The 72,089-nt window shown below is 45.6% G+C and overlaps 1 protein-coding gene across 1 annotated transcript; it reads right to left on the bottom strand.

Annotated features, from left to right (window-relative positions):
• Positions 1 to 15,418: 15,418 nt before the first annotated feature.
• Positions 15,419 to 69,921, bottom strand: LOC142214632 (SLAM family member 5-like). Its single transcript, XM_075283570.1, has 5 exons — positions 69,858 to 69,921; positions 54,125 to 54,436; positions 30,932 to 31,174; positions 29,138 to 29,243; positions 15,419 to 15,599 (listed from the first exon to the last, which is right to left on the bottom strand). Exons 1-5 carry the CDS (start codon positions 69,919 to 69,921, stop codon positions 15,419 to 15,421), a joined length of 906 nt encoding a protein of 301 aa, XP_075139671.1.
• Between the last annotated feature and the right edge of the window lie 2,168 nt (positions 69,922 to 72,089).

Here is a 72,089-nt window from a genome sequence, read left to right as displayed (position 1 = left end):
TCCTAGGAACCTATCTATAATACATAGTGTAGAATACTGTCAGGGCTTCTAGGAACCTATCTATAAAACATAGTGTAGAATACTGTCAGGACTCCTAGGAACCTATCTATAAAACATAGTGTATGACACAGTCAGGGCTCCTAGGAACCTATCTATAATACATAGTGTAGAATACTGTCAGGGCTCCTAGGAACCTATCTATAAAACATAGTGTAGAATACTGTCAGGACTCCTAGGAACCTATCTATAAAACATAGTGTAGAACACTGTCAGGGCTCCTAGGAACCTATCTATAATACATAGTGTAGAACACTGTCAGGGCTCCTAGGAACCTATCTATAAAACATAGTGTAGAACACTGTCAGGGCTCCTAGGAACCTATCTATAAAATATTGTATAGAATACTGTCAGGGCTCCTAGGAACCTATCTATAAAACATAGTGTAGAACACTGTCAGGGCTCCTAGGAACCTATCTATAAAATATTGTATAGAATACTGTCAGGGCTCCTAGGAACCTATCTATAATACATAGTGTAGAATACTGTCAGGGCTTCTAGGAACCTATCTATAAAACATAGTATATAACACTGTCAGGGCTCCTAGGAGCCTATCTATAAAACATAGTGTAGAATACTCTTAGGGCTCCTAGGAACCTATCTATAAAACATAGTGTAGAATACTCTTAGGGCTCCTAGGAACCTATCTATAAAACATAGTGTAGAACACTCTTAGGGCTCCTAGGAACCTATCTATAAAACATAGTGTAGAACACTATCAGGACTCCTAGGAACCTATCTATAAAACATAGTGTAGAATACTGTCAGGACTCCTAGGAACCTATCTATAAAACATAGTGTAGAATACTGTCAGGGCTCCTAGGAACCTATCTATAAAACATGGTGTATGACACTGTCAGGGCTCCTAGGAACCTATCTATAAAACATAGTGTAGAATACTGTCAGGACTCCTAGGAACCTATCTATAAAACATAGTGTATAACACTGTCAGGGCTCCTAGGAACCTATCTATAAAACATAGTGTAGAATACTGTCAGGGCTCCTAGGAACCTATCTATAAAACATAGTGTAGAATACTGTCAGGGCTCCTAGGAACCTATCTATAAAACATAGTGTAGAATACTGTCAGGGCTCCTAGGAACCTATCTATAAAACATAGTGTAGAATACTGTCAGGGCTCCTACAAACCTGTTCTTTAAGGCAAAAACAGCTAAAAGTTATATCAAAGTGAATGTGACATGTATGTATATGGAAAAAATATGGTAAGCAAAGAATACAAACTCAGACTTTAACCATACACTGCGCTGACAATCAGTTTTATACATTTAGCATTTTAAGAAATCCAAAAATGACCCATTGCCCAGGAACTCTGAAGGTGTTGAGAGCAACAGAGATGAGACCAATGAGACTTAGGGGGCATTCACACAGAGTAAAGTTGCACAGATTCTGCCATGATAACTTGCAGCAGAATCAGCGCTGATAAAATGACTCGCATTGACTTCAATGGGTTCCGTTTTCCTTGCGGAACACATTGAAGTCAAATGAGGGTCTTTATCAGCGCTGATTCTGCTGCGAGTTATTGAGGCAGAATCAGCGCCACTTTACTCCATGTGAATGCTCTCTTAGCGTATTCATCTCTAGTTAAGTGTAACGGTTTGTTTTTCCTAATGTGGGTACAGATGTCATTGTTATAGATCTATATGGGACACTAAACCCCTGTTCTATAAGTACCTCTGTGTGTTTTCGTGCATGTCCAAATAGATCTGGCAGGTTCCCTTTAAAAGTCCCTTCTTTTTGCACAAATTTCACTTGCATGACAGAAATTTCCTTGACTAAAATTGGCCTTAACCATTTTTAAAGGTTTGAGAAATACATTTTATATGTGCTGATTCTCTAAGGCCCCACGTCACAGAAATACAGCTTTTTTTCTTGCAGATTTCGGGGGGGTTTTTTCCGCCAAAGACAAGAATAGCTACAAAAGGAATGTGAAATATATAAGGACCCCTTCACACGGCGTAAGAGCTCGGCTCATTCCGAGCCGTACACGCGAGCGCTTCTTAACACTTCCCATTCACTTCAATGGGAGCGCACGTAAAGCCGGCTTTACGAGCGCTCCCATTGAAGTGAATGGGAAGTTTTTAGAAGCGCTCGCGTGTACGGCTCGGAATGAGCCGAGCTCTTACGCCGTGTGAAGGGGCCCTAAGAAGCTCTTATAATTCTTCCTATTGCTCAATCCACTCCTGGCTTTGGCAACAAAAACCCACAAAATCCACAACAAAAAAAGCAGCGTTTCTGGAAGGTGGGGCCTCAACCTTACTCAAAAATAATTTAATTTCTCTTTTAAAAAATTCCATATATCAGTGCGTTAGACTCATATAAATACAATTGTAATCTAATGACAGTAATATATTGTCAAAAAACTTGCGAGTCTTCAGTAGGTGATACCTTTTTTAATGGCTAACGCATAATGATGACAGAATATAACGTTTCGAAGCTTCCTCTGAGCTCCTTCTTCAGATATATCTAAAAACACTTTCTAGAGACTGCATATATATATATATATATATATATATAACTAAAACTATAACTATAACTAATATATACACTAGCTGGTACCCGCGACTTCGTCTGCGGTGATTGTAGCAGTGGGTATATACAGGTGCGGGTAAGGTTTTCGTACTGTATATAAGGGATGGGATATGAAATGTAAGTTTGTATCTTGTTTTTGCTGTAATTCAGAGAATACGTGAGACTTTTGTGTTGAAGTTAATTTGTATTTGAGCCGCTATATATACGGTGTTGTGAGAAACTTTACATAGTGACTTTGGGACAGAAGTATTTGAAGTTAACTCTTTCCCGCCGATGGCATTTTTTGATTTTCGTTTTTGACTCCCCTCCTTCTAAACCCCATAACTTTTTTATTTCTCTGCTCCCAGAGCCATATGAGGTCTTAATTTTTGCGGGACAAATTTTTCTTCATGATGCCACCATTAATTATTCTATATAATGTACTGGGAAGCCAGGAAAAAATTCAAAATGGGGTGGATTGCAAGAAAAAATGCATTTCTGCGACTTTCTTACGGGCTTTGGTTTTACGGCGTTCACTGTGCAACCAAAATGACATGTCCCCTGTATTCTGTGTTTCGTTACGATTCCAGGGATACCAAATTTATCTGGTTTTATTTACATTTTGACCCCTCAAAAAAAAACCAAAACTATGTTAAAAAATTATTTTTTGAAAAGTTGCCATATTCCGACAGCCGTAACTTTTTTATACGTGCGTGTACGGGGATTTATAGGGCGTCTTTTTTTGCGGGGTCGGGTGTACTTTGTAGTTCTACCATTTTCGGGAAATGTTATTGCTTTGATCACTTTTTATTCAAATTTTTATCAGAATCAAAACAGTGAAAAAATGGCGGTTTGGCACTTTTGACCATTTTTCCCGCTACGGCGTTTACTGAACAGGAAAAATATTTGTATAGCTTTGTAGAGCGGGCAATTTCGGACGTGGGGATACCTAACATGTATGTGTTTCACAGTTTTTAACTACTTTTATACGTGTTCTAGGGAAAGGGGGGTGATTTGAATTTTTAATCCTTTTTATTATTTTTTTTATATTTTTTTTACTTTTTTTAAACTTTTTTTTTTGCATTTATTGGACCGCCTAGGGGTATTGACATGGGTGGGCGGTGTCGCCCATTGGCAGAGCGGTGGGGTCGGCAAACATGGCTGCTCCGGAGCGTTATAGAGCGCCTCCTGGAGTATCGTTAAGGTGAGGGGCAAAGTGGTAAAGTATATGTATATGAGATTGTGTGGGGTTAGGGGCGAGGCTGTAGAGGGCAATATGAATTTTGTGGCTTGCTATGGTCCAAAGTGTGTGAGATTGCAGAGATGGTGGTGTGAGTTTGGGTTTTGTGGGGGTCCTGGCACAAACGTATGTGCGCTGTTGTGACGAAAAGTAGCCTATTGCGCAATCGGGTGTATTAACTATGTTTGTGGAAAATTTCAGCCAAATTGGTGGAGCGGTTTTTCGGTGATTGAGGAACAAACATCCAAACATCCAAACTCACAAACCCACAAACTCACAAACTTAAGTTTGGGCACCCCTATTAATCTTAATCATTTTTAGTTCTAAATATTTTGGTGTTTGCAGCAGCCATTTCAGTTTGATATATCTAATAACTGATGGACACAGTAATATTCCAGGATTGAAATGAGGTTTATTGTACTAACAGAAAATGTGCAATATGCATTCAACCAAAATTTGACCGGTGCAAAAGTATGGGCACCTCAACAGAAGTGTGCCAGTAATATTTAGTAGCTCCTCCTTTTGCCTCTAGTTGCTTCCTGGAGCTTTTAATCAGTTCCTGGATCCTGGATGAAGGGATTCTGGACCATTCCTCTTTACAAAACAATTCAAGTTCAGTTCAGTTAGATGGTCGCCGAGCATGGACAGCCCGCTCTCAAATCATCCCACAGATGTTCAATGATATTCAGGTCTGGGGACTGGGATGGCCATTCCAGAACATTGTAATTGTTCCTCTGCATGAATGCCTGAGGATTTGGAGCGGTGTTTTGGATCATTGTCTTGCTGAAATCTCCATCCCCGATGTAACTTCAACTTCGTCACTGATTCTTGAACATTATATAGAGGTGCCAAATAGGGTTGAGCGATCGTGTTCGGAAAAAATCGGATTCCCATCGGTGATCGAGAAAATTTCACGATCGCGATCGGAATTCTGAACACGATCTTTTTAGGTGAGATTGAATCGGTACTATTTCCCAGAATGCCTTCACACTGAGTATATAGCATATACTCAGTTTGAAGGCTCTGCTGCGGTTCCATAGGAATGAATGGAAGCAGCCGGCACACAGCATTAACCCCCTGCACACCGGCTGCCTCCATTAATTCTAATGGGAGACTAAAGTAACATCTCTAGTAGCTACTTACCTCCAGAGATGGCTGCTCCACTGCTGTTCGCCTCGCTGCCGCTGCAGTCTTCTTCGCTTCACTGCCCCCTCCCTGCCAGGTTAGGAGAGTGTGGGCGGGTTAGGAGAGTGTGGGCGGGTACAGTACCCGCCCACACTCTCCTAACCTGGCAGGGAGGGGGCAGCGAAGGGAGAAGAAGACTGCAGCTGGAGCGGTAGCGAGGCGAACAACAGTGGAGCAGCTATCTCTGGAGGTAAGTGGACACCAGGTGGGACTAAGTAGCCAGAGGATTAAAAAAAAAAATCTTCTGGCTACTTTAGTGATTCACTACACAGCCTGGATTCTAACAATTGTTAGATTCCATGCTGTATAGTGAATAGGATTGTTTTTAAAATCCGATCTCCGATTAATAAAAAAAATCCCATTGACTTGCATTGGGATCGGAATTGGGATCGAGATCGGGTTCGAATGAAAAATGATCGGAAATTGGATTTTAAAAACGATCCTGAAAAGTCAAGATCAGCTCAACCCTAGTGCCCAAACTTTTTCATAGGACTGTATAACTGGATACAGGGATAGGATTTCAGCCGGGAGGGGGGGAAGAGGCTTATTACTATACTAGCTGGTACCTGCGACTTGGTCTGCGGTGATTGTAGAAGTGGGTACGTAGGCGCGGGTAAGGTTTTCGTACTGTGTATAAGGGATGGGATATGAAATGTAACTTTGTATCTTGTATTTGCTGTAATTCTGAGAATACGTGAGACTTTTGTGTTGAAGTTAATTTGTATTTCAGCCGCTATACGGCGTTGTTATAAACTGTACATAGTGGGACAGAGGGATTACAAGTGAATATACTTGGATATACGACATTGTATGATTTGTTATTTTCCGCCAGTACGTGTAAGTTTTGGGTACAGGATACTCTTGAGCAAGCCACATAAATTATTTGGTATAATTGGAATGCGTGGGGTTAACACACTGTCACCTTTAGCTGCTCCTGTAAGAATAGTGGCTGCAATGATATTTGTTCCTAGTTGTGTGACACGTAGCCTCGTGCCATTACACAATCGAGGTGCATCCAGATTACGCATCAGTAAAACAGGGACACCAATCTTGAGTTCTAGTTTATGTGAAGGGACGCCGGGTAATTCTAAGGTGGGCAGTAAGGCGGACTGGTGAAATTATTATCGACCGTTACGTGTTCGTGATGTGTTGCAACTGTACATCGGTGACTTTGGCTCATAAAACCGCAGCAAAATTTGCAACCAAAACGCTGTGTTAACGCAATGTGGTGCTTCAGCCTTAGGCCTCCTGCACACAAATGGCACGGAGATGGTTTTCACTGAACTATAGATTAAAAATAAATTGACAGGGCTGCAAATACGGACAGGTGAAGGAAAGGTATAGGACATATATAGGACAGGTGTAGGGAAGGTATAGGACAAATATAGGACCTGCTCTATATTTTACAGCTCAATTTGTCCCGGACACACAGCCGCAAAAACAGGATCTATGTGTATGGGCCCATTGAAATCGTAGATAAGTCTGGCGCGGTGCATGACAGTTTAGTAACTCCATGTGCCTCTTCTTAATAGCAATTAACCCCATCATGTCCCTCACATTAACCCCTGTGTAAGAGTTACTGATATGTGAGAGACTTGGAGGTAATAATTAAGTATCTTCATTATTGAGGTCTTTTATTAGTCCCACCATATGTCTCACATATTAGTAACCTTTATATGGGGTACACAGGGGTTAATATGAGGGACATGATGGGGTGTATTCCTATTAATGTGAGGCACATGGAGTTACTAACACTAAACTAGTAGAGATGAGCGAGTACTGTTTGGATCAGCCGATCCGAACAGCACGCTCGCATAGAAATGAATGGACGTAGCCGGCACGCAGGGGGTTAAGCGGCCGGCCGCCATCAAAGCGGAAGTACCAGGTGCATCCATTCATTTCTATGGAGCGTGCTGTTCAGATCGGCTGATACAAACAGTACTCGCTCATCTTTATAAACTAATAACCCCAAATGCCTGACATTAATGAGAATAGGAACTAAAGGAAGGGAGCTGTGTGTGTCTTACTTTCACTTTGCTAGCAGCTTCCTCTCCTCCTCGGGGAACGTTTGCAGGATGCAGACGGCAGGAGCTATCACTATAGCAGGCAGAGACCTGAGTGATTAAGCTCCACCCCCTGGGTTTCCTGTACCCCTCTCATTGGAGGGCAGTGAGAGAAGGGGAGTGTCCTTATGCCTCAGCTCTAGCAGAGACTTCATTTAACTCTTGCAGGTCCTGTGCTGCTGGCATGCCAGTGAAATATGGCAGGAGTACCACTCTTGTACGTGTGCCAGGGGTTGCCGACCTCTGCTGTAGAGAATAATATGAATTTTGTGGCTTGCTATGGTCCAAAATGTGTGAGATTGCAGAGATAGTGATGTGAGTTTGGGTTTTGTGGGGGTCCTGGGAAAAACGTATGTGCGCTATTGTGACGAAAAGTATCCTATTGCGCAATGCAGTGTAGTAACTAAGTTTGTGGAAAATTTCAGCCAAATCGATGGAGCGGGTTGTGCGTGATTGAGGAACAAACCCACAAACATCCAAACACACAAACCCACAAACATCCAAACTCACAAACTTTCACCTTTATATAATCAATCCCCAGTTCCCAGAGTCTTTATCTTTATGGCTGTCTTAGTTCAATGATTTGTATAAAAAGACATAAATCCCCCCTCCCGCCTGAAATCCTATCCCTGTATCCAGATATATATATATATATATATATATATATATATATATATATATATACAGCCTGCATAAAGTGTTTTTAGATATATCTGAAGAAGAAGCTCATACAGAGGCACTGTCTGCCTGTTTACATCTTGGGAGACAGATTTGCATATTCTTCCCATGTTCCCTTGCAGTGGAGCAACTATGGCTATAAGTCTCCACACACCTGAGAAGGTGGTCTCTCCCTAAGGAGTGACGTTACCCCCACGAAGAAGCTCATAGTAAGCTTCGAAATGTTATATTCTGTCATCATTATGAGTTAGCCATTAAAAAATGTCTCACCTACTGAAGACTTGCAAGTTTTTTGTTTTTTATATTTCGTAACCACTGGCTAACACGGTACAAAAACAAACATTTTCCTTATACCATAATATATTGTCGTAAGCCTTTTGTTTGGCATTCTTCTCATGACCTGATGATTCATTCCATAGCCAAAGATAATCCCGTCATGTCCATGAACAATGGAAACACAGAAGACGCAAATCAAGGTACGCCTAGAACCACTGCAGCAAAAAACCCAAAACCTTCCAAAAGAAAAGTAAGAAAATTTAATAAACGTCAGGTGGATTTACTTATTAATGGAGTCAGTAATCACCTAGACCAAATATTTGGATCTAAACCACGCGAGGAGAAAAGAAAAGCCTGGACAATAATTAATAAGGAAGTCAATGAAGCTGGCTCGAAAACACTCACCATAAAAGAATGCAAAGTAAGATGGAATACCTACAAAAGAAAACTGAGGGACAAAGCCAGAATGTCTAAAGACCTCAATGAGCTGGAGAACAACAGCTACATAAGAGACATGAAGATCATCAAGTATTTTAATCTAGATAAAGAAATAGGCCGAGGAGTTGTGAAAAACTCTACAGGTAAATGTAACACTAAGATTCTGGGTCACACTGTAATGGTTACAATAAATGACCACCTTTGCGCACAGACTAAAATAAACTAAATTGTCTGGTCAGTGTTCTATACATGGCACTATACGTTTAATGTAAGCATTTATAATATGTTATGGCAATTCTAATTGGAAGCAATATCCTACAGGCACCATTCCCATTGCAGGGAATCTAGTTTTACCTTGTAAGACCTTGTAAATGGAATGCTGTCAAGTCATTCAGAAGACGTAATCCATACTACACCTCTTGTGTTTATTTCCCTTTGTCGGAATATCCCCATTTTCCCCCTCACAAGGGTACTTGAGCATTGAAATCTCACAAACAAAGTTAGATCCCTAGTTTTGAGATCATAATCAAATTTTATCATAACATATGCTTGCTCAAATGCTTCTGTCTCTTTATGTAATTCCAGACAGACTGGATGATGTTCAGATCAGAGGGGCTATGTCATCACTTCCAGAAAATATAGACGGTATTTAGATTTCTTTTTCGTTCATTCATTTCATTTTATCAATTAAAAAAAATAAACTATTAATATTTCTATTGAAAAAAGTTCAATTTTTTTTGCACACCTGCTTAACACTTTTGCATAGTATCACACATCTAATGTGTAGTGGCTACTTATAAGAAACGACCAAAGAGAGAATCCCCATGTCATGCACCACACCCTCAGGACTTACACTAGGTATAAGGCTAAGTTCACACTGAGTTTTTTGGTCAGGGTTTTGAGGCCGTATCCGCCTCAAAACCTTGACCAAAAAGACGGGTACCATTGAAATCAATGGGAGCCGCTCAGGTCTTTTTTCCGGGAGCCATTTCTTCTGGCTCCTGGAAAAAAGAAGCGAGGTGTTCATTCATTGGACCTAATCCGGAGCAGAGTGCGCGGCTGGATGCCGGTGCAGTTGCAGTTGCAGTTGCAGCTACCCGGTTTTTGCATCGGAACCTGAGGCGGCCTCTGCCCCAGGTTCCGATAAAAAAAAAAAAACCCGTGTGAACTTACCCTAAGGTGACAACTGGAGTCACTACAATGACCAGAAGTAGTGTTGCTGTTGCCATTTCTACCCACTTTCTTACTGTTACATTCTTACTGTTACTTGCAGTGGTGGATACTAACAAGAAAAAATATATATATATACCGAGCAACCCAGATGATTCCCAAATATACACTTAAATATATTTGAAAAGATCGTGTACCAAACACAAGGGAGATTTACAGCAGCAGTAATAACATCCAAATACCCCTTAGGGAACGATAAATGAAGAAGAAAGACCGATGGATGCGAGGATAAACTGCTCTACTCTCTTGAGATAAAATACGTTCTTTATTCCGCTTTTCTTAAAAACACTATAAGACACTTTAAGAAAAGCGGAATAAAGAACGTATTTTATCTCAAGAGAGTAGCGCAGTTTATCCTCGCATCCATCGGTCTTTCTTCTTCATTTGCAGTGGTGGATGTCTTGGCAATAGCACTGGTGTATGCAATAAAAAAAAACAAAAAAAAAACGTGCACTCCACTGATGCTGTGGGTTAAAAAAAACATGGATCTGGCACCCAAGGGCTTAATGATGGCAGTTCAGACAGAGTATATGTTAACAAATCATACACTCCTATGAAAAACCAGCACTGCACTGATACTGTGGGTTTGTGACCAAAAAAAAAATGACAAAAAAATTGACAAAAAGTGACAAAAGTGAAAGAGTGGCAAAAAATGACAAAAAGATATGACACTCAAAAGGTGACTGGCCAGTTATATTGTATGTAAGACAGTGGAAAGTACAGCACAGAGACACTTGTCTCCTTGTCTTATTATATCTCTCCACCTATACATCTGAAAGACTGGATTCACACCAGTTCTAGCTTTCCATTGGAGAATTCTATCCCCATTCCACTTTAAAAATGGAGGACTTTTCTCTCCGCATTTCTTAGGTGGAAACCCAGTGGACTCCATAATAGTCTATGGGTTCTGTGGGTTTCTGTGGGTAACCACTCTGTAAGCAGATTGGGACTCCAGTGGACTCCATTATAGTCTATGGGGTCTGTGAGTTTCTGTGGGTAACCACTCTGTAAGCAGATTGGGACTCCAGTGGACTCCACTATAGTCTATGGGGTCTGTGGGTTTCTGTGGGTAACCACTCTGTAAGCAGATTGGGACTCCAGTGGACTCCACTATAGTCTATGGGGTCTGTGGGTTTCTGTGGGTAACCACTCTGTAAGCAGATTGGGACTCCAGTGGACTCCATTATAGTCTATGGGGTCTGTGGGTAACCACTCTGTAAGCAGATTGGGTTTTCGTTTTTCGGATCTCCAAGTGGACCCAAAGAATGGAAACCCGAGTGCTAGTGTGAACCTAGAGTAAATCAAATGTATCTCTGCATGTGGACAAAATTGTTGGTCCCCCTCATTTAATGAAAGAAAAACCCACAATGGTCACAGAAATAACTGGAACCTGACAAAAGTAATAATAAATAAAAATTCTATGAAAATGAACAAATGAAAGTCAGACATTGTTTTTCACTTCAACAGAATTTTTAATAAAATAAACCTCATGAAACAGCCTGGACAGAGATGACGGCTCCCGTAACTTAACATTTTGTTGCACAACCTTTAGAGGCAATCAGACGATTCCTGTAAGGGTGCATTCACACGGATGAAAATGGTGAGGAATTTGGTGTGGAATTTCAGCGCTGAAAAAAAAGCCTCCCATTGACTTGAATGGGTACCTTTTTCTGAAGGCCACTTCAGAATAGTCCAATGTTTCCTCTTAGTCATTCTTGTGTGTTTTGGGTCATTATCCTGTTGTAAGACCCATGACCTGCGACTGAGACCAAGCTTTCTGACACTGGGCAGCACATTTCTCTCCAGAATCCTTTGATAGTCTTGAGATTTCATTGTACCCTGCACAGATACAAGACACCCTGTGCCAGATGCAGCAAAGCAGCCCCAGAACATAACAGAGCCTCCTCCATGTGTCACAGTAAGGGACAGTCTTCTTTTCAAGATTTGCTTCATTTTTCCGTCTGTGAATATAGAGATGATGTGCCTGCCCAAGAGTTACATTTTTGTCTCATCTGTCCATAAGACATTCTCCCAGAAGCTTTGTAGCTTGTCACCATGTAGTTTGGTTTTGATTAATTTTGCCAGATTCAAGTTATTTGAGACCTCCTGAATAGTGTTGAACAATGCCTATACCACCACGGATAAGGAACTGGAATGCCCGGAACTGGAACGCCCGACGCGCGTTTCGCCCGCAATAGGCTTTGTCAGTTCCAGTTCCTTATGGCCGTGGTGGTATAGGTATTGTTCAACACTATTCAGGAGGTCTCGTGTAGCACTTTTCATTATGGCTACCTAGTGGGTTTTTGCATGCTATGTGGTGGTTGCATTACCTGTACTTTCATTACTTGTACTTCCATCATTGCCCTAGCATTTGTATTGCACTACTTACTGGTTTAACTATGGTTGAGGGGATATCGTCACTCCATAAGGAGAGAACCACCATTAAGGTGTGTGGAGTCTTATTAAGCCATGAGCGCTCCACTGTGCAAAGGAACATGGGAGGAATATGCAAATCTGACTTCCATGATGTAATTAGGAAGCCAGTGCCTCAAGTATGCACACCAATAGAGGGCGCTCACTGAGAATGTGTAAGTCTATCTTCCATGATGTAATTAGGAAAACAGAGTCTCAGTCAAACAAACCTATAGAGGGCGCTCCCTTTAACATCATGCCGACCTTCTCAGAGACCTTTGTTTGCAATGATGTTGGGATTATACCAGATACAGTCTTCTCAGCCAAGGACAGCTGTTTCGATGTATTTGCATTTCATCAGCTTGGCGCAGAGAGGACTGATCTGGCAGTCATGGCTTAATAAGACTCCACACACCTTAATGGTGGTTCTCTCCTTACGGAGTGACGATATCCCCTCAAACCTGTCTAAGCCTCTCACCTCTGCCAGATCAGTTTTAATAGTTAGTTACAAGTTTTGGACTCTAGATTATAAGGACACGTTGATCCAGGGTTTTATACTGACTGCCGGATTTGGAGTCGGGAAGGAATTTTTTCCCCTGAAATAGGGCAATTGGCCGGAGCCTCATGGGGATTTTTGCCTTCCACTGGATCAACACTGTAGGGATTGTAGGGATATAGGTTGGACTTGATGGACTGATGTCTTCATCCAACCTCATCTACTATGTAACTATGTAAACCGTTTCGACCATCATTGCATCGTACATCTTACGATTGTTATTGTGTTTTGTCTGCAGCTGGAGGTAATTTGACTTTAGAAGATGAACCGAACATACAAGCACTTGCATCACCTAAGAGCAACAATGAGGATCTCTTTATTCCAGAGTTGGAGGCTTCGGAGCAGTCGTCATCAGTCTTGATCAGACCCGAGACAGTAGATGATATGGTCCAACCAAGCACCAGTGATGAGTGTTATCAGCAGTTTCCCGATCTGGAAGCTAAATTGGAGCAGATAATGGAGCAGCAGCGATCTACCCATACAATCCTGAAAAATGTTACAGCGACCATTACTGAGAGTGTGAAGGAAATCATACAACTGCAAAAGGATATTGTGTCCGCTCAGAAGAAGGATTACATCGCTGTCTGCGAGATGACCATCAAGAGGAAGCCTGATGAAAGCAACGACTAGAGATGAACAACATGAATTGAATGAAGAAAAGACAAATCTAAATCCCATCAATATTTGTAGGGTTTGCGCAGGCGCACTTCGCGACCGGCTTGCTGAGTTGGGCTGCGCATGCGTGATTTGTACATTGTGGTGGCTCCTAACGGAGCTGACTACTGAGCATGTGCACCCACAGAAGTCCCGCATATTTTTATACCCTTTATTATGTTCTGATCTTCAGTTCCATTATCTCTATTCTTCCCTTCAGCCTATTATTACCTTCCTTCTTTTATACCTCCCTCCTTTCTGTCTATATAATCTAATATCTGTTTATTTTACAATTTCACCCATGTAACCTTGGGGTTGGACGGGCTTACCATCCATTTTTTTCAATTTTCAGCATTATAAAGATGTGATATATTATGTACCGTGTTTCCCCGAAAATAAGACAGTGTCTTATATTAAATTTTGGTTCTAAAGATATGCTATGTCTTATTTTCAGGGGATGTCTTATTTTTAGAGATGAGCGAGTAGTGCTCGATCGAGTAGGTATTCGATCGAATACTACAGTATTCGAAATACTCGTACTCGATCGAGTACCACTCGCTATTCGAATGGAAAAGTTTGATGCAGAACCAGCATTGATTGGCTGAATGCTATACAGTTGGCCAATCAACGCTGGTTTTTCTCCCACCTTTAGAAGTCTTCTCCGTGCAGCTTCCTCGCGGCGTCTTCCAGCTCTTCGTTCACTTTGCCAGGCACCGGGCCTGTGTAGAGCCGACTGCGCATGTCTGCTTGTAGTGCGGGCATGCGCAGTCGGCTCTGCCCAGGCCCGATGCCTGGCAGAGTTAAGGAAGAGCCAGAAGATGCCGCGGGGGACGCTGCACGGAGAAGACTTCTCAGAGGATCCAGCCCGACCCTCACTCCTGGACTTGGTAAGTATAATTTGATCGAATGTTGCCTACCTATATATAGATTATAATAGGGTTCGATATTCGATTCGAGTAGTCGAATATTGAGGGGCTACTGGAAATGAATATCAAATCTCCAACATTTTACTGTTTGCTCATCTCTATTTATTTTATTTTTGTGTGCTGCTGCCACCACTGCGCTAGGCTGAGACGTGCTTGCTGAGCAAAGACTGTATGAAGAAAAACTTTGCAGCCGGCTGAATGCTGTGTGCGCTGCTCTGTGTGCACAGGAAAGCCATTGTATCCACTGTTCCTGCTGCTATGGGATTAGCTGGGAGAGTGGACCCCCCACCATATACGATGCTTAGTGTGTGCACAACGGGCAACTCCCGACTCATCCTACAGCAGCAGGAACAGTGGATACAACGTACTGCAGCGGCATGCCTGTGCACACAGAACATCGCGCACAGTGTTCAGCCGGCTGCAATGTTTTCCTTCATACAATCTTTGCACAGAAAGATTATTATTATTGGGGGATGTCTTAGTTTCGGGGGGTGCCTTATATTAGGCAATTCAACAAAACCTTTGTTATGTCTTACTTTCGGGGATGACTTATTTTTGGGGAAACAGGGTATTGTACTATGACTCATGCACTTGAGAAAGGGATTGTATCCCGAAACGCATTGTGTGTGCCATCGCTACCAATAAAGGATTCTCTTGATAGGACCAGCACTGTCTGACATTTTTTACTTTGCAGTACTCCTCTCTATTGATGTGACATCAATATTTGGTGTGACCTTTGCCCCTTGGAAGGATGAGTTCTGGAAGTGATGATATGGCCCCCATAGATCCCTGATCTTATCCAGTCTGTCTGGGATTAGATGAAGGGACAGACAAATTGGATAAGCCTACATCCACCGAAAATCTGGGCTTAATTCTGAAAAATGGCGGGAACAACCTTCCTGCCAAGTTCTGCCAAAAAATGTCTGCAAGTACCGAGTAGAACTGATGGAAGGCGAAGGGTAAAGTTCACACCAAATATTGATGGAATTTACATTTCTCTTTTTTCATTCGCTTCATTGACAAAAATAAACTATTCCCCCTTCTGTTTCTGAATCATTCTTACTTTTGCCTAAAAAGTTTCCACTATAATGTATTTTTTCAATTTTTTTTTTTTCAATTTTAGTTATATTTTTAACTTCTTCTGGGGGCTTTGGATATAAGATCACAGAATCGCTTATACCATAGACTCCATATGGTCTTTGCATTCAGCGACCTGGAAGGCTTCAGAAGGCGCCCACTGCCGTAGCAAGTAAGAGGCTCCTACGATCTTGTCACCCAGGTTGGAGTTTGGGGTTGTTTGGTCACCAGAGGGAGCCCTTTCGTTTAGATGCGGTGGTTGTAAGTGAACTAGGCATCTGAGAGGTTAAACATCCAGTTCTTGGAGTTATTTCCGAACTAGCTTGTGCCCGCAACCTCACCTGCGTGTTTTTGGCATCGATGCTCCACCTATATTCAGCAAATTGCTGCCGTCGATAATTAAACTGCTCCTGCGTTTCGGGAGCTCTCTAGCTGTCCTGCTGCTGAACTTGTTCCTCACGCCGTGCCTGGAATTGTTCCGGCATCTCAGCAGCTGCTGGGACGCCATATAATGAGCGTGTTGCACGGATGCCTAAAAATACACTAGGGAGTACGTCTGCTGTTTTCTAGACCACAAAAATGAGAGTTACTTTGGAACAAGACTTAGGAATTTTAGTTACCGGTAGACACGAGTGGACCAGTTCATAACAAGCCAGATTTGTTACAAATTTTTCAATTTTCACATGAATAGTCCCATTATCGATGAATCTTGAAAACAGGTGCGCCGCACCTCCCATGAGGCAACCTCAGGCGGCACTATGCCAGGGCCCCAGGGAGGGCAACATTTTTGCTTACCTAAGCCAGTGGATTGGGGTCCTCTCCCTGCCTGCTCTCTGCCTGCGAACGCCGGTAAGCCCCACCCCCTTCGCTTTGCCCCACCCCCTTCACTCTGTCACGCCCCCTCCACCCCCGGGGGCGGTGGCTTTCTGTCGCCCGCCTCGGGCGGCGAAAAGGGCAGGTTCACCCCTGCGCAGTAGCCATTACAAAACTCACATGACTATTTTGGATGTTTGTATGAATAAGGTCTTTGAAGCCGAGATTTTTAATTAAAATGAGGTCACTTGTTGTCCATCTCCCTTACAGTGTTGTTGCTTTCCCTTGGCATTGTAGAATAATAGGCTATACTGGATGGACGTCTGTCCTTGCTTACTATCTTACTATGACTCTTCTCCCTCTGTCCCAGTCTACACAGAAAAGCTAACAAGCTGCAGAAAATAATAAATATCCATTTATTGAGCGCACTCCAAAGTCCAGTGTGAAGTTTTTTTGTTATATGAATTTTCACGTTAAAAAATAGAAAAAACTGCCATATTAAAAGAACAATTAATAGACGTATAACAAGTGTAAATAGTGACATAATTCCTATCACACGTGACTACCTACCAATAGACAACCTACCAACTCTCTGTGTGTTAGCAGTGAAGAGGCGTCCAGAATTTTCCGCTGATGGAGGGTTGTCCATCGGCCTACCAAGAAACTGCAGACACTTAGGGAAACTAGCGAATGCGCAATGTGTCCACAGTGTCCAAATAGGGCTGCCAATGGAAGAGCTGGGTCACATGACCTTCCAGCAGTTTTAGTTACTAGGGACCCTCATGCAAATTGACTAACACTGTGAACACATTGCGCATGCGCTAGGCTTCTGTAGAGTCTAGTGCTACCGATGGACAATTCTCCATCAATGGTCATGTCTGGACGCCTCTTGCCCAATGCAACAGACGTGAAATCTACATCAGGGACAAACATGACGGGTCCCAGCAGCCAAACTTTATCTCTACTCCACTCCATACACTTTCTTAAAAAGTGATGAACTGGGTGCAGAAACAACAAAGTGACCCATCAAAGATTCACCAGTACTTCACCCAATTTCTGGCTGTGAGATGGGGTACTTTAAGGTGGTGTGTGCCAGAATATCATTTTTTTTAAACACTCCCTTACTATAAGAACCTTACAGTATGATGGGGTGTATAGGTATGTACTAGTACAGACGTGTCAGGAGAGGTGACAGCTCCTCTATACATCCAGTGTCTTGCGGTGATGTTCTTTCTCTTCCCAGACATTCTCCATCTACAGCGCTGCTATCATGTCTTCTGCTGATAGTGGAGTTTGTTACCGAGTCATCTTTGTCCTCTCATTTCTTCGATCCATCTCAAGCCTTTGTACAAAAAAATAAATAAATATTCAGACCCCAGACATGATCCATTTTACTTATTGCAGACCCTTATATTCAGACCTCACTCCTGGAATTATTGCAGACCCCTCTGCTATGGGCGGCTGGTGTTATTATAGTCTGCAGCCCCCATAGTCCAAGTAATTACCTGTGAGATCGGGGGAAGAGGGAGGGGCGTGAAGCACTGATACTGATCATGTGACCTGAGGGTCATGACAAGGTCAGTCATACAGTATATTTATTCTTGTACATAGGAGTAGTATTATAGTAGTTATATTCTTGTACATAGGAGCAGTATTATAGTAGTTATATTCTTGTACATAGGAGTAGTATTATAGTAGTTATATTATTGTACATAGGAGCAGTATTATAGTAGTTATATTCTTATACATAGGAGGTAGTATTATAGTAGTTATATTCTTGTACATAGGAGCAGTATTATAGTAGTTATATTCTTGTACATAGGAGTAGTATTATAGTAGTTATATTCTTGTACATAGTAGTATTATAGTAGTTATATTCTTGTACATAGGAATAGTATTATAGTAGTTATATTCTTGTACATAGGAGCAGTATTATAGTAGTTATATTCTTGTACATAGGAGCAGTATTATAGTAGTTATATTCTTGTACATAGGAGGTAGTATTATAGTAGTTATATTCTTGTACATAGGAGCAGTATTATAGTAGTTATATTCCTGTACATAGGAGCAGTATTATAGTAGTTATATTCTTGTACATATGAGGCAGTATTATAGTAGTTATATTCTTGTACATAGGAGGTAGTATTATAGTAGTTTTATTCTTGTACATAGGAGTAGTATTATAGTAGTTATATTCTTGTACATAGGAGCAGTATTATAGTAGTTATATTCTTGTACATAGGAGTAGTATTATAGTAGTTATATTCTTGTACATATGAGGCAGTATTATAGTAGTTATATTCTTGTACATAGGAGGTAGTATTATAGTAGTTTTATTCTTGTACATAGGAGTAGTATTATAGTAGTTATATTCTTGTACATAGGAGTAGTATTATAGTAGTTATATTCTTGTACATAGGAGTAGTATTATAGTAGTTATATTCTTGTACATAGGAGTAATATTATAGTAGTTATATTCCTGTACATTGGAGCAGTATTATAGTAGTTATATTCTTGTACATAGGAGGTAGTATTATAGTAGTTATATTCTTGTACATAGGAGGTAGTATTATAGTAGTTATATTCTTGTACATAGGAGCAGTATTATAGTAGTTATATTCTTGTACATAGGAGTAGTATTATAGTAGTTATATTCTTGTACATAGGAGTAGTATTATAGTAGTTATATTCTTGTACATAGGAGTAGTATTATAGTAGTTATATTCTTGTACATAGGAGTAGTATTATAGTAGTTATATTCTTGTACATAGGAGTAGTATTATAGTAGTTATATTCTTGTACATAGGAGTAGTATTATAGTAGTTATATTCTTGTACATAGGAGTAATATTATAGTAGTTATATTCCTGTACATAGGAGCAGTATTATAGTAGTTATATTCTTGTACATAGGAGCAGTATTATAGTAGTTATATTCTTGTACATAGGAGTAGTATTATAGTAGTTATATTCTTGTACATAGGAGCAGTATTATAGTAGTTATATTCTTGTACATAGGAGTAGTATTATAGTAGTTATATTCTTGTACATAGGAGTAGTATTATAGTAGTTATATTCTTGTACATAGGAGGTAGTATTATAGTAGTTATTAGAGATGAGCGAACAGTGTTCTATCGAACTCATGTTCGATCGGATATTAGGCTGTTCGGCATGTTCGAATCGAATCGAACACCGCGTGGTAAAGTGCGCCATTACTCGATTCCCCTCCCACCTTCCCTGGCGCCTTTTTTGCTCCAATAACAGCGCTGGGTAGGTGGGACAGGAACTACGACACCGGTGACGTTGAAAAAAGTAGGCAAAACCCATTGGCTGCCGAAAACATGTGACCTCTAATTTAAAAGAACAGCGACGCCCAGCTTCGCGTCATTCTGAGCTTGCAATTCACCGAGGACGGAGGTTTCCGTCCAGCTAGCTAGGGCTTAGATTCTGGGTAGGCAGGGACAGGCTAGGATAGGAAGGAGAAGACAACCAACAGCTCTTGTAAGAGCTAAATTCCAGGGAGAAGCTTGTCAGTGTAACGTGGCACTGACGGGCTCAATCGCCGCAACCCAGCTTTCCCAGGATCCTGAATGGAATACACTGTCAGTGTATTCCCGTATACCCGATATATACCCCGATACCCGTTCCAACGGTGTGCCCCCCCACCTTCACCCCAGAAATACCCTGCAAGTCCCCTAGCAATAGAATTGGGGCTATATACACCCACAATTTTTACTACTGGTATACAGTGCCATTGTCTGACTGGGAATTCAAAGAATATATTGGGAATACAAATACCCTCATTTCTTGCTACTGCCATATAGTGCCAGTTTCTGACTGGTAATTCAAAGAATATATTGGGGTTACGTGCACCCACAATTTTTACTACTGGTATACAGTGCCATTGTCTGACTGGGAATTCAAAGAATATATTGGGAATACAAATACCCTCATTTCTTGCTACTGCCATATAGTGCCAGTGTCTGACTGGGAATTCAAAGAATATATTGGGGTTACGTGCACCCACAATTTTTACTACTGGTATACAGTGCCATTGTCTGACTGGGAATTCAAAGAGTATATTGGGAATACAAATACCCTCATTTCTTGCTACTGCCATATAGTGCCAGTTTCTGACTGGGAATTCAAAGAATATATTGGGGTTACGTGCACCCACAATTTTTACTACTGGTATACAGTGCCATTGTCTGACTGGGAATTCAAAGAGTATATTGGGAATACAAATACCCTCATTTCTTGCTACTGCCATATAGTGCCAGTTTCTGACTGGGAATTCAAAGAATATATTGGGGTTACGTGCACCCACAATTTTTACTACTGGTATACAGTGCCATTGTCTGACTGGGAATTCAAAGAGTATATTGGGAATACAAATACCCTCATTTCTTGCTACTGCCATATAGTGCCAGTTTCTGACTGGGAATTCAAAGAATATATTGGGGTTACGTGCACCCACAATTTTTACTACTGGTATACAGTGCCATTGTCTGACTGGGAATTCAAAGAATATATTGGGGTTATAAATACCCTCATTTCTTGCTACTGCCATATAGTGCCAGTTTCTGACTGGGAATTCAAAGAATATATTGGGGTTACGTGCACCCACAATTTTTACTACTGGTATACAGTGCCATTGTCTGACTGGGAATTCAAAGAATATATTGGGGTTATAAATACCCTCATTTCTTGCTACTGCCATATAGTGCCAGTTTCTGACTGGTAATTCAAAGAATATATTGGGGTTACGTGCACCCACAATTTTTACTACTGGTATACAGTGCCATTGTCTGACTGGGAATTCAAAGAGTATATTGGGAATACAAATACCCTCATTTCTTGCTACTGCCATATAGTGCCAGTGTCTGACTGGGAATTCAAAGAATATATTGGGGTTACGTGCACCCACAATTTTTACTACTGGTATACAGTGCCATTGTCTGACTGGGAATTCAAAGAGTATATTGGGAATACAAATACCCTCATTTCTTGCTACTGCCATATAGTGCCAGTTTCTGACTGGGAATTCAAAGAATATATTGGGGTTACGTGCACCCACAATTTTTACTACTGGTATACAGTGCCATTGTCTGACTGGGAATTCAAAGAGTATATTGGGAATACAAATACCCTCATTTCTTGCTACTGCCATATAGTGCCAGTGTCTGACTGGGAATTCAAAGAATATATTGGGGTTACGTGCACCCACAATTTTTACTACTGGTATACAGTGCCAATTTCTAACTAGGAATTCAAAATGCGCAAGGCTCCCGGAAAGGGACGTGGACGAGGCCGTGGGCGAGGTCGGGGGAATGGTTCTGGGGAGCAAGGTAGCAGTGAAGCCACAGGGCGTCCCGTGCCTACTCCTGTGGGGCAAGGCAGCAAGCATTGCGCCACTCCACAGTGCCAGGGTTGCTTGCCACATTAACTAAACTGCAGGGTACAAACCTTAGTAGGCCCGAGAACCAGGAACAGGTCTTGCAATGGCTGTCAGAGAACGCTTACAGCACATTGTCCAGCAGCCAGTCAGACTCTGCCTCCTCTCCTCCTATTACCCAACAGTCTTGTCTTCCTTCCTCCCAAAATTCCGAAGCTTTACAGAACAATAACCCAAACTGTCCCTGCTCCCCAGAGCTGTTCTCCGCTCCTTTCATTGTCCCTCAACCTGCCTCTCCACGTCACGATTCCACGAACCTAACAGAGGAGCATCTGTATCCAGATGCTCAAACACTAGAGTCTCCTCCATCTCCGTTCGATTTGGTGGTGGATGACCAGCAACCCACCCTCATCGACGATGATGTGACGCAGTTGCCGTCAGGGCATCCAGTTGACCGGCGCATTGTGCGGGAGGAGGAGATGAGACAGGAGTTGGAAGAGGAAGTGGTGGATGATGAGGACACTGACCCGACCTGGACAGGGGGGATGTCAAGCGGGGGAAAGTAGTGTGGATGTTGAGGCCAGGTGCAGCACCAAAAAGGGTAGCTAGAGGCAGAGGCAGAGGTCAGCAGCTTAGGCGAAGCCAGGCCACACCCGGAATCTCCCAAGATGTTCCAGTTCGTACCCAGCCCCGAAAAACTCCACCTCGAGGGCACGTTTCTCGAAGGTGTGGAGTTTTTTCAAGGAATGCGCCGAGGACAGATATAGTGTTGTCTGCACAATTTGCCTCTCGAAATTGATTAGGGGGCTCTGAGAAGAGCAACCTGTCCACCACTTCAATGCGCCGTCATTTGGAATCCAAGCACTGGAATCAGTGGCAGGCAGCAACGGCAGGACAAAGGCCGACTGCCGTTCACGCCACTGCCACTGCCTCTGCCTCTGCCTCTGCCACTGCCACTGCTGACTGTGCTGGCGATGCACTCCAGAGGACGAGCCAGGACACCACTTCATCTGCCTCCGCCACTTTGTTGACTTCTACCTCATCCTCCCCTGGTCCTGTCTTATCTCCTTCTCCTGCACCATCAAAGGCACCATCAGGCGTTTCTTTACAACAACCCACCATCTCTCAGACATTGGAGCGGCGGCAGAATACACTGCTAACCACCCACACAGCGCAAGCCTTGAACGCCAACATCGCTAAACTGCTGGCCCAGGAGATGTTGGCGTTCCGGCTTGTTGAAACTCCCGCCTTCCTGGACCTGATGGCAACTGCGGCACCTCGCTATGCCGTCCCTAGCCGTCACTACTTCTCCCGGTGTGCCGTCCCCAGCCTTGCACCAGCACGTGTCACTCAAACATCAGGCGGGCCCTTAGTTCCGCGCTTTGCACAAAGGTCCACTTGACCACGACGACGCGTGGACAAGTGCATGCGGACAGGGACGCTACATTTCACTGACGGCACACTGGGTGAATGTAGTTGAGGCTGGGGACTGCTTCCCAAACTGGCCCGGTGTACCTCGTCTCCCCGCCTAACATTCCTGGCAGGGGACACGAGAAGAACACCCCCCTCCTCCTCCTCCTCCTCTACCGCCTCCTCCTCCGCCACCGCCTCCTCCTCCGCCACCCGCCTCCTCCTCCGCTGTTAGATTGACCCCAGCTACGAAGTTGGAAACGTTGCAGCACTGGCGTTGGTAGACGTCAGCAGGCTGTGCTGAAGCTGATCAGCTTGGGGGGACAGACAGCACACTGCCTCCGAGGTGAGGGATGCCCTCCTCGATGAGACGGCAATATGGTTTGAGCCGCTGCACCTGGGCCCAGGCATGGTCGTTTGTGATAACGGCCGGGAACCTGGTAGCAGCTCTGGAGCTTGCCGGACTCCAACATGTTCCATGCCTGGCCCACGTCTTCAACCTAGTGGTGCAACGTTTCCTAAAGAGCTACCCCAATGTTCCAGAGCTACTGGTGAAAGTGCGGCGCATGTGCGCCCACTTTCGCAAGTCGACAGTAGCCGCTGCTAGCTTAAAATCTCTCCAGCAACGCCTGCATGTGCCACAACACCGGCTTTTGTGCGACGTCCCCACACGCTGGAACTCAACGTTTCAGATGTTGAATAGAGTGGTTGAGCAGCAGAGACCTTTGATGGAATACCAGCTACAAAACCCTAGGGTGCCACAAAGTCAGCTGCCTCAGTTTCACATCCATGAGTGGCCATGGATGAGAGACCTTTGTGACATCCTACGGGTCTTTGAGGAGTCCACAAGGAGGGTGAGCTCTGAGGATGCGATGGTGAGCCTTACAATCCCGCTCTTGTGTGTTCTGAGAGAATCCCTGATTGACATCAGGGATAACTCAGATCACACAGAGGAGTTAGGGATAGCATCCGATCCGTCACAGCTGGAGAGTAGGTCCACACATCTGTCCGCTTCACTGCGTTTAATGGAGGAGGAGGAGGAGGAGGAGGAGGAAGAAGAGTTGTCCGATGATGTGATGGTGATACAGGAGGCTTCCGGGCAACTTCGAATCGTCCCATTGTTGCAGCGCGGATGGGTAGACATGGAGGATGAGGAGGAAATGGAGATTGAACTTTCCGGTGGGGCCAGAGGAGTCATGCCAACTAACACTGTGGCAGACATGGCTGAGTTCATGTTGGGGTGCTTTACAACCGACAAGCGTATTGTCAAAATCATGGAGGACAACCAGTACTGGATCTTTGCTATCCTTGACCCCCGGTATAAAAACAACATCTCGTCTTTTATTCCGGTAGAGGGGAGGGCCAATCGCATCAATGCTTGCCACAGGCAATTGGTGCAGAATATGATGGAGATGTTTCCAGCATGTGACGTTGGCGGCAGGGAGGGCAGTTCCTCCAGTAGGCAACCAAGTTCTCACCGGTCCACACAAACGAGGGGCACACTGTCTAAGGTCTGGGACACCTTGATGGCACCCCCTCGCCAAAGTGCCGCCACGGAGGGTCCTAGTGTCACCAGGCGTGAGAAGTATAGGCGCATGTTGCGGGAATACCTTTCCGACCACAGCCCTGTCCTCTCCGACCCCTCTGCGCCCTACACGTATTGGGTGTCGAAGTTGGACCTGTGGCTTGAACTTGCCCTATATGCCTTGGAGGTGCTGTCCTGTCCTGCCGCCAGCGTCCTATCTGAGAGGGTGTTCAGTGCAGCCGGTGGCATCATCACTGACAAGCGCACCCGTCTGTCAGCTGAGAGTGCCGACCGGCTCACTTTGATAAAAATGAACCACCACTGGGTAGAGCCGTCATTTTTGTGCCCACCTGTGTAAAGCACCCCAACATGAAACTCCATGTCTGTACTCAACCTCTCCAATTCCTCCGCATCCTCATACTCATCCACCATAAGCGTTGCACAATTCTGCTAATACTAGGCTCCCTCCACCCTGATTTCCCCCAACTCTGCTGGTTAGAGGCTCCCTCCACCATGAATTTGCCCAAACTGGGCTGTTTAGAGGCTCCCTCCACCATGAATTGGTCCAAACTGGGTTTTTTAGAGGCTCCCTCCACCATGAATTTGCCCAAACTGGGCTGTTTAGAGGCTCCCTCCACCATGAATTGGTCCAAACTGGGCTGGTTAGAGGCTCCCTCCACCATGAATTTCCCAAAACTTGGCTGTTTAGAGGCTCCCTCCACCATGAATTTGCCCAAACTGGGCTGTTTAGAGGCTCCCTCCACCATTAATTGGTCCAAACTGGGCTGGTTAGAGGCTCCCTCCACCATGAATTTGCCCAAACTGGGGTGGTTAGAGGCTCCCTCCACCATTAATTGGTCCAAACTGGGCTGGTTAGAGGCTCCCTCCACCATGAATTTCCCAAAACTTGGCTGTTTAGAGGCTCCCTCCACCATTAATTGGTCCAAACTGGGCTGGTTAGAGGCTCCCTCCACCATGAATTTGCCCAAACTGGGCTGTTTAGAGGCTCCCTCCACCATTAATTGGTCCAAACTGGGCTGGTTAGAGGCTCCCTCCACCATGAATTTGCCCAAACTGGGCTGTTTAGAGGCTCCCTCCACCATGAATTGGTCCAAACTGGGGTGGTTAGAGGCTCCCTCCACCATGAATTGGTCCAAACTGGGGTGGTTAGAGGCTCCCTCCACCATTAATTGGTCCAAACTGGGCTGGTTAGAGGCTCCCTCCACCATGAATTTGCCCAAACTGGGGTGGTTAGAGGCTCCCTCCACCATTAATTGGTCCAAACTGGGCTGGTTAGAGGCTCCCTCCACAATTAATTGGTCCAAACTGGGCTAATTAGAGGCTCCCTCCACCATGAATTGGTCCAAACTGGGTTTTTTAGAGGCTCCCTCCACCATGAATTTGCCCAAACTGGGCTGTTTAGAGGCTCCCTCCACCATGAATTGGTCCAAACTGGGCTGGTTAGAGGCTCCCTCCACCATGAATTTCCCAAAACTTGGCTGTTTAGAGGCTCCCTCCACCATTAATTGGTCCAAACTGGGCTGGTTAGAGGCTCCCTCCACCATTAATTGGTCCAATCTGGGCTGGTTAGAGGCTCCCTCCACCATTAATTGGTCCAAACTGGGCTGGTTAGAGGCTCCCTCCACCATGAATTTCCCAAAACTTGGCTGTTTAGAGGCTCCCTCCACCATTAATTGGTCCAAACTGGGCTGGTTAGAGGCTCCCTCCACCATGAATTTGCCCAAACTGGGCTGTTTAGAGGCTCCCTCCACCATGAATTGGTCCAAACTGGGTTTTTTAGAGGCTCCCTCCACCATTAATTGGTCCAAACTGGGCTGGTTAGAGGCTCCCTCCACAATTAATTGGTCCAAACTGGGCTAATTAGAGGCTCCCTCCACCATGAATTGGTCCAAACTGGGTTTTTTAGAGGCTCCCTCCACCATGAATTTGCCCAAACTGGGCTGTTTAGAGGCTCCCTCCACCATGAATTGGTCCAAACTGGGCTGGTTAGAGGCTCCCTCCACCATGAATTGGTCCAAACTGGGGTGGTTAGAGGCTCCCTCCACCATTAATTGGTCCAAACTGGGCTGGTTAGAGGCTCCCTCCACCATTAATTGGTCCAAACTGGGCTGGTTAGAGGCTCCCTCCACCATGAATTTGCCCAAACTGGGGTGGTTAGAGGCTCCCTCCACCATTAATTGGTCCAAACTGGGCTGGTTAGAGGCTCCCTCCACAATTAATTGGTCCAAACTGGGCTAATTAGAGGCTCCCTCCACCATGAATTGGTCCAAACTGGGTTTTTTAGAGGCTCCCTCCACCATGAATTTGCCCAAACTGGGCTGTTTAGAGGCTCCCTCCACCATGAATTGGTCCAAACTGGGCTGGTTAGAGGCTCCCTCCACCATGAATTTCCCAAAACTTGGCTGTTTAGAGGCTCCCTCCACCATGAATTTGCCCAAACTGGGCTGTTTAGAGGCTCCCTCCACCATTAATTGGTCCAAACTGGGCTGGTTAGAGGCTCCCTCCACCATGAATTTGCCCAAACTGGGGTGGTTAGAGGCTCCCTCCACCATTAATTGGTCCAAACTGGGCTGGTTAGAGGCTCCCTCCACCATGAATTTCCCAAAACTTGGCTGTTTAGAGGCTCCCTCCACCATTAATTGGTCCAAACTGGGCTGGTTAGAGGCTCCCTCCACCATGAATTTGCCCAAACTGGGCTGTTTAGAGGCTCCCTCCACCATTAATTGGTCCAAACTGGGCTGGTTAGAGGCTCCCTCCACCATGAATTTGCCCAAACTGGGCTGTTTAGAGGCTCCCTCCACCATGAATTGGTCCAAACTGGGGTGGTTAGAGGCTCCCTCCACCATGAATTGGTCCAAACTGGGGTGGTTAGAGGCTCCCTCCACCATTAATTGGTCCAAACTGGGCTGGTTAGAGGCTCCCTCCACAATTAATTGGTCCAAACTGGGCTAATTAGAGGCTCCCTCCACCATGAATTGGTCCAAACTGGGTTTTTTAGAGGCTCCCTCCACCATTAATTGGTCCAAACTGGGCTGGTTAGAGGCTCCCTCCACAATTAATTGGTCCAAACTGGGCTAATTAGAGGCTCCCTCCACCATGAATTGGTCCAAACTGGGTTTTTTAGAGGCTCCCTCCACCATGAATTTGCCCAAACTGGGCTGTTTAGAGGCTCCCTCCACCATTAATTGGTCCAAACTTGGCTGTTTAGAGGCTCCCTCCACCATGAATTTGCCCAAACTGGGCTGTTTAGAGGCTCCCTCCACCATTAATTGGTCCAAACTGGGCTGGTTAGAGGCTCCCTCCACCATGAATTTGCCCAAACTGGGGTGGTTAGAGGCTCCCTCCACCATTAATTGGTCCAAACTGGGCTGGTTAGAGGCTCCCTCCACCATTAATTGGTCCAAACTGGGCTGGTTAGAGGCTCCCTCCACCATGAATTTGCCCAAACTGGGCTGTTTAGAGGCTCCCTCCACCATGAATTGGTCCAAACTGGGCTGGTTAGAGGCTCCCTCCACCATGAATTTCCCAAAACTTGGCTGTTTAGAGGCTCCCTCCACCATTAATTGGTCCAAACTGGGCTGGTTAGAGGCTCCCTCCACCATGAATTGGTCCAAACTGGGGTTTTTAGAGGCTCCCTCCACCATGAATTGGTCCAAACTGGGGTTTTTAGAGTCTCCCTCCACCATGAATTGGTCCAAACTGGGGTTTTTAGAGTCTCCCTCCACCATGAATTGGTCCAAACTGGGGTTTTTAGAGGCTCCCTCCACCATGAATTTGCCCAAACTCTGCTGGTTAGAGGCTCAATCCACCCTGATTTTCAAAACAAATGTTGGTGCCAACCTCAACTTACTACAAGGGCCAAATTCACTGCTGGTGACAAGCTCTCCTCACTGCAAGTGCCAAATACACATGTTTCAAGGTGTTTTCCTACTGTCAGAGAGGTGGTATTGAGTGTGTAAAGTGTGTAGTTGTTAGGCTGTGATGTTGGGGTAATAGAGGGTCTTTGGTGTGTTAGATGCCCCCAGACATGCTTCCCCTGCTGTCCCAGTGTCATTCCAGAGGTGTTGGCATCATTTCCTGGGGTGTCATAGTGGACTTGGTGACCCTCCAGACACGGATTTGGGTTTCCCCCTTAACGAGTATCTGTTCCCCATAGACTATAATGGGGTTCGAAACCCGTTCGAACACACGAACATTGAGCGGCTGTTCGAATCGAATTTCGAACCTCGAACATTTTAGTGTTCGCTCATCTCTAGTAGTTATATTCTTGTACATAGGAGCAGTATTATAGTAGTTATATTCTTGTACATAGGAGCAGTATTATAGTAGTTATATTCTTGTACATAGGAGTAGTATTATAGTAGTTATATTCTTGTACATAGGAGTAGTATTATAGTAGTTATATTCTTGTACATAGGAGTAGTATTATAGTAGTTATATTCTTGTACATAGGAGCAGTATTATAGTAGTTATATTCTTGTACATAGGAGTAGTATTATAGTAGTTATATTCTTGTACATAGGAGTAGTATTATAGTAGTTATATTCTTGTACATAGGAGGTAGTATTATAGTAGTTATAGAGTAAATCTAAATAATTCACTTGCAGTTATAATATATTTCAGCAGATGTGTGATATATGTAGAGATAACATACCTCCTCTTACGCTTGAATATTAAATATGATGTAATGGCAATAGTTGTTATTATTATTCCTATACCGAATGATATCCCAAGCCCAATTCCGGTCCCACTTCTGTTTGCTGAAATAAGAAAACAATACATTTTATTATAATTTTTTGCACTATTAGTTATAAGAATAGGAACTGTGAAGTTTTCTAATAATCTTTTCTTATCAGGGATATGTATCTAGTGGACACATCCAGTTGCTGATATATTTTGGTTCAGTATCTTTTCCAGGAGATACCTTGAAGGGGTCTCACTCTGTGGAGTCTTTACACCTGACACAATGCTTTGGTACGATATAGGGGAAATGTCATGTCCCTGATTTCCCAAAAAGACATATTCTCCAACTACTTAAGCTCCTCTGTATGGATACATGTTCAAATGATGGAAATTATTTACTCAGACCCACATGTGCACTCAGGGTACTAGGTAGATACCCATGATAGGTTCATACAACCATACAGCTTACTATGTTACACCCACATGCACACAGGGTACTACCGTGTTTCCCCGAAAATAGGACGTACCCCGAAAGTAAGGCATGGCAGACATTTTGCTGCCTTGCCTAATATAAGGCGCTCCCCCGAAAGTAAGACGTAGTGAATAGAAATGAATGGAAGTAGCCGGCACTCGGGGGGTTAATTGGCACGCTGGGCGCTTCCATTCATTTCTATGGGAACATGTGTGGGCACCGACCAGAGGCATTAGCGCTGGATGTCTGCTGACACCAGCAGACACCAGGTGGCTATGGCGGCCGCCCGACTCCTAGGTGGCCGGCATAGTTAAACACCCGGTATGCCGGCCACCCGGGAGTCGGGCGGCCGCCATAGCCACCTGGTGTCTGCTGGTGTCAGTAGACATCCAGCGCTAATGCCTCCAGTCGGTGCCCACACCGACCGTGGGCATTAACCCTTCATGCTCCAGGGCCGACGTCACGTTGGCATGACAGCCGGGAGCCTTGTAAAGGCTCCCCGGCCTGTCTGCAGTGCTTTTCTTTTGCAGGCTGCTCTATGCAGCCTGCAAAAGAAATGACGATTTTTTTGCAATGCAATGCAATTGCAAAGGTCTGATCACTAATGCATTGCACTGCATTAGTGATCAGACCTTTGCAAATGCAATGCAAAAAATCGTCATTTCTTTTGAAGGCAGGTTGCCTGTCTGTAATGTATTACAGGGGGTTAATAAATGCAAAATAAATAAATAAATAAATTTTTTAAAAAATAAATAAATATATATATATATATATATATATATATATATATATATATATATATATATATATTAAAAATTCAAATCAACCCATTTCCCTAGAACACATATAAAAGTATGTAAATACTGTGAAACACATACCGTACATGTTAGGTATCCCTGTGTCCAAAATCGCCTGCTCTAAAAATCTATAAAAATATTTTTATACTGTACAGTATTTAATAAATGTTAATTTTTATAATTAGCAATATATGTGAATTCTTCTTTGAAAAAATTAAGACACCCCCTGAAAATAAGACATGGTGCATCTTTGGGAGCAAAAATTAATATAAGACACTGTCTTATTTCCGGGGAAACAGGGTAGGTACATCCCCATGATAGGTTAATACAATCCCACATCTTACTATCTTTCACCCACGTGCACTCAGGGTACTAGTTTGATACTCTTTATAGATTTCTACAATATTTTAGTATTAGATAACCTATTTATTGACAGTTTCCAAACATGAATAGACCCACGCTGTCTTGTTGTCTACTATGATGTAATGTTTTTTACCGTTTTCACAGTATGTCCCGGGAGTGATGGATTTGGAGGCGCCACTGATGGGATTTTGAGCAGTGCAGGTATACGGGGTCTGTGGGTCTGTCACATTCACAGTGTTACGAGTTACATTCATGCCACCGCAGATCCAAGTGATGGTCACGTCAGATCCACTTCCCGTGCAGTTGAGGGTCATCTGACAAAGCTCGTGACTGTGGACGTTAAGCTCAATCTTGAGATCATCGACTGATAATTTCCCTGCAGATGATAAAAATGGACACGTCAGTAAGGACGATACACTTTATGTGACGTTACTTACATGTCCCCCATGTCTTATACACAAGGGACCAGGAAGCTGAGATATGATGTGCTGTTTCATAGGGATCTTGTACCATGTAGTCTGTGGCACGGGGAGATGAGCATGGCTGAGCAGAGTGCCCCCATAGTCAGTGTTAGAAGGCCCTATAATAAGCCATATGCTTCGCAATGCTTCTAACCACACAGCCATAGAATGGATTTATACACTTCATGCTGCAGCTTCCACTAGGGGGCATTCACTGTATATAGATTTATATATGGATGCAAAAAACACACTGATTAGAAAAAAAAAACATAAAAAATTTCACCCAAAAATGGCAGATTGCTGCAAAAGTTGGCATACAGCTATGTCTCAGGCAGATATGTAAAATATTAGAGGAGTAGTTTGCCTAGACCAAGGGTCTCACCACAAGGGGGTGTCAGAGAGCTTGATCTATAATAAGGCTCTCAGAGGCTACATTTGGGGAGTGTACCTCATAATGAGAGATTGTCTCCTACTGGATATGTCTACACACTGAAAGACATTTTTCAAGTTGATAGACCTTAATAAGGGGCACATCACTGGACTATGAGAAGCAGAACGGCCATATCAACACATTGTCCATCCTCTATGCCATTCTGGCCTAGCTGTTAGGAGGTGCTGGGAGTTGTGGTTACATGACAGCCAAATAGGCTCCACACAGTAGAGAGGATTGTTTGATCCATTGACCAACATGAGCAGCTCCCACAACTTCCTTGTCCACCATCCAGACTCAGGTGGCCCCTTCATTACACCCCCTGTCTCTGCTTGCACCATTTGATAGCATGGTGTCCAATACATGTCCCGCCATTGGCAACCAGCCAGTTGCCTGGTGGTGTCGAGAACAAGAAACCTGGTCTGCTATAGACTGGCACCATTTTGTCCTTAATGAAGAATACTGGTTGTGTTGGGGTCCAACAACCTATATACCTCCATGCCTACCCATATCCCATCTTGTATTCCCCTTGTCCACTTCCATATATCATCATCCATATCACAACACTTCAGTCTTCAGTCTTGGTGTGGGCCAAGGTCCTTCTAGTGGTGGCAGCTTTTGAAGACAACATACCAAGTCTACCAGGATTTCCTTGCCAATTTTGGCAAACTCTTGGACAATCCAAGACAAGGGAATCCTTAGATCTCTTTCCTAGTTTCTTAACAATAGAGAATAGACAACTAACTGGATCCTCCCTAAAGACACAATCACGAGCAGGGAGTGTGTAAAGATATTTGTTATGTAATGAAATCAGAAGACTTTCTTCTCAGTCATCGATCACGAGTCTTGACAGCTGCATCTGGTTCCTCAGTACTGAAAAACATGACCGCTATGGCTTCCTCTTCTGTGAAAGGACAGATGAGTTTAACCCTATACTGCCTGCAGCTCTACAACGTAATTCCTCATCATTCTGACCTATGTGAAAGCCAAACTGTAGACATCTTCACATCTTTACGTTCCTGATAACTCTGTCCATGTGGCTACATCCATTAATCCTCCAGTCACATAACTAGGGTGAAGAGATGGATGGTAGGTTCACCCATCCATAACAACATGGACTACAGGTAAGCCACTAGTCATATACCTCATAGATGGATGGTAGGTTCACCTGCCCATAACAAGATGGACTACCGGTAACCTACTAGTCATATACTCATATACGTAATGGGCTACCTTTTCTTTGCAGCAGTCACCTCATTTACATCACATACAGGATCCCAATACTTTTGGCCAAGTCCTTTGTTTGGGACAACATGATATACCGAACTTAGACTCATTGAAATAAGTAGTCCCTGTCTTATACTACTGTCCTTCTGTATATTATGTCGTGGCTGTCTAGGATAGCGGTTTACACCGTAGTTATTACTAAAACACACATCAAGGTTACAAAAAGTCATCACCATTATGGTGGCAACTATGTCCAGGGTGAAAAGAGGGAGACAGGAGTCACATGAATGGAAAAGACCATTGCCGGTAAGAAGGTAGGCGTGACCTGTCCTGATTGCCGCTAAGGAGGGTGGGGCATAAGCTCATTGGCTCATGTACGGTGGGGTGGGGTTTATGCATTTGGCTGTGCATTACTATGGCTGTTGATGAAGATATCCTGTCCTGTCCATTAGCGGCCATATTGATGGCGTTCCTGACAGTCTGGCTGGGCTATGAGGAGCACCCCACTTGACAGTAGTCGTCCATAGCCCTGTACTTTCAGAGGGGGCGTTTGTACTGCCCAGCCATGATGCTAAACTGTGAAGCACCCCCCCCAGTACTAGTGTATGGACAGTCCTGTCAGGGGGTTGGGGCGTTCCTCACAACCCAGCTAGACTGTCAGGAATGCCCTTCTGACAGTGGGCTCAGTTCGTTGCCATTATAACGGCACCAATATCTCTTCCCCTGGGACACATAACGGGAAACCCAACCATGTGCTGAATTCAGGACACTGTCAGCTTTCTAGCGTATATAAAACCGCATCTGCCTGAGGACATGGACATGTCCTCTTTAAGCCTCATTTTCTAGGGTCTCCTATATGACCCCATGATGAGATGAGGGGTACACTATGGCTGGCACTGTATGAGATGAGGGGTACACAATGGCTGGCACAGTATGAGATGAGGGGTACACTATGGCTGGCACAGTATAAGATGAAGGGTACAATATGGCTGGCACTGTATGAGATGAGGGGAACAATATGGCTGGCACTGTATGAGATGAGGGATACAGTATGGCTGGCACTGTATGAGATGAGAGGTACACTATGGCTGGCACTGTATGAGATGAGGGGTACACTATGGCTGGCACTGTATGAGATGAGGGGTACACTATGGTTGGCACTGTATGAGATGAGGGGTACACTATGGTTGGCACTGTATGAGATAAGGAGTACACTATGGTTGGCACTGTATGAGATGAGGGGTACACTATGGCTGGCACAGTATGAGATGAGGGGTACACTATGGCTGGCACTGTATGAGATGAGAGGTACAGTATGGCTGGCACTGTATGAGATGAGGGGTACACTATGGCTGGCACAGTATGAGATGAGGGGTACCCTATGGCTGGCACTGTATGAGATGAGGGGTACGCTATGGCACTGTATGAGATGAGGGGTACACTATGGCACGCACTGTATGAGATGAGGGGTACGCTATGGCTGGCATTGCATGAGATGAGGGGTACGCTATGGCTGGCACTGTATGAGATGAGAGGTACGCTATGGCTGGCACTGTATGAGATGAGGGGTACACTATGGCTGGCATTGCATGAGATGAGGGGTACGCTATGGCTGGCACTGTATGAGATGAGAGGTACGCTATGGCTGGCACTGTATGAGATGAGGGGTACACTATGCTGGCACTGTATGAGATGAGGGGTACACTATGACTGGCACTGTATGAGATGAGGGGTACGCTATGCTGTCACTGTATGAGATTAAGGGTACACTATGGCTGACACAGTATGAGATGAGGGGTACACTATGGCTGGCACTGTATGAGATGAGGGGTACACTATGGCTGGCACTGTATGAGATGAGAGGTACACTATGGCTGGCACTGTATGAGATGAGGGGTACACTATGGCTGGCACTGTATGAGATGAGAGGTACACTATGGCTGGCACTGTATGAGATGAGGGGTACACTATGGTTGGAACTGTATGAGATGAGGGGTACGCTATGGCACTGTATGAGATGAGGGGTACACTATGGTTGGAACTGTATGAGATGAGGGGTACGCTATGGCACTGTATGAGATGAGGGGTACACTATGGCTGGCACTGTATGAGATGAAGGGTACACTATGGCTGGCACAGTATGAGATGAAGGGTACGCTATGGCTGGCACTGTATGAGGTGAAGGGTACGCTATGCTGGCACTGTATGAGATGAGGGGTACACTATGCTGGAACTGTATGAGATGAGGGGTACACTATGGCTGGCACTGTATGAGATGAGGAGTACACTATGGCTGGCACTGTATGAGATGAGGGGTACACTATGGTTGGAACTGTATGAGATGAGGGGTACGCTATGGCACTGTATGAGATGAGGGGTACACTATGGCTGGCACAGTATGAGATGAGGGGTACGCTATGGCTGCAACTGTATGAGGTGAAGGGTACACTATGCTGGCACTGTATGAGATGAGGGGTACGCTATGGCTGGCACTGTATGAGGTGAAGGGTACGCTATGGCACTGTATGAGATGAGGGGTACACTATGGTTGGAACTGTATGAGATGAGGGGTACGCTATGGCTGGCATTGCATGAGATGAGGGGTACGCTATGGCTGGCACTGTATGAGATGAGAGGTACGCTATGGCTGGCACTGTATGAGATGAGGGGTACACTATGGCTGGCATTGCATGAGATGAGGGGTACGCTATGGCTGGCACTGTATGAGATGAGAGGTACGCTATGCTGTCACTGTATGAGATTAAGGGTACACTATGGCTGACACAGTATGAGATGAGGGGTACACTATGGCTGGCACTGTATGAGATGAGGGGTACACTATGGCTGGCACTGTATGAGATGAGAGGTACACTATGGCTGGCACTGTATGAGATGAGGGGTACACTATGGCTGGCACTGTATGAGATGAGAGGTACACTATGGCTGGCACTGTATGAGATGAGGGGTACACTATGGTTGGAACTGTATGAGATGAGGGGTACGCTATGGCACTGTATGAGATGAGGGGTACACTATGGTTGGAACTGTATGAGATGAGGGGTACGCTATGGCACTGTATGAGATGAGGGGTACACTATGGCTGGCACTGTATGAGATGAAGGGTACACTATGGCTGGCACAGTATGAGATGAAGGGTACGCTATGGCTGGCACTGTATGAGGTGAAGGGTACGCTATGCTGGCACTGTATGAGATGAGGGGTACACTATGCTGGAACTGTATGAGATGAGGGGTACACTATGGCTGGCACTGTATGAGATGAGGAGTACACTATGGCTGGCACTGTATGAGATGAGGGGTACACTATGGCTGGAACTGTATGAGATGAGGGGTACGCTATGGCACTGTATGAGATGAGGGGTACACTATGGTTGGAACTGTATGAGATGAGGGGTACGCTATGGCACTGTATGAGATGAGGGGTACACTATGGCTGGCACAGTATGAGATGAGGGGTACGCTATGGCTGCAACTGCATGAGGTGAAGGGTACACTATGCTGGCACTGTATGAGATGAGGGGTACGCTATGGCTGGCACTGTATGAGGTGAAGGGTACGCTATGGCACTGTATGAGATGAGGGGTACACTATGGTTGGAACTGTATGAGATGAGAGGTACACTATGGCTGGCACTGTATGAGATGAGGGGTACACTATGGCTGGCACTGTATGAGATGAGAGGTACACTATGGCTGGCACTGTATGAGATGAGGGGTACACTATGGTTGGAACTGTATGAGATGAGGGGTACGCTATGGCACTGTATGAGATGAGGGGTACACTATGGTTGGAACTGTATGAGATGAGGGGTACGCTATGGCACTGTATGAGATGAGGGGTACACTATGGCTGGCACTGTATGAGATGAAGGGTACACTATGGCTGGCACAGTATGAGATGAAGGGTACGCTATGGCTGGCACTGTATGAGGTGAAGGGTACGCTATGCTGGCACTGTATGAGATGAGGGGTACACTATGCTGGAACTGTATGAGATGAGGGGTACACTATGGCTGGCACTGTATGAGATGAGGAGTACACTATGGCTGGCACTGTATGAGATGAGGGGTACACTATGGCTGGAACTGTATGAGATGAGGGGTACGCTATGGCACTGTATGAGATGAGGGGTACACTATGGTTGGAACTGTATGAGATGAGGGGTACGCTATGGCACTGTATGAGATGAGGGGTACACTATGGCTGGCACAGTATGAGATGAGGGGTACGCTATGGCTGCAACTGTATGAGGTGAAGGGTACACTATGCTGGCACTGTATGAGATGAGGGGTACGCTATGGCTGGCACTGTATGAGATGAGGGGTACACTATGGTTGGAACTGTATGAGATGAGGGGTACGCTATGGCTGGCATTGCATGAGATGAGGGGTACGCTATGGCTGGCACTGTATGAGATGAGAGGTACGCTATGGCTGGCACTGTATGAGATGAGGGGTACACTATGGCTGGCATTGCATGAGATGAGGGGTACGCTATGGCTGGCACTGTATGAGATGAGAGGTACGTTATGGCTGGCACTGTATGAGATGAGGGGTACACTATGCTGGCACTGTATGAGATGAGGGGTACACTATGACTGGCACTGTATGAGATGAGGGGTACGCTATGCTGTCACTGTATGAGATTAAGGGTACACTATGGCTGACACAGTATGAGATGAGGGGTACACTATGGCTGGCACTGTATGAGATGAGGGGTACACTATGGCTGGCACTGTATGAGATGAGAGGTACACTATGGCTGGCACTGTATGAGATGAGGGGTACACTATGGCTGGCACTGTATGAGATGAGAGGTACACTATGGCTGGCACTGTATGAGATGAGGGGTACACTATGGTTGGAACTGTATGAGATGAGGGGTACGCTATGGCACTGTATGAGATGAGGGGTACACTATGGTTGGAACTGTATGAGATGAGGGGTACGCTATGGCACTGTATGAGATGAGGGGTACACTATGGCTGGCACTGTATGAGATGAAGGGTACACTATGGCTGGCACAGTATGAGATGAGGGGTACGCTATGGCTGGCACTGTATGAGGTGAAGGGTACGCTATGCTGGCACTGTATGAGATGAGGGGTACACTATGCTGGCACTGTATGAGATGAGGGGTACACTATGGCTGGCACTGTATGAGATGAGGAGTACACTATGGCTGGCACTGTATGAGATGAGGGGTACACTATGGCTGGCACTGTATGAGATGAGGGGTACGCTATGGCACTGTATGAGATGAGGGGTACACTATGGTTGGAACTGTATGAGATGAGGGGTACGCTATGGCACTGTATGAGATGAGGGGTACACTATGGCTGGCACAGTATGAGATGAGGGGTACGCTATGGCTGCAACTGTATGAGGTGAAGGGTACACTATGCTGGCACTGTATGAGATGAGGGGTACGCTATGGCTGGCACTGTATGAGGTGAAGGGTACGCTATGGCACTGTATGAGATGAGGGGTACACTATGGTTGGAACTGTATGAGATGAGGGGTACGCTATGGCACTGTATGAGATGAAGGGTACACTATGGCTGGCACAGTATGAGATGAGGGGTACGCTATGGCTGGCACTGTATGAGGTGAAGGGTACACTATGCTGGCACTGTATGAGATGAGGGGTACGCTATGGCTGGCACTGTATGAGGTGAAGGGTACGCTATGGCACTGTATGAGATGAGGGGTACACTATGGTTGGAACTGTATGAGATGAGGGGTACGCTATGGCACTGTATGAGATGAGGGGTACACTATGGCTGGCACTGTATGAGATGAAGGGTACACTATGGCTGGCACAGTATGAGATGAGGGGTACGCTATGGCTGGCACTGTATGAGGTGAAGGGTACACTATGCTGGCACTGTATGAGATGAGGGGTACGCTATGGCTGGCACTGTATGAGGTGAAGGGTACATTATGCTGGCACTGTATGAGATAAGGGGTACGCTATGGCTGGCACTGTATGAGATGAGGGGTACACTATGCTGGCACTGTATGAGATGAGGGGTACGCTATGGCTGGCACTGTATGAGATGAGGGGTACACTATGGCTGGCACAGTATGAGATGAGGGGTACACTATGGCTGGCACTGTATGAGATGAGGGGTACACTATGGCTGGCACTGTATGAGATGAAGGGTACACTATGGCTGGCATTGTATGAGATGAGGGGTACACTATGGCTGGCACTGTATGAGATGAAGGGTACACTATGGCTGGCACTGTATGAAATGAAGGGTACGCTATGCTGGCACTGTATGAGATGAGGGGTACACTATGGCTGGCACTGTATGAAATGAAGGGTACACTATGGCTGGCACTGTATGAAATGAAGGGTACGCTATGCTGGCACTGTATGAGATGAGGGATACACTATGGCTGGCAGTGTATGAGATGAGGGGTACGCTATGGCTGGCACTGTATGAGATGAGGGGTACACTATGGCTGGCACTGTATGAGATGAGGGGTACACTATGGCTGGCACTGTATGAGATGAGGGGTACACTATGGCTGGAACTGTATGAGATGAGGGGTACACTATGGCTGGAACTGTATGAGATGAGGGGTACCCTATGGCTGGCACTGTATGAGATGAGGGGTACGCTATGGCACTGTATGAGATGAGGGGTACGCTATGGCACTGTATGAGATGAGGGGTACACTATGGCTGGCACTGTATGAGATGAGGGGTACACTATGGCTGGCACTGTATGAGATGAGGGGTACACTATGGCTGGCACTGTATGAGATGAGGGGTATGCTATGGCTGGCACTGTATGAGATGAGTAGTACACTATGGCTGGCACTGTATGAGATGAGGGGTACGCTATGGCTGGCACTGTATAAGATGAGGGGTACACTATGCTGGCACTGTATGAGATGAGGGGTACACTATGGCTGGCACAGTATGAGATGAGGGGTACACTATGGCTGGCACTGTATGAGATGAGGGGTACACAATGGCTGGCATTGTATGAGATGAGGGGTACACTATGGCTGGCACTGTATGAGATGAGGGGTACACTATGGCTGGCACTGTATGAGATGAGGGGTACACTATGGCTGGCACTGTATGAAATGAAGGGTACGCTATGCTGGCAGTGTATGAGATGAGGGATACACTATGGCTGGCAGTGTATGAGATGAGGGGTACGCTATGGCTGGCACTGTATGAGATGAGGGGTACACTATGGCTTGCACTGTATGAGATGAGGGGTACACTATGGCCGGTACTGTATGAGATGAAGGGTACACTATGGCCAGCACTGTATGAGAAGAAGGGTACGCTATGGCTGGCACTGTATGAGATGAGGGGTACGCTATGGCTGGCACTGTATGAGATGAGGGGTACGCTATGGCTGGCATTGTATGAGATGAGGGGTACAGTATGGCTGCCACTGTATGAGATGAGGGGTACACTACGGCTGGTACTGTATGAGATGAGGGGTACACTATGGCTGGCACTGTATGAGATGAGGGGTACGCTACGGCTGGCACTGTATGAGATGAGGGGTACACTATGGCTGGCACTGTATGAGATGAGGGGTACGCTATGGCTGGCACAGTATGAGATGAGGGGTACCCTATGGCACGCACTGTATGAGATGAAGGGTACACTATGGCTGGCACAGTATGAGATGAGGGGTACACTATGGCTGGCACTGTATGAGATGAGGAGTACACTATGGCTGGCACTGTATGAAATGAAGGGTACGCTATGCTGGCACTGTATGAGATGAGGGATACACTATGGCTGGCAGTGTATGAGATGAGGGGTACACTATGGTTGGCACTGTATGAAATGAAGGGTACGCTATGCTGGCACTGTATGAGATGAGGGATACACTATGGCTGGCAGTGTATGAGATGAGGGGTACGCTATGGCTGGCACTGTATGAGATGAAGGGTACGCTATGCTGGCACTGTATGAGATGAGGGATACACTATGGCTGGCAGTGTATGAGATGAGGGGTACACTATGGCTGGCACTGTATGAAATGAAGGGTACGCTATGCTGGCACTGTATGAGATGAGGGATACACTATGGCTGGCAGTGTATGAGATGAGGGGTACGCTATGGCTGGCACTGTATGAGATGAGGGGTACGCTATGGCTGGCACTGTATGAGATGAGGGGTACACTATGGCTGGTACTGTATGAGATGAAGGATACACTATGGCCAGCACTGTATGAGATGAGGGGTACACTATGGCTGGCACAGTATGAGATGAGGGGTACACTATGGCTGGCACTGTATGAGATGAGGGATACACTATGGCTGGCACTGTATGAGATGAGGGGTACGCTATGGCACAGTATGAGATGAGGGGTACGCTATGGCACTGTATGAGATGAGGGGTACGCTATGGCACTGTATGAGATGAGGGGTACACTATGGCACTGTATGAGATGAGGGGTACACTATGGTTGGCACTGTATGAGATGAGGGGTACGCTATGGTTGGCACTGTATGAGATGAGGGGTACGCTATGCTGGCACTGTATGAGATGAGGGGTACACTATGGTTGGCACTGTATGAGATGAGGGGTACGCTATGCTGGCACTGTATGAGATGAGGGGTACGCTATGGCTGGCACAGTATGAGATGAGGGGTACACTATGCTGGCACTGTATGAGATGAGGGGTACACTATGGCTGGTACTGTATGAGATGAGGGGTACACTATGCTGGCACTGTATGAGATGAGGGGTACGCTATGGCTGGCACAGTATGAGATGAGGGGTACCCTATGGCTGGCACTGTATGAGATGATGGGTACACTATGGCTGGCACTGTATGCGATGAGGGGTACACTATGGCTGGCACTGTATGAGATGAGGGGTACACTATGGCTGGCACTGTATGAGATGAGGGGTACACTATGGCTGGCACTGTATGAGATGAAGGGTACACTATGCTGGCACTGTATTAGATGAGGGGTACGCTATGGCTGGCACAGTATGAGATGAGGGGTACCATATGGCTGGCACTGTATGAGATGAAGGGTACACTATGGCTGGCACAGTATGAGATGAGGGGTACACTATGGCTGGCACTGTATGAGATGAGGGGTACACTATGGTTGGCACTGTATGAGATGAGGGGTACACTATGGTTGGCACTGTATGAGATAAGGAGTACACTATGGTTGGCACTGTATGAGATGAGGGGTACACTATGACTGGCACTGTATGAGATGAGGGGTACACTATGGCTGGCACAGTATGAGATGAGGGGTACCCTATGGCTGGCACTGTATGAGATGAGGGGTACGCTATGGCACTGTATGAGATGAGGGGTACACTATGGCACGCACTGTATGAGATGAGGGGTACACTATGGCTGGCATTGCATGAGATGAGGGGTACGCTATGGCTGGCACTGTATGAGATGAGAGGTACGCTATGGCTGGCACTGTATGAGATGAGGGGTACACTATGGCTGGCATTGCATGAGATGAGGGGTACGCTATGGCTGGCACTGTATGAGATGAGAGGTACGCTATGGCTGGCACTGTATGAGATGAGGGGTACACTATGCTGGCACTGTATGAGATGAGGGGTACACTATGGCTGGCACTGTATGAGATGAGGGGTACACTATGGCACGCACTGTATGAGATGAGGGGTACACTATGGCTGGCATTGCATGACATGAGGGGTACGCTATGGCTGGCATTGCAGGAGATGAGGGGTACGCTATGGCTGGCACTGTATGAGATGAGAGGTACGCTATGGCTGGCACTGTATGAGATGAGGGGTACACTATGCTGGCACTGTATGAGATGAGGGGTACACTATGGCTGGCACTGTATGAGATGAGGGGTACGCTATGCTGTCACTGTATGAGATGAGGGGTACGCTATGCTGTCACTGTATGAGATTAAGGGTACACTATGGCTGGCACAGTATGAGATGAGGGGTACACTATGGCTGGCACTGTATGAGATGAGGGGTACACTATGGCTGGCACTGTATGAGACGAGGGGTACACTATGGTTGGAACTGTATGAGATGAGGGGTACGCTATGGCACTGTATGAGATGAGGGGTACACTATGGTTGGAACTGTATGAGATGAGGGGTACGCTATGGCACTGTATGAGATGAGGGGTACACTATGGCTGGCACTGTATGAGATGAAGGGTACACTATGGCTGGCACAGTATGAGATGAGGGGTACGCTATGGCTGGCACTGTATGAGGTGAAGGGTACACTATGCTGGCACTGTATGAGATGAGGGGTACACTATGGCTGGCACTGTATGAGATGAGGAGTACACTATGGCTGGCACTGTATGAGATGAGGGGTACACTATGGCTGGCACTGTATGAGATGAGGGGTACGCTATGGCACTGTATGAGATGAGGGGTACACTATGGTTGGAACTGTATGAGATGAGGGGTACTCTATGGCACTGTATGAGATGAGGGGTACACTATGGCTGGCACTGTATGAGATGAAGGGTACACTATGGCTGGCACAGTATGAGATGAGGGGTACGCTATGGCTGGCACTGTATGAGGTGAAGGGTACACTATGCTGGCACTGTATGAGATGAGGGGTACGCTATGGCTGGCACTGTATGAGGTGAAGGGTACGCTATGGCACTGTATGAGATGAGGGGTACACTATGGTTGGAACTGTATGAGATGAGGGGTACGCTATGGCACTGTATGAGATGAGGGGTACACTATGGCTGGCACTGTATGAGATGAAGGGTACACTATGGCTGGCACAGTATGAGATGAGGGGTACGCTATGGCTGGCACTGTGAGAGGTGAAGGGTACACTATGCTGGCATTGTATGAGATGAGGGGTACGCTATGGCTGGCACTGTATGAGGTGAAGGGTACATTATGCTGGCACTGTATGAGATGAGGGGTACACTATGGCTGGCACTGTATGAGATGAGGGGTACGCTATGGCTGGCACTGTATGAGATGAAGGGTACACTATGCTGGCACTGTATGAGATGAGGGGTACGCTATGGCTGGCACTGTATGAGATGAGGGGTACACTATGGCTGGCACAGTATGAGATGAGGGGTACACTATGGCTGGCACTGTATGAGATGAGGGGTACACTATGGCTGGCACTGTATGAGATGAAGGGTACACTATGGCTGGCATTGTATGAGATGAGGGGTACACTATGGTTGGCACTGTATGAGATGAAGGGTACACTATGGCTGGCACTGTATGAAATGAAGGGTACGCTATGCTGGCACTGTATGAGATGAGGGGTACACTATGGCTGGCACTGTATGAGATGAAGGGTACACTATGGCTGGCACTGTATGAAATGAAGGGTACGCTATGCTGGCACTGTATGAGATGAGGGATACACTATGGCTGGCAGAGTATGAGATGAGGGGTACGCTATGGCTGGCACTGTATGAGATGAGGGGTACACTATGGCTTGCACTGTATGAGATGAGGGGTACACTATGGCTGGTACTGTATGAGATGAAGGGTACACTATGGACAGCACTGTATGAGAAGAAGGGTACACTATGGCCGGCACTGTATGAGATGAGGGATACACTATGGCCGGCACTGTATGAGATGAGGGGTACGCTATGGCTGGCACTGTATGAGATGAGGGGTACACTATGGCTGGCACTGTATGAGATGAGGGGTACGCTATGGCTGGCATTGTATGAGATGAGGGGTACGCTATGGCTGGCACTGTATGAGATGAGGGGTACACTATGGCTTGCACTGTATGAGATGAGGGGTACACTATGGTTGGCACTGTATGAGATGAGGGGTACACTATGGCTGGCACTGTATGAGATGAGGGGTACACTATGGCTGGAACTGTATGAGATGAGGGGTACCCTATGGCTGGCACTGTATGAGATGAGGGGTACGCTATGGCACTGTATGAGATGAGGGGTACGCTATGGCACTGTATGAGAGGAGGGGTACACTATGGCATTGTATGAGATAAGGGGTACACTATGGCACTGTATGAGATGAGGGGTATGCTATGGCTGGCACTGCATGAGATGAGGGGTACACTATGGTTGGCACTGTATGAGATGAGGGGTACGCTATGCTGGCACTGTATGAGATGAGGGGTACGCTATGGCTGGCACTGTATGAGATGAGGGGTACACTATGCTGGCACTGTATGAGATGAGGGGTACACTATGGCTGGTACTGTATGAGATGAGGGGTACGCTATGCTGGCACTGTATGAGATGAGGTGTACGCTATGGCTGGCACAGTATGAGATGAGGGGTACCCTATGGCTGGCACTGTATGAGATGAGGGGTACACTATGGCTGGCACTGTATGAGATGAGGGGTACACTATGGCTGGCACTGTATGAGATGAGGGGTACGCTATGGCTGGCACTGTATGAGATGAGGGGTACGCTATGGCACTGTATGAGATGAGGGGTACGCTATGGCACTGTATGAGAGGAGGGGTACACTATGGCATTGTATGAGATAAGGGGTACACTATGGCACTGTATGAGATGAGGGGTATGCTATGGCTGGCACTGCATGAGATGAGGGGTACACTATGGTTGGCACTGTATGAGATGAGGGGTACGCTATGCTGGCACTGTATGAGATGAGGGGTACGCTATGGCTGGCACTGTATGAGATGAGGGGTACACTATGCTGGCACTGTATGAGATGAGGGGTACACTATGGCTGGTACTGTATGAGATGAGGGGTACGCTATGCTGGCACTGTATGAGATGAGGTGTACGCTATGGCTGGCACAGTATGAGATGAGGGGTACCCTATGGCTGGCACTGTATGAGATGAGGGGTACACTATGGCTGGCACTGTATGAGATGAGGGGTACACTATGGCTGGCGCTGTATGAGATGAGGGGTACGCTATGGCTGGCACTGTATGAGATGAGGGGTACACTATGGCTGGCACTGTATGAGATGAGGGGTACACTATGGCTGGTACTGTATGAGATGAAGGGTACACTATGGACAGCACTGTATGAGAAGAAGGGTACACTATGGCTGGCACTGTATGAGATGAGGGATACACTATGGCCGGCACTGTATGAGATGAGGGGTACGCTATGGCTGGCACTGTATGAGATGAGGGGTACACTATGGCTGGCACTGTATGAGATGAGGGGTACGCTATGGCTGGCATTGTATGAGATGAGGGGTACGCTATGGCTGGCACTGTATGAGATGAGGGGTACACTATGGCTTGCACTGTATGAGATGAGGGGTACACTATGGTTGGCACTGTATGAGATGAGGGGTACACTATGGCTGGCACTGTATGAGATGAGGGGTACACTATGGCTGGCACTGTATGAGATGAGGGGTACGCTATGGCTGGCACTGTATGAGATGAGGGGTACGCTTTGGCACTGTATGAGATGAGGGGTACGCTATGGCACTGTATGAGAGGAGGGGTACACTATGGCATTGTATGAGATAAGGGGTACACTATGGCACTGTATGAGATGAGGGGTATGCTATGGCTGGCACTGCATGAGATGAGGGGTACACTATGGTTGGCACTGTATGAGATGAGGGGTACGCTATGCTGGCACTGTATGAGATGAGGGGTACGCTATGGCTGGCACTGTATGAGATGAGGGGTACACTATGCTGGCACTGTATGAGATGAGGGGTACACTATGGCTGGTACTGTATGAGATGAGGGGTACGCTATGCTGGCACTGTATGAGATGAGGTGTACGCTATGGCTGGCACAGTATGAGATGAGGGGTACCCTATGGCTGGCACTGTATGAGATGAGGGGTACACTATGGCTGGCACTGTATGAGATGAGGGGTACACTATGGCTGGCACTGTATGAGATGAGGGGTACGCTATGGCTGGCACTGTATGAGATGAGGGGTACGCTATGGCACTGTATGAGATGAGGGGTACGCTATGGCACTGTATGAGAGGAGGGGTACACTATGGCATTGTATGAGATAAGGGGTACACTATGGCACTGTATGAGATGAGGGGTATGCTATGGCTGGCACTGCATGAGATGAGGGGTACACTATGGTTGGCACTGTATGAGATGAGGGGTACGCTATGCTGGCACTGTATGAGATGAGGGGTACGCTATGGCTGGCACTGTATGAGATGAGGGGTACACTATGCTGGCACTGTATGAGATGAGGGGTACACTATGGCTGGTACTGTATGAGATGAGGGGTACGCTATGCTGGCACTGTATGAGATGAGGTGTACGCTATGGCTGGCACAGTATGAGATGAGGGGTACCCTATGGCTGGCACTGTATGAGATGAGGGGTACACTATGGCTGGCACTGTATGAGATGAGGGGTACACTATGGCTGGCACTGTATGAGATGAGGGGTACGCTATGGCTGGCACTGTATGAGATGAGGGGTACACTATGCTGGCACTGTATGAGATGAGGGGTACACTATGGCTGGTACTGTATGAGATGAAGGGTACACTATGGACAGCACTGTATGAGATGAGGTGTACGCTATGGCTGGCACAGTATGAGATGAGGGGTACCCTATGGCTGGCACTGTATGAGATGAGGGGTACACTATGGCTGGCACTGTATGAGATGAGGGGTACACTATGGCTGGCACTGTATGAGATGAGGGGTACGCTATGGCTGGCACTGTATGAGATGAGGGGTACGCTATGGCACTGTATGAGATGAGGGGTACGCTATGGCACTGTATGAGAGGAGGGGTACACTATGGCACTGTATGAGATGAGGGGTATGCTATGGCTGGCACTGCATGAGATGAGGGGTACACTATGGTTGGCACTGTATGAGATGAGGGGTACGCTATGCTGGCACTGTATGAGATGAGGGGTACGCTATGGCTGGCACTGTATGAGATGAGGGGTACACTATGCTGGCACTGTATGAGATGAGGGGTACACTATGGCTGGTACTGTATGAGATGAGGGGTACGCTATGCTGGCACTGTATGAGATGAGGGGTACACTATGGCTTGCACTGTATGAGATGAGGGGTACACTATGGTTGGCACTGTATGAGATGAGGGGTACACTATGGCTGGCACTGTATGAGATGAGGGGTACACTATGGCTGGCACTGTATGAGATGAGGGGTACGCTATGGCTGGCACTGTATGAGATGAGGGGTACGCTATGGCACTGTATGAGATGAGGGGTACGCTATGGCACTGTATGAGAGGAGGGGTACACTATGGCATTGTATGAGATAAGGGGTACACTATGGCACTGTATGAGATGAGGGGTATGCTATGGCTGGCACTGCATGAGATGAGGGGTACACTATGGTTGGCACTGTATGAGATGAGGGGTACGCTATGCTGGCACTGTATGAGATGAGGGGTACGCTATGGCTGGCACTGTATGAGATGAGGGGTACACTATGCTGGCACTGTATGAGATGAGGGGTACACTATGGCTGGTACTGTATGAGATGAGGGGTACGCTATGACTGGCACAGTATGAGATGAGGGGTACCCTATGGCTGGCACTGTATGAGATGAGGGGTACACTATGGCTGGCACTGTATGAGATGAGGGGTACACTATGGCTGGCACTGTATGAGATGAGGGGTACGCTATGGCTGGCACTGTATGAGATGAGGGGTACACTATGGCTGGCACTGTATGAGATGAGGGGTACACTATGGCTGGTACTGTATGAGATGAAGGGTACACTATGGACAGCACTGTATGAGAAGAAGGGTACACTATGGCTGGCACTGTATGAGATGAGGGATACACTATGGCCGGCACTGTATGAGATGAGGGGTACGCTATGGCTGGCACTGTATGAGATGAGGGGTACACTATGGCTGGCACTGTATGAGATGAGGGGTACGCTATGGCTGGCATTGTATGAGATGAGGGGTACGCTATGGCTGGCACTGTATGAGATGAGGGGTACACTATGGCTTGCACTGTATGAGATGAGGGGTACACTATGGTTGGCACTGTATGAGATGAGGGGTACACTATGGCTGGCACTGTATGAGATGAGGGGTACACTATGGCTGGAACTGTATGAGATGAGGGGTACCCTATGGCTGGCACTGTATGAGATGAGGGGTACGCTATGGCACTGTATGAGATGAGGGGTACGCTATGGCACTGTATGAGATGAGGGGTACACTATGGCTGGCACTGTATGAGATGAGGGGTACGCTATGGCTGGCACTGTATGAGATGAGTAGTACACTATGGCTGGCACTGTATGAGATGAAGGGTACACTATGCTGGCACTGTATGAGATTAGGGGTACGCTATGGCTGGCACAGTATGAGATGAGGGGTACCCTATGGCTGGCACTGTATGAGATGAAGGGTACACTATGGCTGGCACAGTATGAGATGAGGGGTACACTATGGCTGGCACTGTATGAGATGAGGGGTACACTATGGCTGGCACTGTATGAGATGAGGGGAACACTATGGCCGGCACTGTATGAAATGAAGGGTACACTATGGCTGGCACAGTATGAGATGAGGGGTACGCTATGGCTGGCACAGTATGAGATGAGGGGTACCCTATGGCTGGCACTGTATGAGATGAAGGGTACACTATGGCTGGCACAGTATGAGATGAGGGGTACACTATGGCTGGCACTGTATGAGATGAGGGGAACACTATGGCCGGCACTGTATGAGATGAGGGGTACGCTATGGCTGGCACTGTATGAGATGAGGGGTACACTATGCTAGCACTGTATGAGATGAGGGGTACACTATGGCTGGCACAGTATGAGATAAGGGGTACGCTATGGCTGGCACTGTATGAGATGAGGGGTACGCTATGGCTGACACTGTATGAGATGAGGGGTACACTATGGCTGGCACTGTATGAGATGAGAGGTACGCTATGGCTGGCACTGTATGAGATGAGGGGTACGCTATGGCTGGCACTGTATGAGATGAGGGGTACGCTATGGCTGGCATTGTATGAGATGAGGGGTACAGTATGGCTGCCACTGTATGAGATGAGGGGTACACTATGGCTGGTACTGTATGAGATGAGGGGTACACTATGGCTGGCACTGTATGATATGAGGGGTACGCTATGGCTGGCACTGTATGAGATGAGGGGTACACTGTGCTGGCACTGTATGAGATGAGGGGTACGCTATGGCTGGCACAGTATGAGATGAGGGGTACCCTATGGCTGGCACTGTATGAGATGAAGGTTACACTATGGCTGGCACAGTATGAGATGAGGGGTACACTATGGCTGGCACTGTATGAGATGAGGGGTACACTATGGCTGGCACTGTATGAGATGAGGGGTACACTATGGCTGGTACTGTATGAGATGAAGGGTACACTATGGCTGGCACTGTATGAGATGAGGGGTACGCTATGCTGGCAGTGTATGAGATGAGGGATACACTATGGCTGGCAGTGTATGAGATGAGGGGTACGCTATGGCTGGCACTGTATGAGATGAGGGGTACACTATGGCTTGCACTGTATGAGATGAGGGATACACTATGGCTGGTACTGTATGAGATGAAGGGTACACTATGGCCAGCACTGTATGAGAAGAAGGGTACGCTATGGCTGGCACTGTATGAGATGAGGGGTACGCTATGGCTGGCACTGTATGAGATGAGGGGTACGCTATGGCTGGTATTGTATGAGATGAGGGGTACAGTATGGCTGCCACTGTATGAGATGAGGGGTACACTATGGCTGGTACTGTATGAGATGAGGGGTACTCTATGGCTGGCACTGTATGAGATGAGGGGTACGCTACGGCTGGCACTGTATGAGATGAGGGGTACACTATGGCTGGCACTGTATGAGATGAGGGGTACGCTATGGCTGGCATTGTATGAGATGAGGGGTACGCTATGGCTGGCACTGTATGAGATGAGGGGTACACTATGCTAGCACTGTATGAGATGAGGGGTACACTATGGCTGGCACAGTATGAGATAAGGGGTACGCTATGGCTGGCACTGTATGAGATGAGGGGTACGCTATGGCTGACACTGTATGAGATGAGGGGTACACTATGGCTGGCACTGTATGAGATGAGAGGTACGCTATGGCTGGCACTGTATGAGATGAGGGGTACGCTATGGCTGGCACTGTATGAGATGAGGGGTACGCTATGGCTGGCATTGTATGAGATGAGGGGTACAGTATGGCTGCCACTGTATGAGATGAGGGGTACACTATGGCTGGTACTGTATGAGAAGAGGGGTACACTATGGCTGGCACTGTATGAGATGAGGGGTACGCTATGGCTGGCACTGTATGAGATGAGGGGTACACTGTGCTGGCACTGTATGAGATGAGGAGTACGCTATGGCTGGCACAGTATGAGATGAGGGGTACCCTATGGCTGGCACTGTATGAGATGAAGGTTACACTATGGCTGGCACAGTATGAGATGAGGGGTACACTATGGCTGGCACTGTATGAGATGAGGGGTACACTATGGCTGGCACTGTATGAGATGAGGGGTACACTATGGCTGGCACTGTATGAAATGAAGGGTACGCTATGCTGGCAGTGTATGAGATGAGGGATACACTATGGCTGGCAGTGTATGAGATGAGGGGTACGCTATGGCTGGCACTGTATGAGATGAGGGGTACACTATGGCTTGCACTGTATGAGATGAGGGGTACACTATGGCTGGTACTGTATGAGATGAAGGGTACACTATGGCCAGCACTGTATGAGAAGAAGGGTACGCTATGGCTGGCACTGTATGAGATGAGGGGTACGCTATGGCTGGCACTGTATGAGATGAGGGGTACGCTATGGCTGGTATTGTATGAGATGAGGGGTACAGTATGGCTGCCACTGTATGAGATGAGGGGTACACTATGGCTGGTACTGTATGAGATGAGGGGTACTCTATGGCTGGCACTGTATGAGATGAGGGGTACGCTATGGCTGGCACTGTATGAGATGAGGGGTACACTATGGCTGGCACTGTATGAGATGAGGGGTACGCTATGGCTGGCATTGTATGAGATGAGGGGTACGCTATGGCTGGCACTGTATGAGATGAGGGGTACGCTATGGCTGGCACTGTATGAGATGAGGGTTACGCTATGGCTGGCACAGTATGAGATGAGGGGTACCCTATGGCTGGCACTGTATGAGATGAAGGGTACACTATGGCTGGCACAGTATGAGATGAGGGGTACACTATGGCTGGCACTGTATGAGATGAGGAGTACACTATGGCTGGCACTGTATGAAATGAAGGGTACGCTATGCTGGCACTGTATGAGATGAGGGATACACTATGGCTGGCAGTGTATGAGATGAGGGGTACACTATGGTTGGCACTGTATGAAATGAAGGGTACGCTATGCTGGCACTGTATGAGATGAGGGGTACGCTATGGCTGGCACTGTATGAGATGAGGGGCACACTATGGCTGGTACTGTATGAGATGAAGGATACACTATGGCCAGCACTGTATGAGAAGAAGGGTACACTATGGCTGGCACAGTATGAGATGAGGGGTACACTATGGCTGGCACTGTATGAGATGAGGGATACACTACGGCTGGCACTGTATGAGATGAGGGGTACGCTACGGCTGGCACTGTATGAGATGAGGGGTACACTATGGCTGGCACTGTATGAGATGAGGGGTACGCTATGGCTGGCATTGTATGAGATGAGGGGTACTCTATGGCTGGCACTGTATGAGATGAGGGGTACACTATGGCTTGCACTGTATGAGATGAGGGGTACACTATGGTTGGCACTGTATGAGATGAGGGGTACACTATGGCTGGCACTGTATGAGATGAGGGGTACACTATGGCTGGCACTGTATGAGATGAGGGGTACGCTATGGCACTGTATGAGATGAGGGGTACGCTATGGCACTGTATGAGATGAGGGGTACGCTATGGCACTGTATGAGATGAGGGGTACACTATGGCACTGTATGAGATGAGGGGTATGCTATGGCTGGCACTGCATGAGATGAGGGGTACACTATGGTTGGCACTGTATGAGATGAGGGGTACGCTATGCTGGCACAGTATGAGATGAGGGTACACTATGCTGGCACTGTATGAGATGAGGGGTACACTATGGCTGGTACTGTATGAGATGAGGGGTACACTATGCTGGCACTGTATGAGATGAGGGGTACGCTATGGCTGGCACAGTATGAGATGAGGGGTACCCTATGGCTGGCACTGTATGAGATGAGGGGTACACTATGGCTGGCACTGTATGAGATGAGGGGTACACTATGGCTGGCACTGTATGAGATGAGGGGTACACTATGGCTGGCACTGTATGAGATGAGGGGTACACTATGGCTGGCACTGTATGAGATGAAGGGTACACTATGCTGGCACTGTATTAGATGAGGGGTACGCTATGGCTGGCACAGTATGAGATGAGGGGTACCATATGGCTGGCACTGTATGAGATGAAGGGTACACTATGGCTGGCACAGTATGAGATGAGGGGTACACTATGGCTGGCACTGTATGAGATGAGGGGTACACTATGGCCGGCACTGTATGAAATGAAGGGTACACTATGGCTGGTACTGTATGAGATGAGGGGTACACTATGGCTAGCACTGTATGAGATGAGGGGTACACTATGGCTGGCACTGTATGAGATGAGGGGTACGCTATGGCTGGCATTGTATGAGATGAGGGGTACACTATGGCTGGCACTATATGAGATGAGGGGTACAGTATGGCTGGCACTGTATGAGATGAAGGGTACACTATGGCTGGCACTGTATGAGATGAGGGGTACGCTATGACTGGCACTGTATGAGATGAGGGGTACGCTATGACTGGCACTGTATGAGATGAGGGGTACACTATGGCTGGCACTGTATGAGATGAGGGGTACGCTATGACTGGCACTGTATGAGATGAGGGGTACACTATGGCTGGCACTGTATGAGATGAGGGGTACACTATGACTGGCACTGTATGAGATGAGGGGTACGCTATGACTGGCACTGTATGAGATGAGGGGTACACTATGGCTGGCACTGTATACAAGTCTGGATAATATTTGCCAGCGGTCAGATGAGGGTTAACATGTTGGCTAGTTGTGAAATAAGGCGACTTCATTTATCCTCCCTAGGTCTTACAGATATGACGGTATGTTCTCTAGGGAGGGGCGAAGTGTTAAGGACACAGGATTAACCATTTCAGGCATATGGCAATGACTTACGGTAGACCCGGAGCTTGTAGGTCACTGTACACATGTTCCCATCTTGGAACTTTATACTTGCTTCGTACGTCCCTTCGTCCTCCTGTCGCAGATTCTTGATGACTAAGGAGCCGTTCTGGTCACTCTCCAGCTTCCCATTGTATAAACTTGTGACATGGATCGTTTTTTGTGGCCCAGTCGATGCGATGCGATTGTTATTGTGAATCCAGGTGATGTCGTCTATGCCCGCATTCTCCACCGGTAGTCTTATGATGCCACCGTATGTCCCATATACCACAGCCGTCATCCCGCAGAGGTTGTCACACTGACTGTCTAAAAGGAGAAAAAAAATAGTGAAATGCATCATTGGAAGTTGTACTGTACATAGATTTACATCTCCAGCATATAGAATGAGAAGTGGTACTGTGCAGTGTCCATATATACAGGACAAGAGAAGTGGTACTGTGCAGTGTCCATATATACAGGACAGGAGAAGTGGTACTGTGCAGTGTCCATATATACAGGACAGGAGAAGTGGTACTGTGCAGTGTCCATATATACAGGACAGGAGAAGTGGTACTGTGTAGTGTCTATATATACAGGAGAAGAGAAGTGGTACTGTGCAGTGTCCATATATACAGGACAGGAGAAGTGGTACTGTGCAGTGTCCATATATACAGGACAAGAGAAGTGGTACTGTGCAGTGTCCATATATACAGGACAGGAGAAGTGGTACTGTGCAGTGTCCATATATACAGGACAGGAGAAGTGGTACTGTGCAGTGTCTATATATACAGGACAGGAGAAGTGGTACTGTGCAGTGTCTATATATACAGGACAGGAGAAGTGGTACTGTGCAGTGTCCATATATACAGGACAGGAGAAGTGGTACTGTGCAGTGTCCATATATACAGGACAGGAGAAGTGGTACTGTGCAGTGTCCATATATACAGGACAGGAGAAGTGGTACTGTGCAGTGTCCATATATACAGGACAGGAGAAGTGGTACTGTGCAGTGCCCTTATAGACAGGAGAAGAGAAGTGGTACTGTGCAGTGTCCATATATACAGGACAAGAGAAATGGTACTGTGCAGTGTCCATATATACAGGACAGGAGAAGTGGTACTGTGCAGTGTCCTTATAGACAGGAGAAGAGAAGTGGTACTGTGCAGTGTCCATATATACAGGACAGGAGAAGTGGTACTGTGCAATGTCCTTATAGACAGGACAAGAGAAGTGGTACTGTGCACTGTTCATATATACAGGACAAGAGAAATGGTACTGTGCAGTGTCCATATATACAGGACAGGAGAAGTGGTACTGTGCAATGTCCTTATAGACAGGACAAGAGAAGTGGTACTGTGCAGTGTCCATATATACAGGACAAGAGAAATGGTACTGTGCAGTGTCCATATATACAGGACAGGAGAAGTGGTACTGTGCAGTGTCCATATATACAGGACAAGAGAAGTGGTACTGTGCAGTGTCCATATATACAGGACAGGAGAAGTGGTACTGTGCAGTGTCCATATATACAGCACAGGAGAAGTGGTACTGTGCAGTGTCCATATATACAGGATAGGAAAAGTGGTACTGTGTAGTGTCCATATATACAGGACAGGAGAAGTGGTACTGTGCAGTGTCCGTATATACAGGAGAAGAGAAGTGGTACTGTGCAGTGTCCATATATACAGGACAGGAGAAGTGGTACTGTGCAGTGTCCATATACAGTCCTATGAAAAAGTTTGGGCACCCCTATTAATCTTAATCATTTTTAGTTCTAAATATTTTGGTGTTTATAACAGCCATTTCAGTTTGATATATCTAATAACTGATGGACACAGTAATATTTCAGGATTGAAATGAGGTTTATTGTACTAACAGAAAATGTGCAATATGCATTAAACCAAAATTTGACCAGTGCAAAAGTATGGGCACCTCAACAGAAAAGTGACATTAATATTTAGTAGATCCTCCTTTTGCAAAGATAACAGCCTCTAGTCGCTTCCTGTAGCTCTTAATCAGTTCCTGGATCCTGGATAAAGGTATTTTGGACAAACAATTCAAGTTCAGTTAAGTTAGATGGTCGCCGAGCATGGACAGCCCGCTTCAAATCATCCCACAGATGTTCAATGATATTCAGGTCTGGGGACTGGGATGGCCATTCCAGAACATTGTAATTGTTCCTCTGCATGAATGCCTGAGGATTTGGAGCGGTGTTTTGGATCATTGTCTTGCTGAAATATCCATCCCCGGCGTAACTTCAACTTCATCACTGATTCTTGAACATTATTCTCAAGAATCTGCTGATACTGAGTGGAATCCATGCGACTCTCAACTTTAACAAGATTCCCGATGCCGGCATTGGCCACACAGCCCCAAAGCATGATGGAACCTCCACCAAATTTTACAGTGGGTAGCATGTGTTTTTCTTGGAATGCTGTTTCTTTTTGGACGCCATGCATAACGCCTTTTTTTATAACCAAACAACTCAATTTTTGTTTCCAAAATGAAGCTGCCTTGTCCAAATGTGCTTTTTCATACCTCAGGCAACTCTATTTGTGGCGTACGTGCAGAAACGGCTTCTTTCTCATCACTCTCCCATACAGCTTCTATTTGTGCAAAGTGCGCTGTATAGTTGACCGATGCACAGTGACACCATCTGCAGCAAGATGATGCTGCAGCTCTTTGGAGGTGGTCTGTGGATTGTCCTTGACTGTTCTCACCATTCTTCTTCTCTGTCTTTCTGATATTTTTCTTGGCCTGCCACTTCTGGGCTTAACAAGAACTGTCCCTGTGGTCTTCCATTTCCTTACTATGTTCCTCACAGTGGAAACTGACAGGTTAAATCTCTGAGACAACGTTTTGTATCCTTCCCCTGAACAACTATGTTGAACAATCTTTGTTTTCAGATCATTTGAGAGTTGTTTTGAGTAGCCCATGATGCCACTCTTCAGAGGAGATTCAAATAGGAGAACAACTTGCAATTGGCCACCTTAAATACCTTTTCTTATGATTGGATACATCTGGCTATGAAGTTCAAAGCTCACTGAGGTTACAAAACCAATTTTGTGCTTCAGTAAGTCAGTAAAAAGTAGTTAGGGGAATTCAAATCAATAAAATGATAAGGGTGCCCATACTTTTGCACCGGTCAAATTTTGGTTTAATGCATATTGCACATTTTCTGTTAGTACAATAAACCTCATTTCAATCCTGAAATATTACTGTGTCCATTTAGAACTAAAAATGATTAAGATTAATAGGGGTGCCCAAACTTTTTCATAGGACTGTATACAGGAGAAGTGGTACTGTGCAGTGTCCATATATACAGGACAGGAGAAGTGGTACTGTGCAGTGTCCATATATACAGGACAAGTGAAGTGGTACTGTGCAGTGTCCGTATATACAGGACAGGAGAAGTGGTACTGTGCAGTGTCCATATATACAGGACAGGAGAAGTGGTACTGTGCAGTGTCCATATATACAGGACAGGAGAAGTGGTACTGTGCAGTGTCCATATATACAGGAGAAGTGGTACTGTGCAGTGTCCATATATACAGGACAGGAGAAGTGGTACTGTGCAGTGTCCATATATACAGGACAGGAGAAGTGGTACTGTGCAGTGTCCATATATACAGGAGAAGAGAAGTGGTACTGTACAGTGTCCATATATACAGGACAAGAGAAGTGGTACTGTGCAGTGTCCATATATACAGGACAAGAGAAGTGGTACTGTGCAGTGTCTATATATACAGGACAAGAGAAGTGGTACTGTGCAGTGTCCATATATACAGGACAAGAGAAGTGGTACTGTGCAGTGTCCATATATACAGGACAGGAGAAGTGGTACTGTGCAGTGTCCATATATACAGGACAGGAGAAGTGGTACTGTGCAGTGTCCATATATACAGGAGAAGTGGTACTGTGCAGTGTCCATATATACAGGACAGGAGAAGTGGTACTGTGCAGTGTCCATATATACAGGACAAGAGAAGTGGTACTGTGCAGTGTCCATATATACAGGACAAGAGAAGTGGTACTGTGCAGTGTCTATATATACAGGACAAGAGAAGTGGTACTGTGCAGTGTCCATATATACAGGAGAAGAGAAGTGGTACTGTGCAGTGTCCATATATACAGGAGAAGAGAAGTGGTACTGTGCAGTGTCCATATATACAGGAGAAGAGAAGTGGTACTGTGCAGTGTCCATATATACAGGACAAGAGAAGTGGTACTGTGCAGTGTCTATATATACAGGACAAGAGAAGTGGTATTGTGCAGTGTCTATATATACTGTACAAGACAAGAGAAGTGGTACTGTGCAGTGTCCATATCCTATTAATATGAGTTTGGATGTTTGTTCCTCAATCACGCAAAACCCGCTCCACCGATTTGGCTGAAATTTTCCACAAACATAGTCACTACACTCGATTGCGCAATAGGCTACTTTTCGTCACAATAGCGCACATACGTTTTTCCCAGGACCCCCACAAAACCCAAACTCACATCACTATCTCTGCAATCTCACACACTTTGGACCATAGCAAGCCACAAAATTCATATTACCCTCTACAGCAGAGGTCAGCAACCCCTGGCACACGTGCCAAGAGTGGCACTCCTGCCATATTTCACTGGCACGCCAGCAGCACAGGACCTGCAAGAGTTAAATGAAGTCCGAGTCTTCAGTGCTGTGCTAGAGCTGAGGCATAAGGACACTCCCCTTTGAGAGGGGTGCAGGAAACCCAGGGGGTGGAGCTTAATCGCTCAGGTCTGTGCCTGCTATAGTGGTCTGCATCCTGCAAACATTCCCCGAGGAGGAGAGGAAGCTGCTAGCAAAGTGAAACTGAAAAACACACAGGTACATAGGATTACTGTTCTCATTAATGTCCGGCATTTGGGGTTATTAGTTTAGTGTTAGTAACTCCAGGTGCCTCACAATAATAGGAATAAACCCCATCATGTCCCTCATATTAACCCCTGTGTGCCCCATATAAAGGTTACTAATATGTGAGACATGGAGGTACTAATAAAAGACCTCAATAATGAAGATACTTAATTATTACCTCCAAGTCTCTCACATATCAGTAACTCTTACACAAGGGTTAATGTCAGGGACATGATGGGGTTAATTGCTATTAATAAGAGGCACATGGAGTTACTAAACTGTCATGCACAGGGCCAGACTTTATGTGGCTGCTCAAGAGTATCCTGTGCCCAAAACTTACATGTACTGGCGGAAAATAACAAAGCATACAATGTCGTATATCGAAGTATATTCACCTGTAATACCTCTGTCCCAAAGACACTATGTACAGATTATAACAACACCGTATAGCAGCTGAAATACAAATTACATTCAACACAAAAGTCTCACGTATTCTCAGAATTATAGCAACAACAAGATACAAAGTTACATTTCATATCCCATCCCTTATACACAGTACGAAAACGTTACCCGTGCCTGTATATACCCACTGCTACAATCACCGCAGACGAAGTCGCGCGTACCAGCTAGTACACAATATAACAGATCACATCTGCTATCCCAACAAACTTTTTAAAGCACTTTTACAGTTTCACACGTCTCAATTCTCAAATCACCGCAGACAAAGTCGCGGGTAAAAGCTAGTATACCATACACTGTATATAATAGGTCAGTAATACTAGAGGTATATATGTAAGCATCTCTTCTGTATATTCCCCTCCAACAGACAGACACATTACTCGGATCATTGGCTGGCATATATATGTCTCTAGAATTATTGATTCTCCAAATATATATATATATAAGATAACTCATGTAATAACATGGGAATAAATGTTTAACTCACATGTCATGTGAAGAAGGAATATAAGGCTCCAGAATAAAGGTCTCATGGTCTCGGCCGCCGTCTGATAATCACAGAATGGGAGAAGTGAAGATTTCCAGTGTAAGAGGAAGCGATGGATATCTGATACTGAGATGAAAGAGGCTGAGACTTCTATATAAAGTCTGCTATGTAATGACCTCACATATATCCCACCTACGTAGCATCCTCAGCCACAGAATATAACAGCACTTCCCTAAGTGTCACACACAATAGAATAACAGGCTTCAGTGCTCCGAAGCAGAGACTATACAGTGTATACCAGGTTATACCAGCTGTACATATAGAATTATATACAGGAGATACACAGGTTATACTGGCTGTACATATATAATTATATACAGGAGATACCCAGGTTATACCAGCTGTACATATATAATTATATACAGTATATACCCAGGTTATACCAGCTGTACATATATAATTATATACAGTATATACCCAGGTTATAACAGCTGTACATATATAATTATATACAGGAGATACCCAGGTTATACCAGCTGTACATATATAATTATATACAGGAGATACCCAGGTTATACCAGCTGTACATATATAATTATATACAGTATATACCCATGTTATACCAGCTGTACATATATAATTATATACAGGAGATACCCAGGTTATACCAGCTGTACATATATAATTATATACAGGAGATACCCAGGTTATACCAGCTGTACATATATAATTATATACAGGAGATACCCAGGTTATACCAGCTGTACATATATAATTATATACAGTATATACCCATGTTATACCAGCTGTACATATATAATTATATACAGGAGATACCCAGGTTATACCGGCTGTACATATATAATTATATACAGGAGATACCCAGGTTATACCAGCTGTACATATATAATTATATACAGTGTATACCCAGGTTATAACAGCTGTACATATATAATTATATACAGGAGATACCCAGGTTATACCAGCTGTACATATATAATTATATACAGGAGATACCCAGGTTATACTAGCTGTACATATATAATTATATACAGGAGATACCCAGGTTATACCAGCTGTACATATATAATTATATACAGGAGATACCCAGGTTATACTAGCTGTACATATATAATTATATACAGGAGATACCCAGGTTATACTAGTTGTACATATATAACTATATACAGTATATACCCAGGTTATATCGGCTGTACATATATAATTATATACAGGAGATACCCAGGTTATACCAGTTGTACATATATAATTATATACAGTATATACCCAGGTTATACCAGCTGTACATATATAATTATATACAGGGGATACCCAGGTTATACCAGCTGTACATATATAATTATATACAGGAGATACCCAGGTTATACTAGCTGTACATATATAATTATATACAGGAGATACCCAGGTTATACCGGCTGTACACATATAATTATATACAGTATATACCCAGGTTATACCAGCTGTACATATATAATTATATACAGGATATACCCAGTTTATACCAGCTGTACATATATAATTATATACAGTATATACCCAGGTTATACCAGCTCTACATATATAATTATATACAGGGGATACCCAGGTTATACCAGCTGTACAGATGTAATTATATACAGGAGATATCCAGGTTATATCAGCATCGTCCATAGCACTATATACAAGCATATGTATCATAGAGGATGATGTAAAGTATAGCGGTAAATCAGCTGACTTCAGTTTTATCACAATGACTAACTGGCCACAAATAAGGAAGCTTGTATGATGTAAGATATATATATATATATATATATATATATACACTTTATATATATACCACACCCACTTAGTGTTCCTGCAGATAAGCTTAGTAGATACAATGTCCCCACCAGTGGCGTAACTACCACCATAGCAGCGGTAGCAGCTGCCACAGGGCCCGGGACATTAGGGGCCCGGTGACAGCTGCTACCACTGCTATCATTATGCTCGGAGGTCTTTTCGGACCCCCGAGTATAATGATCGGGGCCCCCTGTTGGTGGAATACTTTCCACCAACAGGGGGCCCCGAAGCTGCAGCAACGGCTGAGACACAGGAGCTGCAGCTCTGGCTCCTGTCAGCGCTGCAGGACGCTCCCTCTCTCTCCCCCCTCCCTTTCTCTGCTGTCCTCTGCCCACCAATGAGAGGAGGAGGCGGGGCTTATCCCTGCCGTCCAGCACAGAAGAGAAGAGGAAGAAGCTGCTCTAGGAAAATGAAACTGAAGCTACACAGGTACGTACTGGGGTTACTTATTACTATCAGGTACACAGGTACGTACTGGGGTTACTTATTACTATCAGGTACACAGGTACGTACTGGGGTTACTTATTACTATCAGGCATTTGGGGGGATTACTTGTGTTTTAGTAACTCCATGTGCCTCATAGTAATAGCAGTTAACCCCATCATGTCACTCACATTAACCCCTGTGTGCCTCACCATAAGAGTTACTGATATGTGAGACATTTGGGGGTAATAGTAATGAAGATACTTTATTAATACCTCCATGTCTCTCACATATCAGTAACTCTTATGGTGAGGTACACAAGGCTTAATGTGAGGGAGATGATGGGATTAACTGCTATTAATATGAGGCACATGGAGTTACTAAATTGTAATGCACAGGGCCAGATTTTTTTTTATCCACAATTTGTCCTGGTATAGCGATCAGCGGTGACAGTATTTAGTCCTGTAGGGGCCACTAAGGGACATAATACTGTGTGCAGGGGCCACTAAGGGACATAATACTGTGTGCAGGGGCCACTATGGGACATAATACTGTGTGCAGGGGCCACTAAGGGACATAATACTGTGTGCAGGGGCCACTATTGGGTATAATACTGTGTGCAGGGGCCACTAAGGGACATAATACTGTGTGCAGGGGCCACTAAGGGACATAATACTGTGTGCAGGGGCCACTATTGGGTATAATACTGTGTGCAGGGGCCACTAAGGGACATAATACTGTGTGCAGGGGCCACTATGGGACATTATACTGTGTGCAGGGGCCACTATTGGGTATAATACTGTGTGCAGGGGCCACTATGGGACATTATACTGTGTGTAGGGGCCACTATGGGACATAATACTGTGTGCAGGGGCCACTAAGGGACATAATACTGTGTGCAGGGGCCACTATGGGACATAATAGAGCGCACAGGAATGCGTAGGAGGGACTCGGTCGAGATCTTCGGTGTCGGGGGGGGCCCCATGTCAAAAGTTCGCCACGGGGCCCCGCCATTCCTAGTTACGCCACTGGTCCCCACATAACCAGATAAGAATAAGTTTGGTCAGACTGGACATTTCTCAGATTTATCACAGTACCTGAGAGTATATAATCAATCTGGTGTATCTTTAGTCTCTGCTTCCTATAAGGTCACTCAGTTTGGGCCACTTTTTACACAAGTCTATTCTGAGGAGTCTATTATGGAGCTTCTACTGAGAGTAGTCAATCTGCCCTACAGTGTGCCGAGCAGAGAGGGAACGCCGAATCTAGAGATAACACAGGATCACAGCATTGTGTATAGGTGGTCACCGCTCACCTCCTCCCCTCCATAGACAATTACATGTGGACAGGTGACAGAGCATGCCCACTCTGTAGGTCCTATGGTCCATGTGATTGCTGAGAGGTACATCATCTACTAACATTGTTGAATCAAAGTTTTATATTTCATGATCTATATTGTAAAAGAAATCCCCATATTTCAGTTTTCTCCCAGCGCCCTGTACACAGCTGACACCTCCTGTTCTGTGGAGATGACGTTTTGTAGCAGTTATGCCATTATGAGCCCAGGCAGGATTACAATAACAGATAACACTGATACAGAGATAACACAGGATCACACCATTGACAATAGGTGGTCACAGCTCACCCCTCCCTGTGACCATGTACGTAATATATGGACCTACCATTAATACAGGCTGTCACTGGGATGTCCCTCATATTCTGCATTATTTTATAGTTTCCATATCGCAGACGTGTCAGATAAGATATGACTTGCTTTCAGTTTCAGATTCTACATTAAAGGGCTTGTCCTGTTTATTTTTAATGCTGAGCTATCCTCAAGATCGCTAAATAAGAGATCAGGGGAAGCCTAACACTAAGGGCCACCACTTATCAGTCATTAATAGTGTCCGTGTCACTTGTGCAAGCTCCGTGACCTCTTCCCTTTTTACATTGCACGCCATCTGTCTCATAGAAATGAATGGGATGAGGCTGTAATTACACCACATGGCCACTATGAGACACATGGTGATGATACAACAATGCTGTGGCCAGTGGCGTAACTACTGCAGAGGCAGCGGAGGCGGCTGCCACAGGGCCCGGGCCATTAGGGGGCCCGGTGACAGCCACTACCGCTGTTTTTTTTTTTTGTTTAATAGGCCATTATGGGCTCTATTTACTTGCCGATCCTGGCTGGGCCAGGATCGGTAAGTGACACCGCGGGCCCCACATATACTATCATTATAATCGGGGGTCTTTGCAGACCCCCGAGTATAATGATCAGCGGACCGGGAGAGGTAAGGGAATGTAACAAACAGTGTTACTCCACGATCCTGCCAGGCCTCCGTCCTAGTTGTCTGACGTCTCTGACGTCACATGAACCTGGCCTGCTTCATGAGACGTCCGACATCATAGAAGAAGGACGGCAGTGGAGAAGACAGCATAGGAGCCGGGGACAGGTAAGAAACAGTCATTTTTTATGTTTTTATTCCCCCGGGTCTCCGATACTCTGGGGTCTGAAAAGACCCCAGAGTATAATAATTGTTTATGGATGTCCACTATGGGACATAATACTGTGTGCAGGGGCCACTATGGGGGATAATACTGTGTGCAGGAGCCACTATGGGCTATAATACTGTGTGCAGGGGCCACTAAGGGACATGATACTGTGTGCAGGGGCCACTATGGGGTACAATACTGTGTGCAGGTGCCACTAAGGGACATAATACTGTGTGCAGGGGCCACTATGGGGGGATAATACTGTGTGCAGGGGCCACTATGGGGCATAATACTGGGTGCAGGGGCCACTATGGGGGATAATACTGTGTGCAGGGGCCACTATGGGGTATAATACTGGGTGCAGGGGCCACTATGGGACATAATACTGTGTGCAGGGTCCACTATGGGGGATAATACTGTGTGCAGGGGCCACTATGGGGGATAATACTGTGTGCAGGGGCCACTATGGGACATAATACTGGGTGCAGGGGCCACTATGGGACATAATACTGTGTGCAGGGGCCACTATGGGGGATAATACTGTGGGCCACTATGGGGCATAATACTGTGTGCAGGGGCCACTATGGGGCATAATACTGTGTGCAGGGTCCACTATGGGGAATAATACTGTGTGCAGGGGCCACTATGGGGGATAATACTGTGGGCCACTATGGGGCATAATACTGTGTGCAGGGGCCACTATGGGCTATAATTCTGTGTGCAGGGGCCACTATGGGGTATAATACTGTGTGCAGGGGCCACTATGGGGGATAATACTGTGTGCAGGGGCCACTATGGGAACATAATAGTGTGTGCAGGGGCCACTATGGCGGATAATACTGTGTGCAGGGGCCACTATGGCGGATAATACTGTGTGCAGGGACCATCATGTGAACATAATACTGTGTGCAGGGGCCATTATAGGGGATAATACTGTGTGCAGGGGCCACTATGGGAACATAATACTGTGTGCAGGGGCCATTATGGGGACATAATAGTGTGTGGAGGGGCAACTATGGAGTATAATACTGTGTGCAGGGGCCACTATGGGGTACAATACTGTGTGCAGGGGCCACTATGGGGGGATAATACTGTGTGCAGGGGCCACTATGGGGGGATAATACTGTGTGCAGGGGCCACTATCCTACTAATATTATAAGTGTGAAAGTTTGTGTGTTTGGATGTTTGTGAGTTTGGATGTTTGTTCCTCAATCACGCTAAAACGCCTGGACGGATTTGCGTGCAATTTTCCACAAACATAGTTTTCCCTTAGGATTGAGTCACAGGCTACTTTTGGTGCCACTAAACAACATGGCTTCCTAGCAGGAGACTCACAAAAGCAGGACTCCTAGCCCCAGCTATAGACTCACACACACTGCCTGCCATTTCCTGCCTCAACCTGCCTGCACACTCCTTACTGTCACCTCAGGAGTAGCCCTCACTCTACTCACTCACATTTACATATAGCTTTCCACTATATATATACACAATACAACACATCACATTGTAATTACATGTATCTCCTATCACTGCTATATACAGTACCTGATACATATATACTTCTGTACACAGGCTGTATATACTATATATTACATGTATCTCCTATCACTGCTATATACAGCGCCTGATACATATATACTCCTGTACACAGGCTGTATATACTATATATTACATGTATCTCCTATCACTGCTATATACAGCGCCTGATACATATATACTCCTGTACACAGGCTGTATATACTATATAATTACATGTATCTCCTATCACTGCTATATACAGTACCTGATACATATATACTCCTGTACACAGGCTGTATATACTATATATTACATGTATTACCTATCACTGCTATATACCGTGCCTGATACATATATACTCCTGTACACAGGCTGTATATACTATATATTACATGTATCTCCTATCACTGCTATATACAGTACCTGATACATATATACTCCTGTACACAGGCTGTATATACTATATAATTACATGTATCTCCTATCACTGCTATATACAGTACCTGATACATATATACTCCTGTACACAGGCTGTATATACTATATAATTACATGTATTACCTATCACTGCTATATACAGTACCTGATACATATATACTCCTGTACACAGGCTGTATATACTATATAATTACATGTATTACCTATCACTGCTATATACAGCGCCTGATACATATATACTCCTGTACACAGACTGTATATACTATATAATTACATGTATCTCCTATCACTGCTATATACAGTACCTGATACATATATACTCCTATACACAGGCTGTATATACTATATATTACATGTATCTCCTATCACTGCTATATACAGCGCCTGATACATATATACTCCTGTACACAGACTGTATATACTATATATTACATGTATTACCTATCACTGCTATATACAGTACCTGATACATATATACTCCTGTACACAGGCTGTATATACTATATATTACATGTATCTCCTATCACTGCTATATACAGTACCTGATACATATATACTCCTGTACACAGGCTGTATATACTATATATTACATGTATCTCCTATCACTGCTATATACAGTACCTGATACATATATACTCCTGTACACAGGCTGTATATACTATATATTACATGTATTACCTATCACTGCTATATACAGTACCTGATACATATATACTCCTGTACACAGGCTGTACACTCACCGTCCACTTTATTAGGTACACCTGTCAACTGCTCGTTAACACTTAATTTCTAATCAGCCAATCACATGGCGGCAACTCAGTGCATTTAGGCATGTAGACATGGTCAAGACAATCTCCTGCAGTTCAAACCGAGCATCAGTATGGGGAAGAAAGGTGATTTGAGTGCCTTTGAACGTGGCATGGTTGTTGGTGCCAGAAGGGCTGGTCTGAGTATTTCAGAAACTGCTGATCCACTGGGGTTTTCACGCACAACCATTTCTAGGGTTTACAGAGAATGGTCCGAAAAAGAAAAAACATCCAGTGAGCGGCAGTTCTGTGGGCGGAAATGCGTTGTTGATGCCAGAGGTCAGAGGAGAATGGCCAGACTGGTTCGAGCTGATAGAAAGGCAACAGTGACTCAAATAGCCACCCGTTACAACCAAGGTAGCCAGAAGAGCATCTCTGAACGCCGCACAGTACGTCCAACTTTGAGGCTACAGATGGGCTACAGCAGCAGAAGACCACACCGGGTGCCACTCCTTTCAGCTAAGAACAGGAAACTGAGTCTACAATTTGCACAAGCTCATCGAAATTGATCAATTAAAGATTGGAAAAACGTTGCCTGGTCTGATGAGTCTCGATTTCTGCTGCGACATTCGGATGGTAGGGTCAGAATTTGGCGTCAACAACATGAAAGCATGGATCCATCCTGCCTTGTATCAACGGTTCAGGCTGGTGGTGGTGGTGTCATGGTGTGGGGAATATTTTCTTGGCACTCTTTAGGCCCCTTGGTACCAGTTGAGCATCGTTGCAACGCCAAAGCCTACCTGAGTATTGTTGCTGACCATGTCCATCCCTTTATGACCACAATGTACCCAACATCTGATGGCTACTTTCAGCAGGATAATGCAATGCCATGTCATAAAGCTGGAATCATCTCAGACTGGTTTCTTGAACATGACAATGAGTTCACTGTACTCCAATGGCCTCCACAGTCACCAGATCTCAATCCAATAGAGGAGCATCTTTGGGATGTGGTGGAACGGGAGATTCGCATCATGGATGTGCAGCCGACAAATCTGCGACTGCAACTGTGTGATGCCATCATGTCAATATGGACCAAAATCTCTGAGGAATGCTTCCAGCACCTTGTTGAATCTATGCCACGAAGAATTGAGGCAGTTCTGAAGGCAAAAGGGGGTCCAACCCATTACTAGCATGGTGTACCTAATAAAGTGGCCGGTGAGTGTATATACTATATATTACATGTATCTCCTATCACTGCTATATACAGTACCTGATACATATATACTCCTGTACACAGGCTGTATATACTATATATTACATGTATTACCTATCACTGCTATATACAGTACCTGATACATATATACTCCTGTACACAGGCTGTATATACTATATATTACATGTATCTCCTATCACTGCTATATACAGTACCTGATACATATACAGTATACTCCTGTACACAGGCTGTATAACACATCACATTGTCTGTATCACAACATACACAATATAACACATCAAATCACATTTGCTAGCCCACCAAACTTTTTAAAGCACTTTTACAGTTTCACACGTCTGTGTCCACCCAATTCTCAACTCACCGCAGACGAAGTCGCGGGTAAAAGCTAGTGGGACATAATACTATGTGCAGGGGCCACTATGGGACATAATACTGTGTGCAGGGGACACTATGGGGGATAATACTGTGTGCAGGGGACACTATGGGGCATAATACTGTGTGCAGGGTCCACTATGGGGGATAATACTGTGTGCAGGGGCCACTATGGGGGATAATACTATGTGCAGGAGCCACTATGGGGGATAATACTGTGTGCAGGGGCCGCTATGGGGCATAATAGAGTGCGGAGGAGGGGTCGGTCGAGGTCTTTGGCGTTGGTATCGGTTGGGGGGGGGGGCCCATGTCAAAAGTTCGCCACGGGCCCCACCATTCCTAGTTACGCCACTGGCTGTGGCCATTAGCTTTCCCATGATGATTTATAACCCTCCTGAAGCACAAGGATAAGGGAGCATAAACTAAAATCCCAAGGAAGCTGTAAGTACTTGTTTACAAACCCAGACAGCAATCCGGTGAAGTAAGGCAGGAGCTTTATCAATGACATGAGCGTGGTCTGTGTGCAGGGCAACTGTGCTGATCAGTGAAGCACCAAAAAGAATCCCCACTCCTCCAATCAGCATATCCTTCTGAAGAGCGAGGAACAGAGCTTCCTCCTTCTCTGCTATGTGTCCTATCCATGCCACTTACCTCCGAAAAAACACCATATATTAACATAGCAGAGCAAATTGGGGGGCCACTGTGTGGGTTGGGGCCATGAGCAATTGCCCCCCCCAACCCCAGCCCTGGAAGTGGCGGCAGGGAACTGGCTGATGAATTCAGGAAAAGTTTGGCTTGTCTATTTCTTTCCGCTTGTAATGAACCAGTCCACCGTATATTCCTTGTGAATTCTATACGCATAGCTCCCAACCGTCCCAGATCCGGCGGGACAATCCCGATTTTAATCTTCTGTCCCGTCATCCCGGATAGCTTACAATTTGTCCTAAAGTGTTTTGCTGTTAACAAACTTGGTTAGGGTAAAGGCTAAATGGTAAAGGTAGATGCTAATCCTAGTGGACTCAAGGACCTTTGATAATGTCATGACCATGGGATCAGACTCTTGTGTGGGTGGAGCTATAATGGATAATACAGGAGAGTGCGGTGTTACACAGAGAGACGAAGCTGGGAATGCAGACTGATGGAAGGTAAGGAGGAGAGAATAGATAGCATGTGTGAGAAAGTGGGGGGGTAATTAAACTGGTGTCAAATAAAGCGGATATTAAGCTGGTGGCAGATAAAGGGGAACATTAAACTGGTGGTAAATGTAGGGGGCATTAAGCTGGTGACAGATAAAGGGGAACATTAAACTGGTGGTAAATGTTGGGGGCATTAAGCTGGTGGCAGATAAAGGGGAACATTAAACTGATGGTAAATGTAGGGGGCATTAAGCTGGTGGCAGATAAAGGGGAACATTAAACTGATGGTAAATGTAGGGGGCATTAAGCTGGTGACAGATAAAGGGGAACATTAAACTGGTGGTAAATGTTGGGGGCATTAAGCTGGTGACAGATAAAGGGGAACATTAAACTGGTGGTAAATGTTGGGGGCATTAAGCTGGTGGCAGATAAAGGGGAACATTAAACTGATGGTAAATGTAGGTGGCATTAAGCTGGTGACAGATGAAGGGGGATATTAAGATGGTGATAGATGTAGGGAGACATTAAACTGGGTGCAGGTGGAGGGGGGACATTAAATTGGTGGCAGATGAAGGGGAACATTGAACTGGGGACAGATGGAGGGGGACAGTAAACTGGGGGCAACTGGGAAAGGACATAAAACCATAGGGGGTAGCTGGAAGGGGACATGTCCGCCTCTACTTGCCCCCAGGTTAATGTCCCTCTCCAACTAATCCCACTATTTAATGTCAACCTCCAGCTGTTCCTTAGTTTAATTTACCCCTCTAGTTTCTGCCAATTTAAACTGGGGCACGAGGAGAGGAATTTAATACTGTGGGGCAATTGGAGGAGGGGAACATTATAATCTGGGGGCACATCATCTATGGGTGACTGTAGGATCATTATACCGTGTGGGGGCACATGGAAAAATAGATGAGAATGGGTGGAGTCAACATAGAAGTGGGTGGAGCTAAATTTGCTGTGGTGCATATAGCGTGACGCACATTTTGTCCTTTGTTGGGACAAATGTTCAGTCCGACCCCTCTCCTTTGGGCCCCACCTGTCCATTGAATAACCCTAGTGAATGTAGGATCAAAAATGAACCGTGAGATTATATGTGGTGACATTAGTTTCTGTGAGATTATTAGGGATTATACCATTACATGTATATCTATGAATATTGGAGAAGAATCATTTATTCTACTTTGTTTGTTTATTATTGGTTAACCCCTTCCCGCCGATGGCATTTTTTGATTTTCGTTTTTCGTTTTTGACTCCCCTCCTTCTAAACCCCATAACTTTTTTATTTCTCTGCTCCCAGAGCCATATGAGGTCTTAATTTTTGCGGCACAAATTTTTCTTCATGATGCCATCATTATTTATTCTATATAATGTACTGGGAAGCAGGAAAAAATTCAGAATGGGGTGGATTTGAAGAAAAAATGCATTTCTGCAACTTTCTTACGGGCTTTGGTTTTACGGCGTTCACTGTGCAGCCAAAATGACATGTCCCTTATATTCTGTGTTTTGGTATGGTTCCAGGGATACCAAATTTATATGGTTTTATTTACATTTTGATCCCTAAAAAAAATTCCAAAACTGTGTTAAAAATTTTTTTTTCTAAAAGTCGCCATATTCCGACGGCGTAACTTTTTTATACGTCAGTGTACGGGGATGCATAGGGCGTCTTTTTTTGCGGGGCCGGGTGTACTTTTTAGTTCTACCATTTTCGGGAAATGTTATTGCTTTGATCACTTTTTATTCAAATTTTTATCAGAATCAAAACAGTGAAAAAACGGCGGTTTGGCACTTTCGACTATTTTTCCTGCTACGGCGTTTACCGAACAGGAGAAATATTTTTATAGATTTGTAGAGCGGGCGATTTCGGACGCGGGGATACCTAACATGTATATGTTTCACAGTTTTTAACTACTTTTATATGTGTTCTAGGGAAAGGGGGGTGACTTTTAATAC

The sequence above is a fragment of the Leptodactylus fuscus genome, chromosome 7 (assembly GCF_031893055.1).
Source record: "Leptodactylus fuscus isolate aLepFus1 chromosome 7, aLepFus1.hap2, whole genome shotgun sequence".
In the NCBI taxonomy this organism is placed as follows: Eukaryota; Metazoa; Chordata; class Amphibia; order Anura; family Leptodactylidae; genus Leptodactylus; species Leptodactylus fuscus.
This window is presented reverse-complemented; position numbering and strand designations above follow the sequence as displayed.

Bases quoted from the DNA above. Each gene is read 5' to 3' on its own strand.
- LOC142214632 (XM_075283570.1), bottom strand. From the start codon at position 69,921: ATGACGGGACAGAAGATTAAAATCGGGATTGTCCCGCCGGATCTGGGA. The intron at 31,175-54,124 runs GTAAGTCATTGC...TATCATCTGCAG, and splicing joins CTACAAGCTCCGGGTCTACC to GGAAATTATCAGTCGATGAT. The intron at 15,600-29,137 runs GTATGTTATCTC...TTAACCTCTCAG, and splicing joins ATATTCAAGCGTAAGAGGAG to ATGCCTAGTTCACTTACAAC.